The following is a 72,089-nucleotide window of genomic DNA, read 5'->3' on the forward strand; positions in this document are numbered from 1 at the left end:
CAAGTGTTTCCGGAAAAAAGAAGAGCAAAACTTCCATCTTGAATTTCATGAGGCTTATATAACCTCAGTTCCAAAAGTAGATAAAAGCAATAACTGAAAATAAAAAAATATTGGATTTTTAAATCTATAATTTTCTTAATAATTTCTAATTTTTCTGTATGATGACTCGTATTACTTCATCACAGTCTGTAAGTTTGGGAAATAATTGAAGCTTTCTCCATAGTCTAACACTTCATACACTTCATTAAATATTCCATGTGTGCTTAAAAAGAAGGAGAATTTTCTGTGTGTTAGGTGTAGATACCTAACAAAGTCTAACAATAACAAACAGTTCAAGTTTATTGATTATGCCTCTGCTTATCTTTTCCTGGCATGATCCTCAGTTTTAGAGTGGGATGGACTAAAATCTTCAGGTACAATTGTTGTTTTATCCATTTTTTTCCTTCAGTTCTGCAGTTGTTGTTTTATATATTTTGTAAGCATATCACTAGGTGCACATATGTTTATGATTGTTATATCTTCCTCTTCCATTATTCTTTTACCAGAATATAAAATTCTTTGTATTAAGGTAACCTAAGCTGGTATTATAGTTAATACACAAAACATCAATGATTTAATACAATAGAAAATATTTTCTTCCTGGGGCTGGCCCAGTGGCGTAGTGGTTAAGTTCACGCACTCCACTTCGGCGGCCTGAGGTTTGAAGATTCGGATCCTGGGCGTGAGCGACACAACGCTTGTCAAGCCGTGCTGTGGCAGCATCCATATAAAATAGAGGAAGATGGGCACAAATGTTAGCCCAGGGCCAATCTTCCTCAGCAAAAAGAGGAGGATTGGCAATGGATGTTAGCTCAGGAATAATCTTCCTCACACACACACACACATAAAATTTCTTCCTCACACAAAAAACAATCAACTTCAGGGAAGGTGGTGTATTCCACCTGGTCATTGAGGGACCTGGGCTGACAGAGGCAATGCCACCTCCAATACGTAGCTCCCAAATTGCCTTTGGCATCAGTATTAACCTACATATAGGGGAGAGGAGGATTACATAATTTTGTAGGTTAGGCCTGGAAGCAGTATACTTCTGCCCATTTTCTACTGGCTAAAATATAGACACAGGGCCATACCTAACCTCAAAGAAAGCTGAGAAAGGTAGTCTTGCTGTGTGTATGCCTCACGTTTAAATGACAATCTGGCTGATTTAAAAATTATAGATTCAAAGTTAATTTTTTAAAATATATTAAAAATATTACTGCATTATCTTCTTGTCTCCAAAGTTGCTGTTAAGAAGTCTCATATAGATCAGCTTATTTCTTAGTAGGAAGCTTTTAAAACTTTCTGATGTCCTTATGTTTCATTAAAAGTCCTATTTTTATTTTATCTTTTTATAATATTCTTATTTTCTGTATGTTAGTAGATCTGCTTCTCTCCTCCATATCTCTTTCATTGTTGGTGCCTTCGAGTTGATTCTGACTCCTGGTGACCCTGTATACAGCAGAGCTGAACCCTCCCTGATCTCTTTGCACCATCTTCTCACCTTTCAGGACTACATCAGAGAAAATGCTGGCGTAGGGTTTTCATGGGCAACTTTTTCGGAAGTGGGTGGCGAGGTCCTTCTTTCTAGTCTGTCTTAGTCTGGAAGCTCCACTGAAACCTGTTCACCACGGGTGACCCTGCTGGTATTTGAAATATCAGTGGCATAGCTTTCAGAATCACAGCAACATGCAGCCACCACAGTATGATAACAGACAGATGGGTGGTGTGTTCCCTGACCAGGAAACGAACCCGAGCTGTGGCAATGAGAGTGACAAATCCTAACTACTAGGCCACCAGTGCTGGCTTCCATATCTCTTAGCTTTCGTTTTGTATTTTATTTCCTTTTTCCCTTTCATCTACCCTCAGGAAGAGCAGTTCAATGTAATCTACAAGTACGCTAATCCATTTCTAAATTGTTGCCGTCCTACTACTTATCTTAAACTCTTAGATCTATTTTATTTTTCAGAGCTAACATTTCTGCTTCCTATTTATGACTCTCCCCTACCAAATATTACTAATATGCATCTTTATATTTTTGAGAGCATTTATCATGATTGCTTAAAATTATGTGTCTATTTTAGTAACTGTTTCATGTGATATTCACTGTTGATTTTGCTTTCTTTGTTGAAAGGATTATTCTTCAAAGGGTCTAGTCATGTTGGCTTGAAGACCATGTCCTCTCAGACTTTCTTCCTGCTCTGGCTTGTAATGTGTATTGGGAAAGATCTAAAGGCCTGGAGGTACCTGTCATCTCTGTGAGTTTAAGGAAAGGGCAGGAGGGGAGACCAGTGCACCGGCCCCAGGAGCTATAGGACACTATGTGGGCCATTAGATCTGAAAGATTCACCTTTAAAATTGCCTTAGATAGAAACAGCCTTAGAAGAGGTCGTTTCTTTTGATTTATGTAACCCCTGCTGTTCGGAGCAGAGAGGAGGCAGAAGATTGATTGCCTGAGGGTAGCTAGTCTGCCCACACCTGTTTACACCAGCTCCTCACTCCAGCAGGATTTTTCTACTACTCTTGAATTCTCTTTAGTATTCATTTGTTTCCTCAAGACCAGGCAGCCTAGGCTTGAGGAAATTTTTGTGGTGATGGGCAGGCAATGATTGTCCAAGGCGACATGGAAAGAAGAATAAAAATATATCTCCTCCAACATATTCTCTTAAAGATGTGACTGGATGTTCTTAGCCAGATGCTAATGCTGCCTGCACCACTGTCCCTCTCCGCTCTTTCTGAGATGCTTTAGTCTGTCCAGGGGTCTCATAGGTTTTGTATTAGGTTGATTCCTTCCATCTTCTGTTGTTTCTCCAGAGCTGACGCAAGGGAGGGAGTAAGAAGAAATCTAGATCTGATTGTTATTTGCTTTTAATTATGATTATGGTATTTTTTGGCAAATAGAATTTTCACATTTTAATGTAATCAAATATTTTATTCTTTTAATTTTAACTTCTTCGGTATTTTTTTTTTTTTCATTGCAACCCATTTGAGAGAGATGACAAGAGCACATTAGTAACCTTTTCAGGCATTGGTTCCCAGTATGTGAATAGGGCAGAGGATCTGCCTAGGGGCACATATCATTATGTGTGTTGTGTTTAGTGTGTATGTGCCTGTGTGTGTATAAAGGGTCATGTCTAATTTTAAAATATTCTTCTATTCTGATTAAAAAATTCTGTTGAGAATTTTGAGACTAGTGGTAGTTGAAACTATGAGAGTGAATGAGGTCTCTTAGTGCAAAGAGTGTTTTAGGGGCTTTCCAAGGAGATGGAGTGTGAGAAGGAGCAGGATCCAAGGCTAAAAGAGCAGGGAAATCAGGGGGTTGGAGGGGTACCAGTTCTTAAGCATATTAGACTACTGGGTCTTACTCTGAGAAACCAACTGGAAGAGTCTTGATTGCTACCAAAGAAATCTCTTAGCTATACGTAAGTTGACTCTAAGAAAAATGTTTAGACAATAAAAACTAAACTCCATAAGGAGCTGGCGAAGAAAAGTAAAATATCTGGCAGAAGTGGAGTCTTGCCCAAAGGAAAGAAAATGCACTACATTGCTTCTATGAAAAAGTGATGGTGTGGGGCCCGCTCTGTGGCCTGGTGATTGAGTGCGGTGTGCTCCGCTTTGGCGTGGACCTACAACCCTCGTCGGTCCCACCCACATACAAAACACAGGAAGATTAGCACAGACAGATGTTAACTCAGGATGAATCTTCCTCAAACAAAAAGAGGAAGATTGGCAACAGACCTTAGATCAGGGCCAATCTTCCTCAGCAAAAAAAAAGTGATGGTGCAAGAGAAAGTGTGATTCATATAACATCTTTTCTAATTAGAAAGAGAGAGAGAGAGATTGACATTCCAGTTAATATTTGCAGTTAAAACAAATCCTCACTACATATTTCAAGTATGCGCAGTATGGAGTTTGGAGGTAGATGAGACAAGAATAATAGAGTATTCTACTGTACGACAAGAAGTTAAAAATAATAGAAATGAGAGAGAGAAACTGCTAAAGGTGACTGGATCAAACTAAAGAGAGAATAAATGAAAGAAAAGCCAAAGGGTAATTGAGCACATAAGAAATTTATAATAACTGGAGTTCTTCCTATAGAGCATGATAGAAAGGAAAAGCTAAACCAGAAGAAAAAAAGAGTGGATGTTCAGGTCTCACAACAAGGCATGTAGAAGAGGAAGAGGAATTTCAGTGAAATGATTCTGTTTCCATTTTCCATGCTGTAGAAATCACTTCTATTTCTTCTGCAGAGATTGGGAACACTTATACTCCATTAAAGATCCAGGCAGCTCTTGTCAGGGTTTATATTTTTTCACTCTCAGTTTTTCTTTCTGATTGGAGAAAGTGTTTTATCTTCTACCTGAACAAACTGTATGGAAAACTTACTATTGAATTCTGACCTCTTTCTTGCAAAAGGCTAAGAAGCGATGGCATTGGGCTTTGAACAAAGTAAACACGCTTCTCTTTCTGTTTATTTAATTTGAGAAACTTGTTGCTTTTTTCCATGTTGCATAAAGAGTAAGCTTGCAAGATATATGTATATATATAGATTCTATTTAGACGCACATACATCTTTATGTACAAAGACAGAAAGAGAGAGTGTGCAGTTGCAGAGAGTATGTCTCTGTGTGTATATAAATGTACAGTCTGGGGGCTCTGGTGATGATAAGAATAGGTTCTTTCATTCAGTAAATCTTAATGTGACCCTTTCTGAGTATGGTGTGTTTCACAGTAGCACACACATGCACATAACCTGCTTCCAGTTAAGCCTTGTTTAAACCAAGCTTTGGTTTGAGGCTTTCTAATCTAGAAAATAAATGCAAAGCACTCTAGGGCCATAATCACATTAAATTCTTTCAACTTTCCCTTAAGGAACGTACACAAAAATAATCTCATCTTGCAGCTTGAAAAATTGAGTCAGAATGATGAATAGTTCTTTCAAGGATCTAACATAAATCTGAGAGCACACACCAAAAACCCTGCTAAGCTCTCGCTCTCTTGAACCCACCAGCAGGTTCCACATAGCCCCAACTGCTAGAACCATTTCCGATTTTAGGCTGAAGGGATTTATTTAGTGCTGTGATCGGGGACTAAACACACTGGGAGCTAATCTGTCACTCACTTTGTGTGCTAGTTCTGATAACATTTTTGGAACTGAACCTCCCAGAACCTTCAGGAACCTACTTTGCTATTTTCAGGCTCCCTCAAAGACTGGAGTTCTTGCATTGAACCCCAGCCCAGTGTCTGGAAACCCTGTTTCCTAGTTCCAGGAAGTTCCTCCTGCCAGCAAGTTCCTCATTAGCCCCTGTGGCTCTGCTCTCTCACTTGGGAGGCAAGCCGCTGTTTTCCTTTTGGACCTCCAGTGATTGCCTGCCTGGCCTAAAACCTTCTGTCTGTCACCACATCCCACGGTAGCAGTGGTTTCAGAGCTTCAGGCCCAGTTCCCACGTCTTGACATCCACTCAGGTGTACTATGGGTCTCTGCCTTCTCCTGGGCACTTCACCATCCAGCCCTGCCTTTTCAGTTCACCTAGTATCTCCTGATGTTGACGGAAATTATAACTGAGACAAAACAGTATTCATTTTTAGATTTTACATTCAATTCTAAAGATTTAAAATTCAGGATAATTAGAATATGGTCTAGTCTAAACTTTAATATCATATTAATTATATGATATTTAAAAATCTGCTAAACAAAATACTAAGGCATCAGGTAGAATACTTAAATTTTAAGAGAGAATGAACTTTCCAAACACATTCAAGCTCTTTTTACCTGTTTACATAAAATATTAATGTATTTCTTGGGAATCTCATGTACTCAACAAAGCACTTCTTCTAAGGAAGACTTTTCAAATAAATTCCATTCACTTCATTGATTAATAAGATTGTATGTCTTTTAAAATTGTTTACAGATATATTTTTATTGATTCCCTTCAGGTAGGCTGCTGTTTCTCTTCACTTAAAATTAACAACAGTTTGTTGAAGTAGTTCAAAACTGTTAACCACGCTAACATTTACACATTTGTGAGTTTGTAGAAGCATATGTAACAGAAAATCCATAGGAATTAAAGCCTCAATTTGATATAACTGCCAAAGATAAAAAAATTTTTTTTCTATGCTCTATTGAAAACTTGTAATATCTGAGCAGTGTAAAAACATGTTTGATCTAATGGTGTGAGGTTCAGAATATGGCCAACTTAAAATTCAGTTCTCTTTTCTTCATATTCTTTCTTGGCATTATATCCCTGCATTTGAGGCTTCCCTATGAATGGACATAGGGAAGTAAAGGAGCCCAAAGAACTAAAAAGTGCATGAAAGAGGCAACATTTGAACATCTGATCTCATTTAGATCTCATGAAGATTCCCTGCATTTCATAGATGGGGACCCTTCAGTGCTAAAGAGACTGAGTCTGGTGAAGGGCCCAGAGATGGTAAGAGGAAGAAAATGGAAAGGGAAGGAACTAGTATGTCTTGAACCCATACCACATGCCAGGTGCTTTACTATTATTTGAACCGTTTATTGGGTTGGCCAGACTCAGTGTTGTATAATGAAGAAACAGCTTTATTAGTGTTCTCACTACTGCCCTGCTCTCATACTAGCTCTGTTGGTTTTCTCATCCTTGAAACATAATCTTGCAGAAATACTAGAGCTTTTGGGTCACTCAGATTTAATTTTCAATTACTAAAAATCTGATGGATATTGAAGTTTCAATCTGTCATCAGATTCAAGTCTTTGCTAGAGAGGATCAGAATATGGATAGAGAGCTTTTAAAGATTTGAATGTTTGGACATGCTGAGGGCAATCTAGTAATTCTCAAACAAAAATAAAAGCTTCTGATAATTCCTGGAAGAAATATTGGTTACTGAGGTGTTCTTACAGCTTTTCAGAGCCATTAGAACAACATCGCATGCATGTGGCACGGATTTGCAAAATGTGAAGTGCAGTTGGGAGTTGGGGAAAGGAAAGGAAGTAGAGGTGAGTTAGAGGCTGGACTATTGCTGATTCACCCCCTTTCCTCCAAACCTCCAGGATTTTATTTCAGTTCTCTGCCTAACGTAAAATGAGACCCTGCATTCACAATGAGGGAGTCGTTACAGGTAAAAGTGAAAGCTTAATCAGTGCTTCTCAACACCATTTCCTTTGGGTTGTTTGAAATCAGAGAAAAGATTTTTAAAAACTTAGGAAAACAAAACAAATACTGATAAAAATTCCATGTTTTATCTAGTTCAAAAGATAGCTATCCTCAAGGGTATGTAGGTTAAGAAAGTTGCTTTCTAACCCTCCCTCCCATCTCCCCTGAAACCCTAGTCTCATCCCATTTGGTCTAAATTTGAAAGCTGTTTTAGAGGCAAATAAGGGGGTGAGGGTGAAGGAGGTAATGACCTACTAAATTATCACAGTCTGATTTAGTTTTGGGTGTTAGTAATAGATTCAAACTATAAGTGTTTCCTCACCTATAGTATTTATATAAGTTTAATATTTATTGTAGAAGTGTTTGCTATAGCATAAATTTTCCCTTCGCTGGTTAAGAGGAAAACAACAGCTGTGTGGTTATTCATAACAATACTGGATATAAATTTAACCTAGTTTGTGGGGCTTCCAGAGCTGAAGGTATTCTCATCATAAGAAGTACCTTAAAGGGACACAGTTACTATTGGGACTATTGATAGTGTTTATACTAACAGTAACTGGTCAATCACTGTTCCTTTAAAGTAGGCAGATTTTTCTTTTGGATGGAGGGTCTCTGAAGAAAACAGACTGATGATTAGAGCAATGATAGCTCAAATATTATTTCCCATTCCTGGTGTGCTAGGTTTTGTTGATAGGGTTGCAATGACCCAAGAAGAAGCATTTTGTTAACCTGGAGTCAATGTTCATTTTTTACAAGGCTGAAGTTTAGAATGCATTATGTGATAGAAATTTAAGGACCAGAAGGGGCGTATAAGATGAAATCTACCTTCTGAAATGTTGAAAGGAGCAACTATTACATTTTTTTTTTGTCAGCAGAGTCAGCTGGAGAATGACAGATCCAGCAATAAATTAAATTCAGAATAGTAGCTGTGTTAGTCAGGATTCTCCAGAGAAATAGAACCAATAGGATATAAAAGAAGATCTCTTATCAGGAATTGGGTCATGCAATTATAGAGGCTGAGAAGTCCCATGATCTTTAAGCCGTCTGCAAGCTGGAGACCTAAGACAGCCAGTGGTATAATTCAGTCCAAGTCCAAAATCCTGAGAACCAGGGGCATCAATGATGTAAATCCCAGTCTGAGGGCAAGAGAAGATGAGATGAGTTGTCCTGGCTCAAGAAATGAGGCAGAAAAGAGGGGTAAATGTCTCTTTCCTCCACTTTTTTGTTCTATTCAGGCCCTCAACAGATTGGATGATGCCCCCAACAGTGGTGAGGGAATTCTACTTTACAGAGTTCACTAATTCAATGCTAATCTCATCCAGAAAAACCATCACAGACACATCCAGAAATAATGTTTTACCTGATATCTGGGCATCCTCTAATCCAACCAAGTTGACAGAAAATTAACTATCACAGTAGCTAAGAGAAAAATGAGGGTTTGTTTTTCCTTAAGTGGCAGAAGGAAGACATTAGGGGGAAAAAAGTAACAGAATGAAGATAATGGAGAGTGTGTTGAAAAACCTTTACTCAGTTAACAGAGGGTGTCAAAGTATAATGATAAGCAAGATTAGATGTAAGCAAAGACAAAAATAAAAGTGTACCAGGGAGTCAGCAAGTCTTGTTCTGTTGTCTTGGATAGAAGTAGTCTATGTTTGCAGTAATCAGTTTGATCACAGAGTTTGGGAGGATACTTTTTACCCTCTGCAGCTGTCTGTTTCTGGACAATTCCTGAGAATCCTCAGTTTCAGTCCTACCAATGGAATGAATATCCAGTGGTCTAGAGAAAATGGTGTACGTCTTCTTGATTGAGAAATATGAATCTAAGGATCATCTCGGAGTTTTACTGCCATGTCAGTTGTTAACAGTGCATGATAATGTTCTTTCCATTATAGTTCAAGGGCAGAGTTCTCTGATGTCTTTCCCTGAAGATCAACTTTTCATGCTTCAGATCAGCAGGGGCTGGTTAGGTGGCTGTTCTGATAATGGAGCTTAAACTTGTTGGCGATAAAGCTAGAGGTATCATATGAGCCCCTTGTAGTGTTTAATCGCATCAGTTTGTAATACGTAGAATCTGCGGTTGGAAATGAAATTCCCAAACACGTGGAATGGCTTGTTATTAACTTGGGAGGAGATAATCTATGGGTCCTAGAGGGAGTTGGTCTTGTCACTGCCAAGTCTAATTGGTAATAATTTAGGCCTTGAAATTTCAAGGATTTCTGAGAGCTTTACTCATAATAGTTTTAGAATTCCATTGGTTCTCTCTATTTTTCCTCATGGGTTTGATGAAAAGGACAGTGGAGCTTCTGAATAAAAGGTTAAAGTTTACAGAGTTATTTAATAGCAATACCAGTGAAATGTGTGCCCCTGTCACTGGAGAGATAACTGAATCTCCTGACCTCCACCTCAACTCAGATCAGGAACACAAAATCCAGCAACTATTATTATTATTATCACCATTAGGCTATAGCTATCTGGCCAGGAAAGCCCTGAATTCACCCCAAGAATAAGTAACCAATGTCCAGAACATAGTCATCTCTCATTGTTTCGGGCATTTGTATAAAATCTATTTGGAGGTGCTCAAAGAGACGTCAAGGCTTTGCTTCCTTTTTGTGTCCTACTTTTATAGTTTTGCAAGGATCACGTCATTGACAGGTAGGACATGTATTGGAGATATCCTCAACAATCCCCTTAAAATCAGGCACCAATGTTATTTTTAAATTGTGACGATTTATCTCTGCCATTGTGGGTGATATCGTGAAGTGTTTTTGCTTAATTCTACTTGAAATCCTTTGGTCCAGGAGGTAGCCCTCTTTTGAGTGCCAAAGGTGTCCCCATGCACTATGCATCTTAATCTCTTCCAGCGTTTTTTCTCCGTATCTTGGGTTTGTCTCTGACGGTCAACAATAACCTCTGAGTCCCTTCAATGTGTGTTCTCCCTAAGTGCTTATAGGCACGATTACTCTGGCAAACGGTGCTTGTTGATCATAGTGGTCAGCTGCTGTGTTTAGTTTTATTTCTGCAGAGTCAGGGGCCCCCAATGGAAGTCAGTTGGTGTTTGGCCAAGTTCCAGAGACACGAGGTTGTATATGCACCACTCAGAAATTCTCATGTTGTCTGCTGAATTTGAAATTATGCCTCCTCCAGCCCAAGCACCTGCTTCTACTGGGGTTTCTCAATCGAGAAGAAATATATTAATCCTGAGGTCATATGGTTATGGGCAAAAAATCAAATTTCTTATTACATATATATTTTGTTTTTGGGGTGGTCAACAAAATACTTTGAATCATAATAATGTGTTATGTTGAGATAAAATTATCTAGAGTTATAGAAATGGAAACACAAGTTCAAGGATTAAAAGGAATTACATAAAATTTCTGACTGTTAAAATGTTAATGGATTATTTGAATGGGTAGATATCAAATGGCTGTATTCTTTAGATTCCTCTGGATACATTTAAAAAGTAATACAACAAAGTTACTTAAAAAATATCAATATTTACAGTATGCCAGAAATTACAGCGTTTATAAACATTTAAATTCATAATAAAAATTTCGAGGTTAACTTTCAAAAGGGTGAGGGAACACTGTTTTTCAAAATTCTTTTAGAAAGTGTCTGAGACTAAAAACTTGGAAGACTTCAAAATCTAGAGCACTGATTCTCAATGCTGGCTATGCCTTAGAATTGCTTGGGCGACATTTAAAAAACATTGATGGCTGGATGCATTAAATGTTTTAGCTGGGGCTTGGGCATCACTAATTTTTAAACTACACAGATGATTCTTATACACAGCCAGCATTGAGGACCACAGATCTGGAAGCAGCCCCAGATGCTGCTACTGGAGGTCACCTTTGAGAAGATCATCCTCCTTTTGCCACTGAGGTCTCTGCCGGGGCGGGTCCAGAAGCATATTGCTGTCTGTTATCCAAGACATTTAGGAATCCAAAAATTAACATTAATAATATTAACTATTAATCCAAAAGTAAGCTAAAAGTGTTCTATGATAGAATTTTGACTTGCTAAATGTGTGTTTTGAAAACAAAAAGATCAAAAGGGGAAATATACTGAAATAGTAGTAGTGATCAAATTACCTCTTGGTATTGGGATTGCAGATAATTTTTCATTTCTTGATGCTTTTCTATTTTTTGTAACAAATGTACACCATTTTTTTTCTAATCAGAAAAAGAGTACACTCTAAAGACAAATTGAAAGTGTGCCCCTTAAAAATAAATTTGCCGCATTTAATTCCACCACAAAAGCCCAGTCAGAAGAAGAAAATCACATATCAGAGCTGCTATTTGTGAATGGTTTGTTTCTGGTTCCATGTGAGTTGACATTAAGCAAGTATGTTAAACGAATAAAATTAAGAATTTCCAGATGTCCTTTCCTCTGATTTCGTTGTGCTCATGACTTGATTTACTAATTAAGGAAAAAAATAATAATAATCAAAAAGAAAGAGTATAGTAGGTATCATTTGTGAATATAACCTCATGCATTTATCAAATTGTTGCTGTTCATTCTGATTATTTCAAAAGAAAATTTCTACCTGTTTTTTATCTCCATGTTTTTCTATCAATAATCTTATTTTCCTTTCGCCTAATTCCAAAAGGCTGTTTCTTCAAAGGATAAGTTTGTTAGGCTTGCTGCTCATGAAGGCATTATCTCTATGGAGACCCACGTAGGGAACCTGGAGGTTATGAAGATAAGGCTGTTTTCCTTGGAGGTGACCTATTCTCCATGTGGTACTCTAAGGATATGTTGGAATTTGTTTACTCAAACAGAATACAAATTAGCTTCTTTGAAAATCAGGCTCTCTGAAAATAAATCAAAATGCCATTTGGTGCCCTGATCTTAGATTAATCTGGTAAAATTTTTGGTTTTTCTTGAAAGTAAATAAGTGTATAGTATATGTGTATAACACACACACACACACACACACACAATGTGACACCTTGACTAAAGGTCAGCAACACTGTCACAGGGATGTTGTGGCTAGTGACTTCTTTTGGTCACAATTGAAGGATTCAGAAAGTTCCTTTGCAAGGGCTACTATTTTGAGATTGTAGTCTATGTCCTTAATGCACTTCATTTTCTAGTTCCCCACATTTCCGCTCTATCATGACCCTGTGTCTTTGTATATGTTACTCTCTCGAGCTGGAAGGAAAGGGTGAAGGGTGAATGAGGTGAGCATGCACTTTGGGGTCGTACAGATGTGGGTTCAAACTTTTTTTTAACTTACTTATTAATGAAATGGCCCTGGGAAAGTTATTTATGCTTCTTGAGCCTCCATTTCTTCATCCTCAGCATGAGAGCAGCAACAGTGATTATCTCATAGAATTCTGAGACAATTCTTATGAAGGAATTAGTAAGTATTCAAAAAGCATTTAGTCCTTCTCTTTCTCACCCTGTCTCAGTCCTTTTGGGATGCTATAACAATAATACCATAGACTGAGTGGTTTATAAACAACAGAAATTTACTTCTCACAGTTCTGGAGGCTGGAAAGTTTAAGGTCAGGGCTCTGGCAGATTTGGTGTCTGGGTGTCTAGTGAGAGCCCACTTCCTGCTTCATGGACAGCTGGGGTCTCTCTTACAAGGGCAGTAATCCCATTCACGAGAGCTCCGCCCTCATGACCCAATCACCTCCCAAAGGCCCCACCTCCTAACACCATCAGATTGGGTGTTAGGATTTAACGCATGAATTTTGGGGGCACCCAAAATGTCTATACGTTCAGTACAGAACTGTCCTCCAACTCTCATCTTTTCATAAACATGCGAGCTTTAGAGAATAAAAGGCAAGAGCTTTGTCTCAGGCATTCAGAGAAGGGGTGGTGTGGAAGAGCGGGGCGAGGTCTTATCCAGAGGCCGTGGAAAGACCAGGAGACATCCCAGCCCTTCCGCACAGGTGCTTCCAAGTTTCACCTGCCTGCTTTTTAACTCCAGAGATGGGAACATTCACAAATTGGATTGGCTTTTCGCCTGGAGCCTGGGTCAAAAATAGAGACACTCTCAGACTGGTCAGTTCTTCCACCATAACCATTAGGCATCTTCTCTCTTTTTTTTTTTCATTTAACAAGTCCCCTTTCTTTATCTTTGCCCAGCCTCACCCATGACATTTCTTTCTCCTTCTTTCATACATGTTTTCGTCATAGAGTAACACAATCCAAGAGCATAATTACAAAATTAAAAAAAAAATGTTTTAGACAAATAAGCAACAGGATCAATTGAATGTTCTTGCATCCCACTACACACTGACTATAATAAAAATTAAAAACATCTCAACTTTAGCATGATAAAGGCTCATACGTATGAGACCTGGAGTGATCGTTGCAAGTTGCTCACAGGAGCCTTACTACCTAGAGCTTAAGCTTTCCTTAATTTTACCCCAAATAATTTATCCAGGGGTAATGGAAGTATCAGTGGGAAAATATGAATCATTTCAACCACCTACTAAAGAATCTGAATAGAAATACTGTGAAAACCCTTGAGGTTCCTCACAAGAAAGAAGCAATATTAATCACAAAGTGTGTCACCATTAAGATGATTACCCAGAGGGAAAAGTTATCAATAGTAATATTGCTATGACAGATGCATAAGTATTTTTTTTCTGTACAGCAACATACAATATGTTCCCATGGATACCTTTTGCATGTGTGAAAAAAATATTGCTAATAAAGAGTGTGCTTTTCATATTGGTCAGCTTCTTTAAATGCCAAATGTTAAATTACAGATATTTAAGTGATCTAAACTTCAGGAGTTGAAAGCAGCCTCAAAATTCAATTAAATCCTAATTATTTACTTTATTAATTACATAAAAATGTTTTCTTTACAAAAAAAGTCACTAATAATTAGGGAAAATGAATGTTAACAATTTTGTTTTGATTTAGTCATATTTTTACATGGAAATAGGTTTGTGCTTTTAAATAGTATGAAAACTGGACAAAGGAAAACCTCATTTCATTTTTTTAAACATATGACTACAAAATTTGTTTCATTTACAAAATGTTCCACAGTAAGCACGGACAAACACATTCTACTTAGACTGCATTTTGGTTCCAATCCAAACTTAATTGTAGCTTGTTCAGAGGGCAAATGGGTCCCTTGTTTTCTTGCTTATTGCTTCTTCATTCCATTGTTCATGATATTAGAGGGCAAGAAAGGAGAGAGACTCAAATGCTGACTCTTTTTTTTTTTTTTTAGCACTTCTGGCTCAAGTTGAGTGTGGGGAGACATTGAAAGTACAACAAAGATAAGAATAAGTATGAAACATGGTGGATGAAGCGGGTTGAGGAGGAGGAGCTAGATTATACCTGCCAGTGGGCTGCTTACGGGAGAGAGTTGTGTCAAGAGTGAAGGTTTCCGAAGGCAGAAGAACATAATCCAGGCACATATGTAGGAGAGAAAAAATGAGATGAGACTGTTACAGGACAAACTGTGTGCCACCCCCCGACCCCCCAAGTCACATGCTGAAATCCTAACCCTCAGTGCCTCCGATTGTGACTGTATTTGGAGATACAGCCTTTAAAGAGGTAATTAAGGTTAAATGAGGTCTCAGGGGTGGGCTCTAATCCAATGACTGGTGTCCTTAGAAGAAGAGATTAGGACATTGACACACATGGAAGACCATGTGAAGGCACAGGGAGAAGACAGTCATCTACAAGCCAAGGAGAGTGGCCTCAGAATAAACCAACCCTGCTAACACCTTAATCTTGGATTTTTAGCATCCAGAACTGTGAGAAATAAATTTCTGTTGTTTAAGCCAACCAGTCTGTGGTACTTTGTTATGGCAGCCCTAGCAAGCTAATACGAGGAACAATTAGGTTAGCAAATTGTTACATACCCTATGATAGCATCTCGCTCCATATCCCTAATCCTAAACCTCACCCTACAAATTTTAGCGAATTTACTAAAGTCATGAAGTGTTGGAAGCTAGGGAAACAGAGGAATGAAGATGAATCCAGCTTGAGAAACAAAGTTACATGTAATACCACTCAGAGTCACAGGAGAATTTCAGAAAATCCTTGAGGCAGCATTTCGGCCTTTGGGGAGATAACACTGAGACTGTATGCTTCAATCAGAAAGTCAAATGGGAAAGTCTGCTGAACTCTGTGAAATCGCAGGCTTGAGATTGGTATTGAAATCATGCTCCGTTGATGAACGACTTCTTAAGGAATTGGAGTCCTACACATATAGATTTGACTAAAGAACAGTGCTCTTCTTAAGGAAAAGATTATTAACCCAAACTGAAGTACTAGAACAGTGAGAGAAAAGGAAACAGGCACCTAACCAGCCAGATCAAGGAAGTGGACCTTTGACATAAAAGGAAGGTGAGTTGTCATGGCCTGGTGTTCTCAACCTTATTTGAAGTGGGATTTCATCCCTAATTTTTGAAAGTAAGGTGTCTGTAAAAAGCACTATTTCACAAACTTTAGAACACAATCATAGAAACACTTATTTTTATTAACCTTAGTCATTGGCTTGAAATAATATTTTCTTGGCTGTCATCAACTTTACAAGGTGGGACATCAGAAGAATCAGCCCCCACAACCTCACACATCACCTTTAGGTAATGAATGAACAGAATGAGTCTTAAACAATGACATATCCTTCCTTGAGTCATAAGCCAGCTGTGTCTTAATGACACTGAAATGCAATTGTATTAAATTAGGTTTGTGGTCTAAATGGTTGTAGGAAGCACAGCCTCCACATTGAAACTGGTTTGACCTGACAAGAAGTTGGGGTGAGGCATATTGTTTCGGTTGGAATGTTCAGGTACAACAGATTTGTGATACACCAGATAAATCTGTCTGTTCTGCCTTCTTCTTCTCAACGTGATACATGCAATAAAGCCTTACAGAAGACTCCTTGATGAACCCAACAAATTGGTAAGGAGCAGCTCCTTTTAGAGAGGCAGAGTGACTAGGCATATGGGAAATTTGTACAATTCTGCTACTAAACCGAACTCATGAAAGTCAAAGTCACTAGTCCTCCAGAAGGTGTGAACAAGTGAGCAGAAATAGATGTATCGTAGCCGTTAGATCTTCAGGGCATAGCAAACAATGATCCAATTTTTACTTTGAGCTTCTGTTAGCTTTAACTAGAGACCTTTGTTTTTAGAGATGAATCAGAAAGTTTATAAATCCTTCCTTATTCTTTTTTTCATTTTAGTGTACTCCGTCTGTAGACAGGAACCTATAAACATTCGACATTCCTCCAAGTATAAATAAATGCTGGTAAATTTTGAGAGGCAGTAAAGCACAATGGAAAGAGCAAAATAGGCTACGGAGTTAGAAACACCCTTGTATCCCAACTCCACCACTTACTCAAAGGGTGAATTTGAAAATGTACGTAACCTATCTATATTTCATTTTTGTCATTTGTAAAGTGAGAATACCAGTTATCCACTTCTTTGAGTTCTGATGAAGAGAATTCAATGATGTAATGTTTGAAAGCACTCAGTATCATGTTGGGTGCACATTAAATATAAAATGATTGGCAATTGTTATTATGGACTATCGGCTTGATCCATTTCAGTATGCCAGTAGGTCTGATTTTGAGTTTCCTTTTTTCTTTTTTGATTTGGTACAACCAGTATTTTCACTTTTTCTTAAATTATAATGACCTTATGTTGTAGATGAAATAGGTATTAAAGTTATTTCTTAGTTGTATCATAGCAGAGGAACAGTGACATCATTATTCAACAGCTGTTTGTGCACTGCCATTGAAGCCAGTTATGTCCCATATGGTATTTGCAAGGCTGGAGAAGATGAAGCTGTGTGTCCTGGAGGGTTAGGTAGCATGCATTTTGTTCTGTCTGCCTGCTGTGTGTCCAGATATGCAGCAGTTTGGTAGCGTTATGAAAGAAAGACACATTTCTGTCTTTAAAGAAGGAATCTGGTTCAGAAGACAAAACAGAGACACTTAAAATGTCTTGCAAACAATGACAATAGTCAACAAAAGCAAAGCACTGTGTTACAAGAGAAATGCAAGTATCAAAAGGAGACAATGGTGCTCCAAGTTTGAGAGATTCCAGGAAAGGGTGGTTTGAGTTGCATTTGAAACATATGATAAACATTGACTTTTGGTCAATTGAATTTGTAGTCAAATTAGCCATTTGACTACATGTTCTAAATAGTTCAAAGTTGTGAATAAGAGGCGGAGTCAAGATGGTGGCGTAAGCAGACTCGGAACTCACCTCCTCCCGTGGACACAGCCAATTTACAACTACTCGTGGAAAAATTACCCCTGAGACAGAACTGAAAACTGCATAAGAGGAACTCCTGCAACAACGGACAATCCTAACTGAGGTGGAAGAGGCAGAGACTCCCTTCTGGAGAGGAAAAACGCCGCCTTCACAAGCCGCCAGCTTCACGGCCGCCGGGAGCAGCGCACAGGTACGCAGCCCTCCCTGGAGGCGCGGGGCCCTGAGCCGGGGAGCGCCCCCGCTGTGGGCATTTTGTGGACCCAGTACAACAATCGAGACCAGCGGCATAATATCTGACTGTGCCTGCTACTAAAACACTGGGGAGGACCCCCAGAAAACCCGGTTCACAAAGAAACTAAAACTGGCTCTTAAAGGGCCCGCGCGCAAACTCACCCATTTCAGAAAGCATCCTAAAATCACCAGAAAGAAAGGTGCACAGTGCTGTGGTGAAAAGAGACTCACCTCATAGGCCCTGAGTGCATCTCGGTGAAGGGTGAGACCTCTCCAGGGACTGTGACATTGGCAGCGGCCATTGTTGTGGCCCGGTGTGGGCGTGCTGATGCAGACGCCATTGGAGTTCTCCCTGAGGCCTGCTAGCCCAGGGTCTGCCCCACCCGCTAGAGCACCAATTTAATCCAGCTCAGCCAGGGCAGGCAGCCCACCCAAGAGACTGGCCCCACCCAACAACAAGCCCTCAGGCAACGTGTGGGCCTGCATAGATTGGTGACTGGATTCTCTGCAGCCTGGCAACTGAGCCAACTTGAGCGGGGCAGGGTGTGCACAAGGAGCGGGTGGAGAGTGTGGGGTGGTGGCGGAGTGTGTGGGGCTCCCGCCGTGGAGAGACTGGGTCCGCTTGGGGAGGTCGGGGCGCTCACACGGGGCAGGACTGTGTTGACTGTGTGTGTGGACCTGTGGGCGGCAGGGTTTGTCAGCTGCAGAAGACTTGTGCTTCTCAAAGACCCACATAGGAGGTTTGCCCCACCTTCCAAAGCCTGAAATGATTGGGTGCTCCTGTGCCTGAGGCCAGCCCCACCCAGCTGCAATCCTCAGAGAGCTGACAAGAGACCTAATAGGCTAGAGGCTTACAGCAATTGTAAGACCCTTAGCCTAACAACCTGCCACACTGGGGGCCTACTCACTTAAAAGAAATACTGCAACACAAATGTGGTATTAGAACTTGCAGCCAACTGTGCTGGGGCTCCCCACACCTGATAAAGAGGCTGAAGGGCCCACAACAACTACAAGCAGCTGAGCATTACAACAGCTGGCCAGGAGCATAACTCAGCCTCCCCGGGCGCCTACAGGGAGAGCAAACAGGCCACAACAGAAGGACACACGTAGCCCACATAGGGGCCACCCCTGGAACATTGAGAACTGAGGGAGGCACACTGGAAGCCTCCTAAGGCATCACTTACATAAGGTCACCTATCCAAGAGCAGGAGACGTAGCTGACCTACCTAATACGTAGACACAAGCACAGGGAAAGAGGCAAAATGAGGAGGCAAAAGAATACATTCCAAGTAAGGGAACAGGACAAAACCCCAGAAAAGGAACTAAGTGAAACAGAAATGAGCAACCTACCTGACAGAGAGTTCAAACTAAGAGTGTTAAGGATGCTCACTGATCTGGGGAGAAGAATAGATGAACTCAGTGAGAATGTCAACAAAGAAATGGAAGATATAAAAAAGAACCAATCAGAAATGAAGAATACAATACTGGAAATGAAAAATTCATTAGAGGGACTCAAAAGCAGAGTAGAGGATACAGAAGAACGGATCTGTGAGCTGGACGAAAGACTAGAAGAAATTACCCGAGGTGAACAGGTAAAAGAGAAAAGAATTAAAAAGAGTGAGGACAGTCTAAGGGACCTCTGGGACAACATCAAGTGCACTAACATCCGTGTTATAGGTGTCCCGGAAGGAGAAGAGCGAGACAAGGGGGCAGAGAATCTATTTCAAGAAATAATAGATGAAAACTTCCATAACCTAAGGAAGGAAACAGACATCCAGGTATAGGAAGCACAGAGAGCCCCAAACAAGATAAACCCAAAGAGGCCCACACCAAGACACATCATAATCAAAATGTCCAGAATTAAAGATAAAGAGAGAATCCTAAAAGCCGCAAGAGAATGTCAAGTTACATACAAAGGAAACCCCATAAGGCTATCAGCTGACTTCTCAGCAGAAACCTTACAGGCTAGAAGAGAATGGCATGATATAAAAGTGCTAAAAGGAAAAAACTTACAGCCAAGAATACTCTACCCAGCAAGGTTATCATTCAAAATGGAAGGAGAGATCAAAATTTTCCCAGACAAGCAAAAATTAAAGGAGTTTGTCACCAAGAAACCAGTGCTACAAGAAATGTTAAAGGGACTGATTTAAGGGGAAAAGAGAAGACCACAAATAGGAAAAATTATCTATTTCCATGATTAGAATGTAATGGATACAAATACACAAAAAAGAGGTTAGATATGCTATCAAAAACATAAAAGGAGGGAGGAGGGGAGTTAAGAGTACAGCTTTCAGACAGAGGGTCAAACTAAAGTGACCATCAATTCTGTATAGAAGAAGAAAGGAACAGAGAAGGACTACTAAAACACTGAGAAAAAAAAAAAGTTAAAAAATGGCAGTAAGTACATACTTATCAATAGCTACTTTAAACGTCAATGGACTAAATGCTCCAATTAAAAGGCATAAGGTGGCTGACTGGATAAAAAAACAAGACCCATGTATATGATGCATACAAGAGACACACTTCAGACCTAAAGACACTCAGAAACTGAAAGTGAAGGGATGGAAAAAGATACTCCATGCAAATGGCAATGAAAAGAAAGCTGGGGTAGCAGTACTCATATCAGACAAAATAGACTTTAAAAAAAAACTGTAAAAAGAGACAAAGAAGGGCATTACATAATGATCAGGGAACAATCCAACAAGAGGATATAACACTTGTAAATATCTACGCACCTAATGTAGGTGCACCTAAATATATAAAGCAATTATTAACAGACATAAAAGCAGAAATAGACAGTAACACAATAATAGTAGGGGACTTTTGCACTCCACTTACACCAACGGATAGATCATTCAAACAGAAGATCAATAAGGAAACATTGGCCTTAAACGACACACTAGAACAGATGGACATAGTAGATATATACAGAGCATTCCATCCAAAAACCGAAGAATACACGTTCTTTTCAAAGGCACATGGAACATTCTCCAAGATTGATCACATATTAGGCCACAAAACAAGTCTCCATAAATTTAAGAAGATTGAAATAATACCAAGCATCTTTTCTGACCACAATGGTACGAAACTAGAAATCAACTATAGGAAGAAAATCAGAAAAGCCACAAATATGTGGAGATTAAACAAAATGCTACTGAACAACGACTGGGTTAATGAAGAAATCAAAGAAGAAATCAAAAAATACCTGGAGACAAAAGAAAATGAAAATACGACATGCCAGAATTTATGGGATACAGCAAAAGCGGTTCTAAGAGGGAAGTTTATAGCGATACAGGCCTATCTCAACAAACAAGAAAAATCTCAAATAAACAATCTAACAATGCACCTAAAGGAACTGGAAAAAGAAGAACAAACCAAGCCCAAAATCAGTAGAAGAAGGGAAATAATAAAAATCAGAGCAGAAATAAATGAAATAGAGACCAAAAAAACAATAGAAAAAATTAATAAAACCAAGAGCTGGTTCTTTGAAAAGCTCAACAAAATTGACAAACCTTTAGCTAGACTCACCAAGAAAAAAAGAGAGAAGGCACAAATAAGTAAAATCAGAAAAGAAAGAGGAGAAATTACAACAGACACCTCAGAAATACAAAAGATTATAAGAGAATACTATGAAAAGCTATATGCCAACCAATTCGACAATCTGGAAGAAATGGATAAATTCTTAGAATCATACAACCTTCCAAAACTGGATCAAGAAGAAGTAGAGAATTTGAATAGACCAATCACCAGTAAGGAGATTGAAACAGTAATCACAAACCTCCCCAAAAATAAAAGTCCAGGACCAGACGGCTTCCCTGGGGAATTCTACCAAACATTCAAAGAAGACTTAATACCTATCCTTCTCAAACTCTTCCAAAAAATTGAGGAGGGGGGGAAGCTCCCTAACTCATTCTACGAAGCTGACATTACCCTGATACCAAAACCAGACAAGGACAACACGAAAAAAAGAAAATTACAGGCCAATATCACTGATGAACATCGATGCAAAAATCCTCAACAAAATACTAGCAAATCGCATACAACAATATGTTAAAAAGATTATACACCATGATCAAGTGGGATTTATTCCAGGGATGCAGGGATGGTTTAACATTCGCAAACCAATCAATGTAATACACCACATTAATAAAATGAAGAATAAAAATCACATGATCATCTCAATAGATGCAGAGAAAGCATTTGACAAGATGCAGCATCCATTTATGATAAAAACTCTGAATAAAATGGGTATAGAAGGAAAGTATCTCAACATAATAAAGACCATATATGAGAAACCCACAGCTAATATCATCCTCAATGGTGAAAAACTGAAAGCCATCCCTCTAAGAACAGGAACCAGACAAGGATGCCCACTGTCACCACTCCTATTTAACATAGTACTGGAAGTCCTAGCCACAGCAATCAGGCAAGAGAAAGAAATAAAAGGGATCCAAATTGGAAAGGAAGAAGTGAAACTCTCACTATTTGCAGATGACATGATTTTATATATAGAAAACCCTAAAGAATCCACCAGAAAACTTTTAGAAGTAATAAACGAATATGGTAAAGTTGCAGGATACAAAATCAACATACAAAAATCAGTTGCATTTCTGTACACTAACAACGAAGTAACAGAAAGAGAAATTAAGAATACCGTCCCATTTACAATTGCAACAAAAGGAATAAAATACCTAGGAATAAACTTAACCAAAGAGGTGAAAGATCTGTACACCGAAAACTATAAAACATTTCTGAAAGAAATTGAAGAAGACACAAAGAAATGGAAAGATATTCTGTGCTCTTGGATTGGAAGAATTAACATAGTTAAGATGTCCATACTTCCGAAAGCCATCTATAGATTCAATGCAATCCCTATCAAAGTTCCAACAACATTTTTCACAGAAATAGAACAAAGAATCCTAAAATTTATATGGAACAACAAAAGACCCCGAATAGCTAAAGGAATCCTGAGAAAAAAGAACAAAGCTGGAGGTATCACACTCCCTGATTTCAAAATAGACTACAAAGCTGTAGTAACCAAAACAGCATGGTACTGGCACAAAAACAGACACACAGATCAATGGAATAGAATCGACAGCCCACAAATAAACCCACACATCTATGGACAGCTAATCTTTGACAAAGGAGCCAAGAACATACATTGGGGAACAGAAAGTCTCTTCAACAAATGGTGTTGGGAAAACTGGATAGCCATATGCAAAAAAATGAAAGTAGACCCTTAGCTTACACCATACACAAAAATTAACTTCAAATGGATTAAAGACTTGAATGTAAGACCTGAAACTGTGAAACTTCTAGAAGAAAACATAGGCAGTACGCTCTTCGACATCGGTCTTAGCAACATCTTTTCAAACACTTTGTCTGACCGGGCAAGAGAAACAATAGAAAAAATAAACAAATGGGACTACATCAAACTAAAAAGCTTCTGCACAGCAAAGGAAACCATCAACAAAACAAAAAGACAACCTAACAATTGGGAGAAGATATTTGCAAACCATACTTCTGATAAGGGCTTAATCTCCAAAATATATAAAGAACTCATGCATCTCAACAACAAAAAAACTACCAACCCAATTAAAAAATGGGCAAAAGACCTGAACAGACATTTCTCCAAAGAAGATATACAGATGGCCAATAGACACATGAAAAGATGTTCAAAATCACTAACTGTCAGGGAAATGCAAATCAAAACTACAATGAGATATCACCTCATGCCCGTCAGAATGGCTATAATTAACAAGACAGGAAACAACATGTGTTGGAGAGGATGTGGAGAGAAGGGAACTCTCATACACTGCTGGTGGGAGTGCAAACTGGTGCAGCCACTATGGAAAACAGTATGGAGATTCCTCAAAAAATCAAGGATAGAACTACCATATGATCCAGCTATTCCACTGTTGGGTATTTATCCAAAGAACTTGAAAACACCAATTTGTAAAGGTACATGCACCCCTGTGTTCATTGCAGCGTTATTCACAATAGCCAAGACTTGGAAGCAACCTAAGTGCCCATCAAGGGACGAATGGATAAAGAAGCTGTGGTATATATACACAGTGGAATACTACTCAGCCATAAGAAACGATGAAATCCAGCCATTTGTGACATGGATGGACATTGAGGGTATAATGCAAAGTGAAATAAGTCAGAGGGAGAAGGTCAAATACCATATGATTTCCTTCATTAAGTAGTAGATAATAACAACAATAAACAAACACATAGGGACAGAGATTGGATTGGTGGTTACCAGAGGGGAAGGTGGGAGGGAGGAGGGTGAAAGGGATAATTCGGTACATGTGTGTGGTGATGGGTTGTAATTAGTATTTTGGTGGTGAACATGATGTAATCTATGCAGAAATAGAAGTACAATGATGTACACCTGAAATTTTTACAATGTCATAAACCAATGTTACTGCAATAAACAAAAAATTTAAAAATAAATAAATAAATAAATAAATATTAAAAAAAGAAAAATAAAAGGAGATCCTTGGGATTCCAAGAGGTGGACACTGAAAAAAAAAAAAAAAGTTGTGAATAAGAAGTATCTTTATTTCGGCCTTCAGATGAGAATAAAGTGATTCTTAGAATGGAAGAACATAAACATTTATTGAGCTTCTTCGGGTTGAGAGCATAATGTTAGGCCTGTTCATTCATTCATTCATTTTATTCACGTTTTATCTACAGTGCTAGTCACTATTCTAATATGGCTTACTTTATCCTTCTTTTACAAATGGTGAAACTGAAACTCTGAAAAATAAGTAACTTACTCAAAGTTACACTCTATATGGCAGATCTCGAATTAAAACTTATCTGTTTGACCATAAACCAAGCTCTGCACATCACAGCATGTAGGCTCATTGAAAGAAATAAAAGTTATAGACCTTGGAGAAATGCTGTAAAGAAAATTTTCTTCACCTTAGCAAATCCTCCAATCCTCCAGTCATAGGCAGATCTCCCTGTGTTTTTCACTCATTGGCTATATTAGAACTAGATCTGTGAGGTGAGAATCAGCAAGTTAATTATCACAAGTTTGGTGAGAAAAATAAATCTCCTATGATAAATATGGTTTACAAAATGGAATCAAAACAGTTTTCCACAAAAAAGAAGTTCTAACAAATGTGCTTTCTGAAACAAACATTTATAAATCTCAGCATCACAAATCACCATTTTATAGAAATATTTATATCATGGCATTCAATATTATGGGAAATTTCTTTGTCTTTCTTTAGTAAATGAATCGAGAACTCAACTTTATTTTGCTATTTTATCATAGCAAAGAAGTACAAATTTAATTTAAATGCTATGGTAATTGGTATGTGAACACTCTCCAGTCTTATTTCTCAAGTCTAAACAAGTATAGTGGTTAATCTAAAGCTTTATTTTCTCAAAGCATTAGTACAAATAACATTTTTACCATAACATATCTCAGTAAGTTTCAACTAACTTGGTGGCCTTTGGTTCAAATAGAATTTTGATCAAGAATGAATTAGATATGTTTTGGGATTATGGTTTTATTTTAAAACATATACATATGTGTGTAGTGTAAATAAACTGCATCCATCCACGTCTACCTATCTATCATCTATCTCTTTCTCTTTCTCTCTTTATCTTTCCATCTCTCTAATCTATGAATCATCTCTCTAATCTATCTATCATCTATCAATCATCTATCTGTCATCTATCTGTCATCTGTCAATCATCTATCTATCTATCTATCTATCTATCTATCTATCTATCTATCTATCTATCACCTATCCTCTATCTTCTTTCCTTTCCCCTTGTCTCCTTTCCATTCCCTTTTTCCTTTTCTTGACCTTCTCACAAATTTCACCTCTCTTTCGCTTTCTCCTTTGGGCTTCCCTCACCACTTCCTCATCTCTCCTTTTTATTTTTCCTTTTTTGGTTTATTCATCCTTCTCATTCTTCGATACACATTTACTTGAGAGTTTTCTGCCCTTATTTATAATGCCATGGGGTAACTATGCAAATAATACCCAACCAGATGTTAACTAGAGCCTCATGTGGATTTTTGTCCCATAAAATCTTTTGGTATTTTTAATAAAGAAACATAATTATCATATCGACTTTTGCAAAGATAAGAAACTCCTCTCAACATAAAGCATTTTCACAAAGGATACGGAATTACATGATTTAGTAAGCAGCAGGAGAGACAGGCAACTTGGAAAGAACTATCTCTAATTCTTAACTGATTTTATATAGCTTGTTTCTGAGACCAGCTGTGTTCGCAAACTTGCTCATGGATTCAGAGTATAACCTTAGAAATCCTTCTAGAACAAAGATAATCTGATGCCAGACTAGCTGGACAGTCTTGGATCAGTGTGTAAGATTCAAATTCCCCACAGATTGACTTCAATTGAAAAGTTATATACATTTGATTCTTAATTTAACAATTTTATGAGATGCTGATATGTAGAATTATTATTGTTAATAGTATGAATACTTGAGTAATTTCCTAATATCTCTAAGCTTCGGTTCCTTTATCTCCAAAGTTCTACGTTATGGCATTGTTGGAAGACTAAATTAGACAATGTACGTGGATGGCTCAGTTAGCTGCCTGACACATTAGCAAATATTACTGATATTGATGATGCTGCTGATGATGGTGATAACGCTAATGATTATGATGATAATGTTAAAGCCTAATTCAAAGCTCTGGTCCCCATGTTAAGCCTTCATATAATAAACCTTCCATGCTCTAGTTTCAGATATTCAGCTTCCTAGATATCTCCAACTGGATGCTCCAAAGATATCTAAGATTCAAATTTATCTCAAACAACTTGTAGACTTTTATCCTTCCTTCCACACTTTTTCACCAACATTATCCACCCACCCATCATCTCCCTCCTTCCAACCTGTGCCCCTAACTGCATCCTTATCTTGGTGTTTGGCATCCTCACAATGCCATGAATCTGCTCACCCACTTAGAAGCATGGTATCTTCCTAGGTCTCTCTTCCCCACCACACCACCCCATTATCATTTAGTCACTAAGCTCTGCCTAATCTACCTGCAAATGAAAACAGTAACTACTTCCTGTATAATTTTTCCTTGGTAGGCACTATGATAGTTATTTTAGCTCCATATCACACTTAATCTTTTCAATAGCTCTTCTGTTTACAGATGGAGAAGTAGTGGTTCACAAAGCCACCAAGGACTGCTCATTCCACTAAGCCACATTGCCCCTTTTAAAAATCTCTTGCTATCCTCCTTTCTTCTCCATTCCTATTTCCACTGGCCTATTTCAGAATTTTTCTTCTCCCATGTGGTCTTCTACAATAGTCTCCTTATGGGTGTCCTGTAGTCTTGCCTCTCTGTAATCCACGCTCCACAGTGTTGCCAGAACAATTTTCTAACATGCACATGATAACGTTACTCTGCTGCTCGAGATTTTTCAGGGTTCCTCAGCAGCTACAGAATAAAATATGAAGTCATTTGCATGGCACACAATGCCTTTTATGATTTGGTTACCATTTTTTTGAGGAAGATTGCACTGACCTAACATCCATTGCCAATCTTCCTCTTTTTTTTTTGCTTGAGGAAGATTAGCCCTGAGCTAACATCCTTGCCAATTTTCCTCTTTTTAATATCTGGGTCACCACCACAGCATGGCTGATGAGTGGTGTAGGTCTGCGCCTGGGCGCCAAGCCTGCGAACATGGGCCACCAAAGCAGAGCCCGTGAACTTAACCACTACTCCACAGGATCAGCCCCAGATTTGGTTACTTCTTAATCTGACTAACCTTATTTCTTATCACTCCACGCTCATCAGCCCCCTTCTAAAATCTACTCTGCAGTAGATCTTAATTACTTGGGGTTCTAAAAATAAGCCATATATTTTTAGACTCCAGAGTTTTGCATGTGCTGTTACCACCTTCTGAAATGTCTAACCTCTCTCCTGCTCTGCTTGCTATCAAGTTATCTCCTCTGGGAGGGGTTCTCAGCCTTGGTTACATACTAGGATCATTTAATATCATCTTTTTAAGGCATTTTTTACAATGCCGTATGCCAAAGCTGCAATGTAATTCTCTAGGATTGAGTCTGATATTGGCCTTTGTTTTGAACTCCCCAGATGATCTAATGTGCTCAGGTGCTCCTTCCTCTGATGGTCTCTTTATGTGCTGTGATTGCCTCTACTATGACATTGGTCACTTTCTGTTGTAGTTTATTTTCAAGTCTAATTTCCCAACTAGAGGGTGAACTTCTAGAAGGCTTGGGATCATGTTATTAATCTTTGTATTCTCCACACCTACACAATAAATATTCATTGAATTAATGATTCTGTTGTATTATTTTTGTATATTATTGTGTCAAGTACACAGAACACCTATAATACTTACATTTGTGCAGGCATCAAATGAATTTCTGTTTTTCTCTCATTCGGAGCCTTTTAATTTAGGAACAATTTAACTTATCATATGAAATTCTAGAAATGATAATTATTTTGAACAAATTTTTGTTGTCAAAGTAGTAGAAAAATAAATCTTAAGAAAGCTAAAATAAAGGGCCGGCCCCGTGGCTTAGCGGTTAAGTGCGCGGGCTCCGCTGCTGGTGGCCTGGGTTCGGATCCTGGGCGCACACCCACGCACTGCTTCTCCGGCCATGCTGAGGCTGCGTCTCACATACAGCAACTAGAAGGATGTGCAACTATGACATACAGCTATCTACTGGGGCTTTGTGGGAAAAAAAAGGAGGAAGATTGGCAATAGATGTTAGCTCAGAGCCGGTCTTCCTCAGCAAAAAAAACAGGAGGATTAGCGTGGATGTTAGCTCAGGGCTGATCTTCCTCACACACACAAAAAAAAGAAAGCTAAAATGAAGTAATTAAATGTGTGATCTGGAGAAAAAGTTGAGGGAAAATTATATCTATTGGTATCTGTGAAGAAACCCACCCGAGGACTGATCGTTGTCCTTTCATCTCTTCAATGTTTTCTAGAGTTTACCACTGTCATACTTTCCCCTAGTTGAAGCCTCAGAATTCAAAGTATTACAAGGGATCCTCCAGAAACAATTATTCACTCGTTTATTCTTCTATGCTTTCATTCATCACTTATGACTATGTATTAAGAATTATGCCTCATATTGGGGGTTCTGAAATGAAGAGCTCATAATCTACTTCTAATGTTTTTAGTTTCTAAGCTGAAAAAAACCCTCCTCATTAACTATGTTGATTACAGCACTGTTCTCAGACTTCGTCAACCAGGATTTACATTTTGATGGCATACTAAGTAATCCACTTAATAGCACACTAAGTTACATATCGTCTTCAATGAGAACTGTGAACTCTGGATGTTCTAAAATGCAAAATGCAAATTTCAAAGAGCAAATTTTTGCATTTATTTTCTGTGCTTGCTAATATTTTGGAAACAGTTTATTTCAGTGCAAATGCATTTTTTCTTTTTTTTTTCCCCTGGCTCTGCTGTAGCTCAGATAAGAAATGTGTAAATGCATTTCTGGTATAGCCTTGTTATACTTGAACAAACAAAATCTTAGGGATCAGAAGAAAATATCAAATATGCTACTATAGAAAATGTTCTATAATTACAAATATTAATTTATCAATAATTAAATTTTGCAAGAAGACAGCAACACAAGGCCAAACAAATTATAAAGTAACTGGCATCTTTTCAGATATACTATAATACTGGCGAATTAAGATGACGCTCTCAGAAGGAGGATGATCAAAGAACAATGCTCTCATAGGCTGAGACGTCAGTGATACTGATTATATAGTTTAAAATATGTATTAAAGTTGTCATTCCAAGAAATTTATTGATAGTGTTAACTTTTGTTTCTGTAATGTTGAAAAGTAATAAAGGTAACAAAAAATTTAGGCCAATTGATCTTTAAAATTTATGTTGACTCTATTCATATTCTCTTGCATCTCTTCCTTTACTTACTTCAGGCTTTTACTTGGCTTTTGTTAATATCATTTACTTTTGTTTTGTAATTGTTTCGTTGCTGACTGTAACAAAATAACACACACTCGTAATTTTAAGAGCCATCTCCAACGTAACGTCTTATGTGACTTTCCCCAATTCCCCAATGTAGATAGAGTTAATAATTTCCACCTCAATTCTCCTGCACCACTCAATTCATTCTTTGTTCCAGAAACTATTATTTGTGATATAATTATTGATTTAGGTGCATGTCTCCTTCTCTTGGAACATGAGCCATTTGAGGCAGGGCTTATGGATTATTTATATTTTCACATCCAAAATCTGCAATAGTGTCTGAGACATGGTAGTTGACCCAAACCAAAAATAATCATCATATTTAAATATTCTACAAAACCCCTCAGTCCCCCCAAAAAACACGCAAAGAAGATTTTGCTCTATTTTTTTCTAAGGCCCTGAGCTCTTTAGTTCATGCAGGAGAAGCAACTTAATTTCTAACAAAGACAGAAAGTGGCACTAACGCTCAAGTCACTAGATATACTAGGCTGTCACCAGATATATTATGGTGCCAGGTTCAATACATTTAGGTTATATTGTTAAGTTGACTTCATAAACTCTTTCTGCGGAAAGCTGTGCAAACCTGGGACTACTGCTTCTCTTCCCTCACACTGTCTGCAGAACTGCAACAACTAGAGTGGACTTTATTTCCCTGGATGGAGCAGAATATACCTGTGGCATACCACTGGTTTCCTAGTGTGGTTTTTGCCATGTAAACTGGAGTCTAAATAGTGTGGAGGACTTCAGAATCCAGTTTAATAAAAGTGTTGTGGCATGGGAGTTAAATCATCCCCAATTCCTGGACTGAATAATTAATTAATAAATCATTACTGCCACTTACTATATGTCAACATCTGTAAAAGATGCTGGATGATAGTAAATATCTTTTCTCGTCTCCCTTGATAGTGAATATATTTTCTCTTTCTTCCTTTTATTTACCTTTACAGTCTTTTTTTCAGTAGTGTCTTCCACATTCCTCCTGGGTCTTGCCTCAGATCAATTCCTTCTCTTCAGTGGGATAAAATAATGTCATTTAGTTTATATTCCTTTTACATTCAATGAAAATTAAGACATGATCAAACTGATATACTGAGAAGTCGCTGTTTTCCTTAGAGTTTTGAAAATAAATGTTACTTGGGGATGCTAGGTTTTTGTGTTTAAATATTTGACAATTACTTCATTCACAAGCCGATTTCTCTTAGTGAAAGACTGCTTTCCAGTGCTCTCCTATCTCATTCCTTCCAAATTTTATCACCAAACTCATAATTGAGCACAGTTCTCTACCTCACATGTAGTAGGTACTCAATACACACTTGTGTGAACATATCTGAAATTGATTCCTGTCAGTCGAGTGTAAGTAAAAGTAGTGGAGGATAGCTTGATGTTTACAAATGTCCTGACAGAAATTCCCATGGAAGTAGGGAGGGATCCTCCCTAAAACAGGCTTAGGCACCTTTGATAATAAGGCTAAATCTTGAAAGATAATCAAAGACTTGATAGCATAAGGGTGCCAGTCTTTCCAGAGGAGTCCCATGGAAAAGAAGGGAGAAATCCTATACCTGTAGACTTCTTAAGTGGAGGAAACCCACAAGATCAGAGGTGTTTGGAGATCTAGCTTGTCCATAAGAATGGCTGACCAATAAAATACCTCAGAGAGGCGACCCCTCAGAATGAACACTGTTGAATCCAGGATGCATTAAGTGATAGGACTTGGGATATGATGTGCAATGATGGCCTGGGTAGGGAGCTGCTTTCTGACTCAGGTCTATCTGATACATTGTGCACATGAGTTGTGGTTTGTGGCCAGTTAAACTGAGTGTTTTTCAAAGCACGCTGACTCCTGACTGCTATGCTATCTTTCTCTATTTCTCTGGCTTTAAATCTCAGGATCTCTGCTCTGAAATCTTATGTAGCTTGGATTTGATCTTACTCTAATAGCTGATCAATTTCTCCTTTCTTTTCTACTTACAGTCTTCTCATAGTTTATGGTAGATTTTTGTAAAAATAGCTACCATAATTTATTACCCTGTATCTATTACTTTGTTAGTGCCTTCCCACACAGACTCTGGGCTTGCCCATGTGACTTGTTGACCAATGGAACATTAGCAAACTTGATGGAGGCTTATGTTGAAAGTGCTTGTACTTTGGGGCTTGCCCTCCTCTTGCTCTCGGAACTCTGCTGCTATGTGTGAAAAACTATGCCCCAGTTAAGTACCAGAAATGTGAAAGGCCATCTTTATAATAAACCCACCAGCCAACTTGCTGGCTGAATGAAATGCTTGAGAGAACTCAGTAGAGATCAGCTTATTTTCAGGGTTTCACAGATAGCCAGCCCTGATCACACAACCACCTGAGTGACCTACAAAAGAGTGAACTAAAGAAATGGTTGTTGGGGGCCGGCCCAGTGGTGTAGCGGTTAAGGTAGCATGCTTCAGAGGCCTGGGATTCACAGGCTCAAATCACACGCGCAGGCCAATGCACAGCTCATCAAGCCATGTGTGGTGGCGTCCCATATACAAAATAGAGGAAGATGGACACAGATGTTAGCTCAGAGCCAGTCTTCCTCAGCAAAGAGAGGAGGATTGGCAACAGATGTTAGCTCAGAGCCAATCTTTCTCACACACACACACACAAAGAGAAAAATAAGAAATGGTTGTCGTTTTGAATGACTATGTTTGGGGGTGAAGTTTTTGAAGCAAAAGCTAACTGATGGAGAAAGTGATACCTAGATTTGGGAAATTTCCATAACAACAAAGCAAAACAAGTGACAGTAGCTTTGGAACCTTCAGTGGGCAGAAGCTGTAAGACAGTTTATGAAGTCTGGAAAACTGGCAAGCAGACTGTTAAGGGAGGATGGAGAAATTGTGACATGTGTTATGTAATATTATAAAATAATTCCTATAACTATTGCCTGCAATAATTTGGAAGATAAAACAATTAATTTGACAAGATAATTTTTGAGAAGATTTTAGAATATCATTGGCTTCTTTTACTTGTCTACAGTAAGTTACAGGAAAAGAGAAATGAGCTCAAGAAAGAACTTATCAGCTTACAAGAAGAATTTATATGGAATATGAAGGAGCCAGGATGTGCTGGATTAAACGTTTCTTATTTGCATCTCCTCCACCAGTAAAAGAGTCTCAAAGTAAGTTAAAACCTGAGGGTGTTTTTAAAGTTCAGGGCACTTGCAGTAAACCATGGCCTCTGACTCAAGGTCAAATTGAGGGTATGGCTTTGTTAGAAATAACAAAAATCCTTTGTTAGGACTTAAGAAAAATTTAAGGTGATGTCTAGTGGACGCTCTCAGCCAGACAAAGGGCTTTGAAGATTCTAAACAACATTGCCTCATAGCAGCCTAACAAGCTGCCCAAAGCAGAGAAAGGTTGTCTTGAAAATAATTGTGGGTATGACTTTTATTAAAAGATGCATAGAATGCACACACATTTTTGAAGGGAATTGTATCAGCAAAAGAACTGCTAACTTAGACTAAAAGAAACCGAGTCACTTCAAATGAAAAAGAGGCCTCTGGACTCCCAAATTCCTTTTGGAAGCAGACTCAGAAAGCTACTCATCTGCCAGCTTGGGCGATTTGTTTTCATGGAAAGAGGAGGCTATCTCAGAGGCAGGAGCCAAACGCCCAGAAGGCAGAGCCAAGAATCTTGGAGAAGAGATTGCAAAATGGCTGCTAAAATTCTTGTTCCACTCTCGGTGCCTCTTCATAGTGTCCTCCCACACTGCCTTGGGGATTGTCATGTGATTTGCTTTAGTGAATGGGACATTAGCAAACTTGTCCTAAGTAGAGGCTTAAAAGTACTTGTGCGTTGGGGCGTGTCCTTTTCCTGATCTTAGATCTCTGTTTCCTCAGTGTAAAGAAGTTGAGGCTGACCTGTTTGATGAGTGGAACTTGGCCCAGTCACCCCTGTTACCCTACAAGCCTCAGCCAACCACTAGACATCTGAATGAGGTTCTATTAGAACATTGAGTGATGGTCAGCCTTCCTTCTAACTAACACATGAGACACTGCTGAAGAGGTTAGCTAGAACCAACCAGGCAATTCACAGAATTGTGAGCTAATAAATGGTTATTGTTTGAACCACTGAATTTTGGAGTAGCTTGTTAGACAGAATAAGCTAAGTGATGCACACCTTGTTTAAAGCATTTATCATATTATATTTCAATTACCTGCTTAGAGGTTTGTATCTATTACTGTACTATCATCATGATGCTGTAATAGATGGTGTCTTAGTCACCTCTTTATCCCTAACAACGGTATAGTGTCTGAGAGACAATTAAGAAGGGAAATGTGATTGCCCTTGAAATACATAAAACTGATTATGTCACTTCTCTAATTAACATTCTAAGCTCTTTGAACATAGTTTGGAGGTATTCAATAAATATTTTTTAAAATGCAAGTTAAGTTTTTAACATGCCTTTTGTTGACAAAATTAATGATTCTCCTTCATCTCTATCTTCCCCACTCTAAAATGGTTATTGAATTCATGCACCAATTCATGAAAAATTTATTAACACCTCATATGTCTGGCAATGATGTGCTAACATTCTAACAAGGGAAACAGGATTTAAAACAAATGACAATACAAATACAAAAATAAGTCTTACCAATGCAGTCATGAGCATCTATACTGAGTACACTGACCAGAACAAAGGAGCACATCTCACCCAGGAGGGAGCACAAGGAAACCCTTCAGCAGTGCTCAGTGTTGCATTATGAGGCTGTAATTGTCAGGAGAAAAGGTGAGAGGAGAAGTGGTCATGGCAAAAGAAGCAACATGAATAGATTCAGTGACAGGAAACTGCAAGGCACATGGGGGTGTAAGATATTCTGTGTGGTTGGACTGTAGAGGGGGAGGAGGTCAAGTGCAACACTTGCCTAGAGAGATGAGGCAAGGACAGGTTATGACAAACTCTGCTCCTGACGCCAAGGAGCTTGGGAATGCTCCAACAGGGGCTTACTCAGAGGGTGACAAGCAGAGGTGTGTGATGGTAAAATGCTTGAGTTAGACCAAATAGTCCCAAGGTGATAAAATTTGACAGTGCTCATATTGTTTTCCATCCATCCAGAGAATATATGGAAGGAGTATTAGGGGTTTTGTTGCCTTTTCTGAATGAGAAACAAAAAGTAAAACTTTTTATGCATGCACATCAATTCAGTGTTCATCTTGGAATCTAAGTTCCTTGGGAGACGAGAAGGTAGTTTTGTTGATGAATTACTCTTGTCAAATGCTTAACAATGTGGTATGCACCCAGTGTCTTCTCAATTTAAATTATTTGATATTCATGAAGTAAGTGTCCAGTAAATTTATACTTTAAATGCTGCATGTTTTTCTGCTTACTCTCCAGGTCTATGTTTAGACCGCATAGATTTTTAGAAGTTGAGTTGTGATAGAAAATTCTTCCTCAATTTTAAACTGCATTTAAAGGGAACATAATCTATGACTCTCTTAAAGCTTACTTCCAGAACTCACACTTGAGGGAATTTATTGTGCTTTGTGTTTGTAGTATCATTACTTTGTTTAAACGTGGTCTTCACTCTCTTCCATTTTGTATTTCTTTTTCTCGTTAAAAATTCCATCTTAGGGCCGGCCCGGTGGCGCAAGCGGTTAAGTGCGCGCGCTCCGCTGCGGCGGCCCGGGGTTCGCTGGTTCGGATCCCGGGCGCGCACCGACGCACTGCTTGGTAAGCCATGCTGTGGCGGCGTCCCATATAAAGTGGAGGAAGATGGGCACCGATGTTAGCCCAGGGCCGTCTTCCTCAGCAAAAAAGGAGGAGGATTGGCGGATGTTAGCTCAGGGCTGATCTCCTCGCAAAAAAAAAAAAAAAAAAAAAAAAAAATTCCATCTTAGATGTGCTGTGTAAAATCAATAGTTTAATAAAACTGAGAGAGCGGATGAGACGGTGGAAGGTCTCAATTGCTGCAGCCAGATACACAGAGACTCTGCCTTCTCGTGTGTGACTAATGACCACACTCTACCCAAGAGAATTGATTTCAACAGGAGGACAGCAATCGTTATCTCTAAGAATGGGGATCACTAACCATTAACAATGTTTTGGAATAGAAACCCCTGCTAAACAGACCCTCAGATATTACTTTTCCTCTATAGGGAATTTTTTTTTCTCCTTCAATTTAATAAAGCTAAGTTCACATGTGCTGAATCACGTTGTCTAAAGCGTTGTTATACAGGGCCAGGTAACAGAGTGTAAAACCGGCATATTTCAGGTAAATTGTCAACATCTTGGGTTCAGCCTTACATTTACCACCTGTTCATGTACCTGCCTCCAATATTCAGGAATCTAGGAAAGGAAAAAGTAGAGAAATTTTCAGGTAACCAGGAAGAAAATATTTGTATGACCAGAGATGGGACAAATCAGCAGAAGGGTGAAGCCCTCGTCAGATATAACAACAATAAAGACTACAGACTGAGGAGCAGAAGTCCTGGGGTTGAATTTTAGAGGTAGGCTGAAGGAAATGTAATTTTCACTGATTTAGTCAAACATCAGGGCAAAATAAACAGGAAGTGTTTTGACATCCTGTGACAGCTGTTTTACCTACTAGACTGAGAATGATGCTAGAATACATAGGTGAAGAAACCCGTTTAAGACTAGTAGCAACATTTGGAAAGTTCAGGTCTCAGATTCCTAAATTTCTTTCACTGGATCATTCACGTCTCTCTTTGGTTACTGAACCATTATTCAATGTAGTTAAAGTCCCCGTATCAAGTCAGAATTTTTTTAGACCAGCTATTACTAATCTGGGGACCATGAGCCATGGAGGACTTTTGAAAATCCGGGAGGCAGAGGGGGATATGGGGATTTTTCCTGTCAGATCCCTTCCTGCTTCAATGAAAACTGTCTTCGTGGAAACAAACAACAAAATGTGCGTATCTATCACAGAACAAAACAAAATAAAAAGCAGGAAGAAGAAAATTTAAAAGTATAATAATTTAACATAAATTATGTCATTCAGGTATGATTTTTATTCAAAAAACTTGTAGAGCACCATGGGATGGATTTCTCATAATCAGATGAGGCACAATTGTTATCCCTCTTGGTATACTTTATGAATAACAGTTTCAAACTGGAAAAACAAATGTTGCTGTCCATTATGATTATGATCATCTGTCTTTGTTTACGTGAGCCTGGCTTTTAAGTTGGAAAATATTAATGAAAAGGAAGTATTTTGGAGGTATGTATCATCTAGTCTTTGACTCTATTTATATATTTGATAGAACACAAAAGTTACCGATTCTTCTTGTACCACAAAGTATTAGACATGAAGTGGGGATGGGAACATCTCTAATTAGTCCATCCAGTAATTACATTAGATGGTGTAAAATATTTTTGTGAGGAAGAAGCTCAATTAAAAAATCTTTGAATACAACAAAACTTTGAATTTACCTCTAAAAAAGCATGGCAGTGAAGCATGCCCCGAGATTATTTATCCCTTCCAAAAGAAGGAAGCCATCCATCCAAGTGAAGCCCTCAACCTACAACTAGTATGGGTTTGTGGGTTGGAACAGAGGGAGAAAATGAAAGACACTGTCAAATTCCAACTGTGAAATTACACCTAAAAACTGCTGACCTTTCTTTTACATCCAAACAAGTCAAATAGGTCAAGGAGAAAATGGTATTTAATGACATTTCAAACCTGTAGCTGAGTGAAACTCCAGGTGTTCCTCTGTATAGCAAGCTTGTGGCTTCAATTCCCGTTTTTAGTAAATATTTGTTGAATTAATGAATAAACTGCAAAGGCCACAGATATGAATGGTAGCTTTTATGTACTATTGGATTTGATTTGCTAATAATCTGTTAAGAATTTTTGCATCTATTTCCATGAGAGTTATTGGTATGTTAGTTTCCTTATCAAGTTCCGAAACTAGGGTTATGTTGGCCTTATAAAAGAGAACTTTAGAACTCTTTAGAACTCTTTCCTCCCTCTCTGTTTTCTGAAGGAGAAAGGAAGATGTGATTTCTTTCATAAGCGTTTCATAGAAGTCACCAGTAAAACCTCATGTTTGTGGGAAGGTTTTTGATAAGAAATTAATTACCTTTAGTGGTTGTAAAGCTATTCAAATTTTCCTATTTATTTTGTGTCAATTTCAGTAAATGGTATTTTTCAAGGAATTTGTGCATTTCATCTAAGTTATTGAACTCGGTGGCATAAAGTTGTTCATAATATTTCCTTAAACCCCTCTTAACGTATGTGGGTTTTGTAATGATAACTCCACTTTCTTTCCTGATATTGGTAATTTGTGTTTCTTCTGTTTTTTTTTTTCTTAATCAGTCTAGATAGAAGTTAATCAACTTGATTGATCTTTTCAAAGAATCGATTTCGGGCTTTGTTAATTTTCTCTATTGTTTCTTTTCTATTTTTTTAATTTCTACCTTTTATTATTTCCTTCAATTTACATTGGTCATTAATATTCTATACTCTTTTTCCTAATCATTTAATGTTGTAAATTTCTCTCTGAGTACTACTTTGCACCAAATTTTCTTGATACACTGTATTTTAATTTTCATTTAGTTTAAACAAATTTTAAATATCTCTTATGATTTCTTTTTTGATCCATGAATTATGTAGAAGTTGTTTAATTTCCAAGTATTTGGAGTTTTATAGAGATTTTATTGTTATTGATTTCTAGTTTTATTCTACTGTGACCAGGGAATATATTCTGCATGATTTTCATCCTTTTTAAGTCTATGGAGACTCTTATTTGGCCCAGCATATGGTCAATCTTGAAGAAAATACCATGTGCACTTGTGAAGAATAAGCATTCTGCTGTTAATTGGATGTAGAGTTCTATAAGTATCAATTAGGTCAATGTTGTTGATAGTGTTCGGATCTTCTATATATTTACCAATTTTTTTTGTATAGTTCCTCTACCAGTCTTTGAGACGACCACTAAAATCAACAATCATTAATATAGATTTGCCTATTTTTCTCTTTAAATTCTGCCAATTCTAGCTTCATGAACTTTGAATTTCTATTAACTATCTATTCATTTATAATTATCTGTCTTATAAATTAACTCATTATTATGAATTATTTCTCTTTAACTCAGATAATAGTCTTTGTCTCGATATTTTTTCACTTTATCTGATTTTAATATACACATTCTGACTTCCTTAAGCTTACTGTTTGTATGGTATAACTTTTCCTATCCATTTATTTTCAATATATCTGTGTCTTTACATAGAAAAACTATGTACTGAAGACAAAAAATCTTTTTTTATCTGAAAATGTCTTTTTCCTTCATTTTTGAAGGCTATTTTCATAAGAGTATAGAATTCTGGGTTGATAACTTTTCTTTCAGCACTTTAAAGATGTTGATCCACTCTCTTTTGGTCTCTATGGTTTTCATGAGAATTCTACAACCGTTTGATTAATTGTTCCTCTATTTTCAACATGTAATTTTTCTCTGACAGCTTTCAATATGTTCTCTTTATGATTGCTTTTCAAAAGTTTATCATGTAACTAGGCATGGTATTCTTTGTATTTATTCTGCTTAACATTTACTGAACATTTCAAATATGTAAATTTATATCATTCACCAAATTTGGGAAATTTTTGGCTATTATTTCTTCAAAAATATTTTCTGCATTGTTCTTTCTCCCTTTCTCCTTTGGGAACTCCAACTACACCTTTGTTAGACATTTTGATATTGTCCCACCAGTTACTGAGGGTCTGCTTATTTTTTAAATATTTTTCTCTATCTTCCTCAGATTGCATAATTTCTACCGATAGATCTTCAGGTTTACAAGGTCTTTCCTCTATCATCTCCATTCTGCTATTAAATTCATTATTTGAATATTTTATTTTTGATATTGTATTTTTCAGTTCTAGAAATTTGATTACTTTCCTCTTTATGTTTTCTATTTTCCTGTTTAGATTTCCAACTTTTAGTTCTTTGCAAACATAATTTCTTTCATGTCTTTGGGCATAGTTATAATAAGTGCCTTTAACTCTCTTGCTCCTCATTCTAACACCTGGATCATCTGGGATCATTGTCAGTTGATTATTTTTTTCCCTTGAGAATGAGTCATGTTTTCCTACTTCTTGATATGTTGATTAACTTGAACTTGTAAATGTTATGTTGTGAAAATTTTGGATTCTGTTATATCCCTCCAAAAGACTGTAGTTTTGTTTGTTTGTTGTTTATTTGAGCAAATTAACTTGGTTTGTTCAAATGGCAAACTGTGTCTTGGGCAGCAGCATACATCTCAGTTCAGTTCTTCTAGCCTTAGGGGTAGTGATTGGAGACTGACACACATGTGTATGGTTCAGGTGTCAGCCAGCGATTTAGGCATGGTTTATATACAGAATTTGGGTCTCCTTCTCTCCTCCTCTCTTCGTTTTGGGATTTGTCTCTCATTTTCCAGTGGTTGTGGTTGCCCCAAACCTTGTCTTCTGGTTCTTCAACCCAGAAATACAGTGAGTTTTCTATTTTATTTTTAACCATCCTTCTTGGTACTTGGTACAGATTGTGAAGGTTCTTCAGAATAGAAGCGCTACAAAAATGGAAAATTTACCTAGTTCTGCTCCATTCTTCCAAGTGGTGATTCCTCTCCAAAATTTGCTACCACCTTTTTCTCCTTCCTTCCCCTCCTCCTCTTGCTCCTCCTTCTTCCCTCTCCAAAGCACTTCTGTAGTTGTTTTTATAATTATCCAGCTTGTATAGTTGTTGTCTGAGGAGGATCAGTCTGGTAGGAGCTTACTTGAGCATTACTGGAAATGGAATGCATATAATTGATATTTGAGTACAAATTACATTTTCTTTAGAGCAAAAAGGGAGGTCTGTCCCTGAACAAATGTTTTGGGAAGCACTTCCCCATTACCAGAACTTCTTGGCAGATATTTTTGGCCAGAGACTGTGGTAAAACTATCACTTCTAGGTTCGTACAGGCACCACTATGGATACTACTGAAAAATTATGGTAACTTGGCTAGGCTGTCACTTCAGACAAAGAGATTAGAGGTGGAGAACCATAACCATAAATACTTTGCTATATTGTATGAAGTGCTTCTGTAGGTGAAATAAAGAGTAAAAGAAAACATTCCAGACAGAAGTCTAAAGGCACCTGGATACACTGGAAGAGTTACCACATGGAAGATCACTTCGATGATCACTAGTCAGACAACTAGTACTCACCGAATATGTATGAATTCTCTACATTTCTCAGCTCCCTTGCAATTATGTTGGGTTCATATAACTAATTTTTGAAAATGAAATAGAAGTGCAATGACACAAATCTCTTCTGAGCCATGGCTCAGTTAGTGAGCTGCCTCTACTTCTCTCTCCCATTACTGTGGAGACCTTGGAGACTGAATACTCTATGTGGCATAGGATTTATATTGAACAGGGTTGCCTGGCCTGTGATGGATTTGCAAGAGCAAGAATTAAGCCTTTATTTTATTAAACCACTGAGATTTTGGTGTTTCTCTGTTGTGCCAGTTATTTTTAATATCTGAACATACCATTCTACAGTTTAAATTCCTATTCGAATCATAATTAGAGACCTTTTCATTAAAATTGCCCTTAGAAAATTTACTGGAAGTTTATTTTTTTCTTTTAATTGTATGATTTTTATCTATATGAGGTACTTTTTTTGCCCTTAAGAGTAGTCAATTTTTGCACTGAAAAAATAAAGGGGGAGGACAAGAGAAAATATTTTTACATTTTAGACTCTTAGAATAAAATATATTTCCAATGGAATTAAAAATTGCATTCTCTTGTATATCATTGATTTATTTAACTTGGTCATAGCAGGGACTTTTTACAAGTCCTTATGCATTAATTGAAGGTATTACATTACTAAAGAGTTGATAGCTTCTAAAGCTATGTTGTAAAGGTGTATGTATATCCTATTTTGATACCTGCAGTCACCAAGTCATTCAGGTCATGGGATAACTGACAGGTACAGTCTTGCTTTCAGAATGTTGCTGCAATAATGCAAAATTTGTAGTACCACAAGGATAACTTTATGGAAAGTTTGGGTCAAAATGTAAATTTGACCAAAGTGTTACATTTCAGCCTATATTCATATAATTTAGGCAAAATCATTCTCTTGTCGGACTTCCTGGTTGGTTTCACCTATCTCTTTTCTCCAAAACTGCCAGGGTATTATCAGTGGAGCAGTCCTACTACTGATGCTGTTGCCATTGGTTTTTAGATATTTGTCCTCAGAGGTCTTCTTTTCTCATGGGCTTTTGACATTCCTTGACTTAGAGTACTGTTCAAGAGCACTGAAAAGTTACTAGACAGATCTGAGACCTCTTGACATTTTAACTTCAAAGGAATTACTAGGTTCTCTCTTAAATGAAGATCAAAATTAAATAAATTATGTGCATCAACAAGAAAAACATATAAAGAGCACTTCAAATGTGACAAGACCAATATAAAAATTCTCAACCTACCCTTTGCCCATGTTTTCTAAGTACCATCTAACCAGTTTCACACTCAGCAGCCTTGACATTTTCCCCTACTGTACATATCCAGTCGTTTACCAAGTCCTGTCAATTTTACATCACAGTATCTCTCAGGTGTGTATCATTCTCTCCATCTCCACTTGAAGCCCTCCATTTCCAACTTCCTGAACTACTGCAACAATCTCCTGTCCCCAACAGCCTCCCTTGCTTCACTCAAATTCTTACTTCAGAATTCTATACCCACAGTGAAGGTTTTAAAGTGCAAATCTGATCACGTCCTCTCCCCTCTTAAAACTCTGTCATAATTTTCCCTTGCTCTTATGAAGAACAAATCTCGTAATATAGCATACAAAGCTATTAATAATCTGGCCCTCCACGACCACGCTAGTGTTATTCCACACCAATCTCCCCTCTTACTCTCTGTGCTCAATCATGTTGATCTTCTGGGTTTGTCAACGCCATTCTTTTGGCCTTGTGCATTCTTCATCAAGCTAACATCCATTCATCCTTTAGGTCTTGGCTCAAATGAAATTTCCTAACAAGTCATAGTGTTATATCTATTCTTATCCTTTTACACCTTTTCTTCATAGTACTAACTAAAGATTGCCTTTATATATTAACTTCTGTGACTTTTGAAACATATTTCTCTTCTAGTAGATGGTAACTTCCATAAGGGAAGGGGCTGTGCCTATTTAAGCTTCCCATTTCATCTCCAGAACTTAGCACCCTCCTTGTACTTCACTGGAGCCCAAGCAATACGTATTTCATGAATGTATAAGTATATAAGTAAATGAACAAACAGAAAGGGCAGAGTATCTAGATAGATCTACTTAATAGAAAATGAAATGCAGGAATAATAGAGTGCTATAGTATTGCTTAACCCTAAGGATCGATGGTAAGAAATAGTAATTAGAGCAACTTTAATTCCAGATCTCCCAGTGTAAGTGGGAATTCCAGAAAGAACTTATTTCTTATTGAAGTCCCATTTAAACATTTAAACACATTTTCACATTATGACTTGCCTATGCTTTCCAAATATTCTGTTTCTTTTTCTTATGTTTCTAGTTCACTTAAGCATAGAGGTAGCAGCATTTCTAGTATAAAAGAAGAGTTAGAATGATTGACTATGATGTCTGGTAATTAATTTTTCAAGAAATGGCCTAGGATTAGACAGGTATGAACTTTACAGTACATGCCATTTATATAAAACAATCCACCATATTTTACATATTCACCCTATTCCCAAAGACCACCTTTCTTGCAATGTTATGAGAACTATTATTTTCAAAGCCCAATCTAGCAGGCCTCATATGTTTGACAAATTCATGCCTGGAACACTCAGCAACATTTTTCTTTTTAAATTTTTATTTAAAGAGATGTGTCATATGTTGAAAAGAAACCAAAGACCCAGCAAACTTTCACAAAAACAGAATTTCTGTAATTGTCGATGCAGAGGAATCGTTAGTGTGTTTTCACTTGCAAGCCATTGCTATTCTTAGAGCCTTCATTCCCCTTTTGGTTACTTTTGCTAGACTTAGAATCCTGCTATTTGGATCTATAAACAAGATGTTGCTTTTATGCAGAAGAGTTTTGGGTACTGGGTAAATGAGTTGCCTGAAGGTCGACAGGCCTGAGAACTTATGTCTCAGAAGGCTTATGATGTCCCTCAGGCCACCAACCTGGGAATCCCAAGAAGTGCCACCGTTTTCCCCTTTTGAGAGCATGTTTCCATTAGGAATGTGAAGCACTGAATTGATAGTAGAGATGCATGGTTTCCAGTCTGACCTTGTGATCCACAAGACACTAGCACCATGTTTGGTGGCTTAACGAAGATGAAATGAGTGCCTTTTTGTACATTACATTTTAATACTTTGTTTACACTGAGAAATTTGGTAATACCTATCAAAATTTAGCAACAAAATACTATTTATTTCCATATCTAATAATACATCCTATAGATATATTTTCACATATACATAAGAGCCTATGGTCAAGGATATTCATTATAACATTGTTAATAGAAAGAAAAAAATAGACTCACCTAAACAAGCAAACAAAAAGCAACTGGTTTAATAAATTATGGAACATTCATTCAGCTGAGTACTATGTATCAATTAAAAAGGAATGCACCATCTTTAGATACTTATTATAGATAGGAGTGCCATTTCTCCACTTCTCTTAGAGTTTCCACAAACAGAGATTTTTCCCTATGAGCACTTGTGGGCTTCTGCCCACCCTTTACTCCTTTGCATTTATTTATGCCAGTTACTTGGTTAGTGGGAGACAGGCATTGATTTATGTTTCTCAATTGTGTGGAACTGATCTATCAACGTGGTCCCTTTAGTCCTTCTGCCTCCATATTTAATAGGAGCATTTTGTGGGCTGTACCTGCTCTGCCGACTCAACTTTCTCTCAAGTCGGTTGTTCCATGGTCTCTACTGGGGAAGAGGGAATTAGCAAGTCCTTTTGGTTCTCACATTAAGCTGAGTCTTCTTGTTTTTCACCAGTGTTAAAACTGGTTCTTGGGTTCTCCATCTGGTGACTCTTGTCACATCTCAATTGGTTCAGAAGTCTGATGAGGAAGAGTCATACTCTATTGAATCCTGTCAAAACCCCCAAAGCGTTGATATTCAGTGATCTCCAACATATAAAATTAAGTGAAAAAGTAAGGTGTGGAGCAGTGGGTATTATTTGTGTTAAACAGGAGGATTTACATATATTCTTGAATATTCATTAAATATCTCTGCAAGTTTATACTGTGCGTGTCCTTGAGGAGAATTTTCAGGCAAAGGAAGAAGGATAGAGAGTGACTTATTTTTTGCTGTATACCCTATTATTTTTTTTTCATTTTAAAACTGTGTGCATATATTACTTTTTCAGAAAAAGTAAATTAAAATGTAAAAATATAAATGAATGCATTCTAATTTATTTGAGCACAATCTATTCTTTGGAGGTAATGTGATTAAGTAATAATACTCCTAGAGATCACTTATTGAGAACCCTCTATGTCAGGCTCTTTGCTAAGCATCATGATGGCTATCTCATTTCCTGGTCCTGTCAACTCTACTAGGTAGAAACAGTTTTGCAGTTGTTGAGGAATTTGGGCCCAGAGAGGTGGTTTATACAAGGTCACACAGTATTTATCAAAGCAAAAGTGTAAACCTATCTTTTTGTAATTCCAAAATCCATACTCACTTCATTATATCACACTGAAGTTCTGCCTTATAACTCATTTCATTTATTCACACAGGAAGGACTGAATTGAATCAATAAATGGTGGTTAAACCAGAACACTATTGTCCTGCCATCTGGTGTCTGAAATCTGCGTGATGCAGAGTGAATGCTTTATATTAAGGCTTAGCAAACCCTTGTTTAACTTGCAAGTGGATTTAGTATTACCCATTATATCTGAGGTAAAATACCCTTTTTTTGATAAGGCAGCTAGTTCCCTGGAGAAGCCCTGGCAAGATGGAGCGCAAGATAGGTAGTGTGTCTATAATTCCTTAATAGGCTTGTTTGTGGCATCACAAGGGCACTTGAGGCCTTGTTGGGGGGCTTACAACAGAATTGGCAATGTGAGGCTACCACTAAATTATATGTTGTGTTTATTTCATATTTTAATTTAGAAAATACCCTGTTTCTCTTGGTATATTAATGAACTCTAGGTCACCAGATGTTACAGAATTTTGGCGGGGTTAGAACCCTCAGTTCAGTTCTTGACTCTGCCACTTCCAGCTGGTGACCTTGGGCAACTTAAGCTTTCTATGTCTCAGTTTTCTCATCTTTTAAATAGATGATAAGAATACGTACCTCAAAGGTTTATGGTGACTATTAAATGAAGTAATAGGCATAATGCTTAGGTCACATAGTGTTTAATAAGTCTTACCTATTTATCATTAATATCTTATCCTAAAAATCAATTTTATACTTGTCTAAGACTTTAGAACTGTGATATCCTTCTTACATGTAGGAAGGATAATGTGACAAATCATAAGTGGGCAATTATGTCAAGTGAATCAAACACTGAATAAAATACTTTCCATTTATACTTTCTTGTAAGGGACTTCAATATATTGTAAACTCAAACCAACTTGGAATCAATTTCATATAATTTTTCTTTGTTACTCAGATTGGTTAAATCAAGAAAGAGCTTAAAACATTTTAAACTTAGTAAGAGTGATCTGAATGATAATATGTTATGTAATTGTCAAAGAATAAGGACGTATTTTACAATGAAATTTTCCATTTGAATTTATTGTATCATTATAAGCATATTCATAGGTTTGGGTTTATAATGAGCTGAATTGCTCTTCAGATAGATGCTATGGATGTATTTTTCTAATTCAATAGCATACACTGCCTACATTTCTGAAGCAGAAGGGGCAAGAAAGTTTTATTATGGTGGTTAATTTATCCCTAAAATGGTACAGTAGAAATATTTAAATATTAGGTCCTTGAAGTCTTCAATTTTTCACTCCAAATATTTTATTTGTAAATATCACATGATTAACTATTATATTATATATTATCTTCATGCATGACTTTTGTTTTGAAATTATCTCTTGGCTACAATTTTCATTGAATTTAATGTTGTATGTCATTTAATTTTTTTTATTGATGTCATAATAATTTATAAAATTGCGAAATTTTAGTTGTACATTATTGTTTTTCAGTCACCATATAAGTGCATCCCTTCTCCCCTTGTGTCCACCCCCCAGCCCCCTTGCCCCTGGTAACCACCAAACAGTTCTCTCTGTCTGTGTGTTAGCTTATCTTCCACTTATGAGTGAAATCATGCAGTGTTTGTCTTTCTCCGTCTGGCTTATTTTGCTTAACATAATACCCTCCAGGTCCATCCATGTTGTTGCAAATGGGACAATTTTGTCTTTTTTATGGCTGAGTAGTATTCCATTGTATATATATTTATATTCCTACCAGCAGCATATGAAAGTTCCGTTTGCTCCACATCCTCAGAAATATTTGGTAGTATTATTCTGGAGAATGTGTGGGACATCTCATTTTCTTCTTTGGTTTCATATTGTTTTGCACTGTTTTACAACTTTATTGAAATTTACTTTATATACTATACAATAACCCATTGTAAGTGTATAATTCAATGATTTCCATTGACTGAGGTCAGGGGGGCTCCTACATAAAGACTCGAGAAGAATCACTTCCATGTTCATTCAGACTGTTAGCAAAATTCAGTTCCTTGCAGTTGTAGCACTGAAGTCTCCATTTCCTTGTTGGCTGTCAGCCAAGAGCTGACCAACATTCTTCATCAGGTGGCCCCTTCCATCTTCAAGCCAGATATGGCATATCAAATCCTTCTTTTGTTTCAGATCTCTGTGAAATCACATTTTCCTACCAGTTGGAGAAAACTCTGCTTTTAAAGATCTCATGTGATTACATTGAGTCCACCTGTATAATCTCCCTTTGGACCTCAAAGTCAACTGATTACTAACCTTAATTATACCTGCAAAATCTCTTTGGCATGTAGCCTGTTTGTGTACTCCCCTAGAATTCAGATGTTGAAACCCTCATCCCCAATGTGATGGTTTTTGGAGGAGCAGCCTTTGGGAGGTCATTAACTCACAAGGGTGGAGCCCGCATGATGGGATTGGTGCCCTTATAAGAGACACCAGGGAGCTTGCATTCTCATCTGGAGGCTTAATTAGGAAAAGATCCACTTCCAAGCTCATTCAGGTTGTTGGAAGAATTCATTTCCTGTGGCTGTATGACTGAAGGCACTGGTTTTCTTTTGGCTGTCTACTGGAGGCAGACTTAAATATTTATTCAGTTTGTTTACTTTATATAGGTCTATTCAGATTTTCTACTTCTTCTTTAAAGAGGTTTTTTATTTGTGTCTTTGTAGCTGTTTGTCCATTTTACCAAAGTGGTCTAATATGTTGTCATAAGTTTGTTCATAATATTCCCTTATAATCTTTCAATGCTTTAGAGTCTATAGTGATGCTCCCTATATCATTTCTGCTTTTGGTAATTTGTAGCTCCTTTCTTTCTCTCCTTGGTCAACCTAACTAAAAGTTTTTCAAGTTTGTGAATTTTTTTCAAGCACTAGCTTTTGGTTTTATTTTTTCCCAGTTTTTATATTTTCTATTTCGTTGATTTCTAGTATGATATTTATTTCCTGTATGCTACTTTGGGTTTGATTTACTCTTCCTTTCCTAGGTTCTTAGTGTGGGAACCAGGATTACGGTTGTATATTTCTTCCTTTTTTATGTAAATATCCAAAGCTATAACTTTCTCTCATCTCTGCTTTAGCTTCATCCTATAAGTTTATTTTATATTTTACTTTCAGTAAGTTGACTCTATTTTCTCTTTCCTTTGAGATTTATTCTTTAGCCTATTAGTTATTTAGAAATGTGTTGTTTAATTTTCCAAATATTTGATGTATTTTCCAATTCTTTTTCTGTGGCCAATTTCTAATTTGATTCAGTTGTGGTCAGAGAACCTACCTTGTATGACTTCAATCTTTTCAAATGTATTTAAGCTTTTTTTATGTCCTTACATATGGTCTATACTGGAGAATGTTCTATGTGCATCTAAAGAACAAATTTATTCTGTTTTTATGGGGTGGAATGTTCCATATATGTCAGTTTGGTCAAGTTGGTTGATAATGCTGTTCAACTGATTTTCTGTCTGACTGTTATGCCATTTACTGAGAACAGAATATTTAATGTCTAACTGTAGAGTTGAATTGTATATTTATCCTTAGAATTCTGTCATTTTTTGCTTCATATATTTTAGAGCTCTGTTTTTATATGTATATGCATTTATAATGGCTATACCTTCCTGATGTATTGACCTTTTCATTATTATGAAATAGACCTCTTTTATCTTGTAACATTTCTTGTTTTAAAGCCTTGTTTTATATTAATATAGCCCCTCCATTTCTCTTATGGTTAATGTTTTCATGGTAAATATTTTTCCACCTTTTTTTCCAATTTATTTGTCTTTGAATCTAAAATGTGCTCTAGTCAGCATTCTGTTCTCAGTAAATGGCATAACAGCCATTTATGGTTATTTATTCTTCATTCTTGAAATTTCAACAAACAAATGATTATTTCTTTGGAATTTTTTAGATATGGTACTACTGAAACAGATAGAAGGAGACTAGGTAGAAAACATAGATATGTTCCCAAAACTTTGGAGAGGTGAATTTCATAAAGTTTGGAGAAAAGTAAGTACATTAAAAGTAAAAACATCAAAATATTTAATGTAACTGAAGTTAAATGTTAGTAATTCACATGAAGAGTTAAAGGAGAACATACAGATAAGGCCATTACATTCATTCACAATGTTGGAATTTTTGTATAAAAACAATAAAATAAATCAAAAATAATTTTTTGAACTTCAAAAACTATTCAAATACCTCAACATTCAGATTTTTTTGACTTCAAGAAAGATTTCTGGTTTCTGGTAATATGCCCGAGATCTCTGCTCTCAATTCTGTTCTCTGTAGCATTATTTATTAGTCATAAAAGATAGGCATGATTATAATATTTTGAAATATTAGCTAGGTATCTCCATCTTCATTTTCTTTCATATCTCCATTTTCATCGCTATCTCCATCTCTCGATTGATGCTTCCCCCATCAAATCTTGCTAGGTCATCCTGTATTTGTTGCTATAGGGAAGGAGTGTAGAACAGAGAAAAGTATTCTTTCTTGGCTCCTGAGTTTAAAGTTTAGTGAGAAGGACTCTAGTAAGATAATATATTTGTATGAATACACAGAAGAACATGAATTTATGCATCTAAGGTAAAGGTTCTCCAGGTTGACGAAGAAGGAGAATTGGCGAGGAATAGTGATGAGAGTTTTGATGATGGTAGTTTCCTAATAAGTGGTGCCTGTGCCCTGAGTTCATACCCCAAAATGATAAGTAGAGAGGTATGTGGCAGTGGGGAACTGTGTGCCCTCTCTTGGGTAAAGTGGATGTCAATAGAGTAGCTGTGGCTGACTGAGGTGTCTAGGCAGATGGGCAGGAAATCACCCCACAGAGTCCATGAACTCCACAGTAAAGAGAGCAGCAGCACGAGCTGTGTGAGTTCAGTGTGTCACAGAGACAGAGCTGGATCTGAAGGGGACTTTTGGAAAGGAACAAAGAGTAATATGGCAGGACCTGCATGTAATAAGACCAAAGTCCTCATGAGCATGAGGATGACTCAGCAGATTCCAACATGGTCAGATGACAACCTGAGCAGATCCTCCCTCCCCCCAACCATCTGCCTCGCATCTCACTGACAATGTTCAAATCATCCTGGAATTTGAAAGCAATTCTAGGTAAATGTCAAGTAGGTCTTTAGTTTACTAAACAATAAAGGGTCTTAAATTTACAAAGATTAAATTTCTCCATTTGGAGGAAAGTGGTGAGTTAAGTTGAGTGATAAAAACGATAAGGAGGCTGACATTCGCCCTACAGATGCATATCAAATTTAAGAAAAGAATGAAGCTGGGTGACATAGCAAATGTGTGGGTGGTTGGCCCAGGGTCCAAAAAGTAATAAATAGTTAGAACTATGGGCTAAAGCTGTCAAGATAATATGTTAGGGGGATGATGTGGGCGTATATATAAATATTCAAGTAGACCACGTGGGCTTAGCTGCAGAAAGTAAAAATAGCTGAGTTTCAATGTACCTTATGATGCATTAATAAAATTATAATGACTAAAGAAAGAGGACAGCCCTGACCAACTGCACTGGTAAAATAATCTTGGAGTGGATGTGTGTGTTTGAGTGTGATGGTAGTTATTTGTAATGTAATTTGCTCTAAATTGATTTGAGTTCAGAGAAATGTCACCAGAATGAAAAAAAAAAAAAGAACTGGGTCCTGTATTCTATGACTAATATGACCATATACCATATATCTGATTAACTCAGGGCGGTTCCGTTAACACATGTTGTCCTAGCAATTCGCAGGTTTTACATAGTTACCCTATATATGGAGAGCAATAGAAAGGAATGAAGATTTTTTTGTATCTGTAGATGAGAATCGCGGGGACTGGGAAGAAAGACTGACTTATTAGGTGGCTGGCTTCAAACAATAAAGGGCATTAAAGAGGAATTAAACTTTTCTATGGTGCCAGTGGGTAGAATTAAGACCACTTATAATATACAAAGAGAGATATTTTCACTTTGAAAAGAGAACTTTTCATACACCAAAGCTCTCTGAAGATGCAGTAGGCTTCCCCAAATTGAAGTGAGTTCTCTGTCATTGGGAGGGTAATAAAAAGACATTATGGTTTTTCAGTGAGGATATTGTAGGGAGAATTCAAATATCAGATGGGTCATGGGATCAAATGAATTTTTGATCTTTCCCAAACCTGGTATTCTTATAATATTTAGGGTTTGAACCATGTGAGGAATCAGAAAAGAATTTGAAGAATAAAGAGAGAATGATTGTCAGAAGCCATTGTAGGTTACAAAGGGAGTTTCCGGAACAGAAATAGTTGAGAAAACTTAAGTATTTTCATGTTCTCATTTGTTATAAACCAAAATGTATTATTTATGTTTCCTGTGCTGCTCCTTTACTAAATAATGTAAAAATCTTGCCAAATACATTTTGCATAAAGTGAATAATCTGAAATGAGGAAACAATCTTTAGATTGATACGATCCAATTGGCATCCCCTGGTAGAAAACACAGCCAGTCTCTGGGACTGTAGAGCCTGACTGAGAGAGGGCTCCACAGGCAGACAGTGGAATGAGGACATGGAAAATCTAGGACTTTCCGTTGCCTTGACATTTGTTTCTATTAGCATGCTTTCAGGAACAAGTAACAGAATATCCAACTAAACAATAAAGATATTTACCATGTTGCACAGCAAGAAGCCCAGAATAAGGCAATTACAGGTTTGGTGGATTCAGTAGTTAATGCTGTCAGGTATCCAAGATGAATTCTCTGATTCTTTTTGGCTTTTCCTTTTTAGTTGCAACCTGGCTAAACAACACAAACAACCATGTAAGCTGGATGAAGCAGCTGCAGAGATATTGTTCTCACATTATACTGTCTAGAGGCAAAAAAGAGTGTAAATATCTATTTTGTGTTGCTTATTAAGACAGTGAAACTTTCCCAGAAGCCCCACAGCGGTTTATGCAACAGCAGACAACTCATTGGACAGTACTACAAATGTACAATGTCAAAACACAACAACAAAAAAATCACTGATAAAGGAGATAGAATCACCATGAGTGGCCAGGTACACGCTGAGTAAATGAATAGTCAATGTCTGAGCAAATTCAGGGTTCTCTTAGCAGGGAAGAAAAGTGACGGGGCAGGAACAGATTTTGGCCAGGTAACTAAGAGTGTCTGCTATAACTCTCCTGTGCCAGGTTCCAACGTCTGCTCTAACATGAAAATACCTGCTGTATTCATTGCCTAGGGCTGCCATAACAAAGTACCACAACCTGGGAAGCTTGAAGTAACAGAAATTTATGGTCTTGGTTCTAGAACCTAGGAGCCTGAAATCAAGGTGTTGACAGGGCCATGCTCTCTCTGAAACCCACAAGGGAATCCTTCACGGTGTCTTCCTAGCATCTGGTGTTTGCCAGCAATCCTTGGCTTGTAGATACATCACTCCAATCTTTGCCTCCTTTATCACATGGCTGTCTTATCCCTGTACGTCTCCGTCTTCTCTTCTTATAAAGACACCAGTCATATTAAATTAAGGCCCATCCTAATGACTTCATCTTAACTTGATTACAACTACAAAGACCAAATTTCCAAATAAGGTCATAGTTACAGGTCCCTGGAGTTAGGATTTTACCATATCTTTTGTGCGGGGCACAATTCAACCCATAACACCGATGTAGTGACGCTCTTTTAGGGACCTAGTGCTATAACTTTGCTTCTTCTGAGTCTTCCTCTATGAAACCAGGTCTGGAGTTTCTACCCCATGAGACAGCATGATGTGTTGGAAAGAGCACCAAAACAAGGTTTGAAGACTCGAGTACTGTTTGGGATATCTTGGGAAAGCCGCTTGTTTTCTCTGAGCCTATCAGCTTCCTCACTATGTAAGAACTCACCAATACTCTTCCCAGTACTTTGATGCAAAGACATTACTTATCTGGTCTCAGAGGAGCCCTCTATAGAGATGAATTTATCTGGCCACCATTGCCTGATAATATTAAATATTAGAATAATTTAATTTACCCCTTTCTAGTGTTGTGCTTATGATTATAAAGCTTTTCCATGTGATGTACTCACAGAATATATGGATTCCCTTTCCCCAAAGTTGTTATATCTCTCAGTATAATTTGAACCATTGGCCTTTAAACCAATTAAAAAGTAGAGATTTTGATTTTTTTTTGTACTTCCAAATTCTCAATTGTAGAATTTCATGATCTTCCCTCTATTAAGGCAGGCTCTACAAGGCAATGTGACATTCTTATTTTCTTTAATATATAATGTCTTTACCTTATTCGAAATTTACAATTTGAGATGCTTGTGGTTTAATAAAGAGACCTAATTATTGGTTGAGATATTAAACTATGAAAAGAATAGTTAAGTAGAGAGATAAATGAGGTTAAGTTGTTACAAGTGGAGTTTGTTAACAAAAACACCCTGACTTCCAGTTACAGGAGCAGGGTGGTTCAGAAAAAAAGAGGATTTCTCAAATTCCACTGGCCTGTTTAACAAAGGTTGAAGAGTCCAAGTGTGTGAGTAGACAAACCCAACACAGATGCAGCTAAGCTGGCATAAGGTTAGGTGAAAGGGCCCTATCCATGAAGGAGATCATTTATTCTCATCTATTCCAGGAGAGTCACAGGATTCAAAGCCCAGGATAAAATAGTGAGAACTGGCTTTCATGCTGGGTCAGGACACGCACTCATGCTTTCGTGACTATAGTAATTAACATTTGTGTCTGCCTGATATCCTTTTCTCACCTTCTTCTAATAGAACATACCTCCCTGTCCAGCCTACAACATAGGCTGGAACTATCATATTCCATTGCCCTGGTACACTGGATTGTTTCTTCTCAGTGCAGCATCATCCCCTTGGGCAGGAAACAGGCTAATAAAGCTGTGCAGTCTCCAAGGAGGGCTTAGACCAGATATAGCTACTTCAGATTTGGTTAAGGAGGATAAGGACAAAGAAGAAACTCCCAGGGGTTTGGGCGAAACACCACAACATACAGTGGATAAGGACTTCCTCCTGGAGAGCGGGAACAGTGTCTATTCAAGGTACAGAATTTCTGCTATAACACAACATATGCACTCCTAAAATTCACTGCACTATGCAAAATCATGTTATAAAAACTACAGGGCTTACGGGGAAAATGGGGTTGGGGTACAATACTCAAAACCTTTGTCAGTGACATAGAAAAAATAAAAAGAAACTTAATAAAAATGGCAGAACAGTTTTATACATATTAAATGGTTAAGGAATCCATAGATTCTATGGTAAATTCAGCACTTCACCTTGAAAAAGACCCAAACTTCTACAAATGGGCATTGGAAAGGTTGCAGCTTGCAAGTTATAGTGAAATGATGGAAGAGGGTTATCTGAAATCAGTCAGAAAGTTCTAACGCCAGATATGGGTTAGTGTGGCTTATAACATGCAGTGAACCATGCTGGCTGGTAGATGTTCGGAGGTGTGTGTATTGTATGCATGTGTGTGTGTTTCTATTCATTTTCATTCAGCTAGGTACAGTTTTCTGTGTTCATCTAGTGTTTCTTGTGGACAATATTGTGCATAAGCAAACATGAAATTGGTGTTACATTAAACTTGTGTCCTAATATATCAATCACATTGGAACAAAGTCACATTTTAAAAATAAGCATTAAAGCAGAACTGATTATATTTCTAGAATAAAGCATATTTTCTCTCCATCTAATTAAAGGTATTTCATGGCAATATATTTCAATAAAACCTTTTCCATTTGACAATCTAACAATTTTTAAAAATAGATTTTCCCATCAAATTTGTGTGAGAGCCATAAAACTAGTGAATTGGATGCATAGTCTGAGATCCAATTTTATATGATTGTGTGACATGGCTAGGATATGCTGCTTGCTTCAGTAAAACTAGGATTAGGAGCACTGGCTGAGTATTCTACAGACCCAGCTTAACCCAAAATTTATAATGCTGTTGCTGTGTATTTAAAACACATCTTTGTGCTAGATCACTTTTTTTTCTGATGACAAATTAATCACACAACAAAAAGAGTAGAAAAATATCAACTGTTAGTTGGCATAGTTCAAGATCAGTTCAGCATTGCCCTTATGATGCTAGTTTCCACACATTTCTAATTCAACTAGAAAAATGTTCTTTAGGCTGAATAGAGTTGCAAATATTGAATTTCAGTGTTTTTTGTTTCATTTTTTCATTTAGTATACTTTGTAAATATTATTCTTTAAATAATTTTTAAAATTAATGCTTTTATTTTCTTCATTCGGTCTTAGGAAAGTGGCAAGCCTGAATATATATATGTTAGCTAAGGCTGCCATCACAAAGTACCACAGACCGGGGTCTTAAACAACAGAAATTTTTTCCTCACAGTTCCAGGAGCTGGAAGTCCAAGATTAAGGTGTTGGCAGAGGTGGTTTCTTCTGAGGTCTCTCTCCTTGGCTTGTAGATGGCATTTTCTCATGTTTTCACATGATCTTTCCTCTGTGAGTTTCTGTGTCCTAATCTCCTCTTATCAGGACACTAGTCATCTTGGATTAGGTCCCACCCATTTGACCTCATTTTACCTTAATTACTTCTTTAAAAAGACCTATCTACAAACATAGTTACACATTGAGGTACTGGGGTTAGAACATCAACATATGAATTTTGAGAGGCCACAATTCTGCCAACAACATGTTGCAGGGAAGAACATTTATGCACAAAGTATGAGGCTGGACTTGAATGCAGAAGGGCTTAGGTCCCAGTTCTTTACTCACCACCCCTGTGGCCTTGGGTAGTAATCTAATATTTCTAAATTGTAGTGACCCTGATGGACCAGAGTGTCTCCCTCAATACCTAGAAAATAGCCTGTCCATGAATGAGATCACTTCTCCTTCTCCTTCTTCCCACACTATTCTTCTTAGTCTTTGAAAAGCAACACATAAAGCCACTTTCTTTACTCCTGTCTTTACATCCAGCCTTGAGTTCATATTCTTTGCCCACCAATCCTTCTTTCTTCAAGTCTCTCTGCTCTTATCTCAAACTCGTTTGCACTGCACTTTATCCCACGAGGGTGGATCCGTGCCACTCACACTGCTACAATTTCCCATGAGTCAAGCAGATTCAGGAGCAATACAGGACTTTAGCCACCAGCCTCTAAGCTTTGCAGAAAACTGAGTGGAGCAGGGATAGTCAGTTGGGGGACAGTTGTGGGAAGGGGATTTGTTTGGTCCCATGTGCAAAGATGGACACTGGTACTCAAATCTAAACGTCCTTTTTGATAGACTAAGAGTGTGCTGCTCTTGATGTATCTATTCTCCCAAGGAGAGACATGCATTTATTTTTCCCCTGGAGGCAGGATGGAAAAACCCTTATGAAGAGAAGATTCGCAATGCCTTTCTCACTATTATGCAGAAAAAATGTTTTCTTTCCTTGTATCTTTTGGGGTGAGAGGCAGCAGGGAGAGAGTGACAAGCGGAGGAGGTCAGGTGCTGCAGGAATTGGAGTATTTAATGGCTGCTATCTCTGTGGCTCTGAGAAGGGTTTCAGTTTTAACTACATTGTTAAGATTCAGAATCTTCCTCTGATAGAAGGCAAGCACTTTGAATATGCTACTTCTAGCTTCTTAACTGTAAGTTTTGTGCAGTTTTTAATGGAGACTAAAACTGTAGCACTTCATGGTCTATAAAACATGATTTAGAATACATTTAAGATTTTCCAGTGGTTAGAGACATCATTTTTATGCTATTCCGATCCTATTTTTTTTCTATCAATTTAGTGAGAAGTTATTGCATTTCAGGATGGAACATATTTAAATATCAAACGAGGTATGGTTAAAAGTCCAATCAACATAAATGTCTTGAGTAAAAATTAATAATAACCTCTTAAACTTTCCCTATAATTATAGCCCCTGATTATTAACTTCCAATGAGAAAATATGAATTCTAATGACAAGAAGCATTATCAAAGATGTAGAGATATTTCATATTAAAGGTCCAACCCATCACGTATCTATAACAATTCTAATTTGTATGTACCTGGCCTCAAACTATAAGGCAAAATTTGACAGAACTAAAGGGGAAAAAAGCATATCAAAATTCACAGTGGAGATTTTAACACACTGCTCCTAGTTCTTAATGGAATAAGCAGGAAAAAAAGTGAGTCAGGATATAGAAGAGATTTTTTTTAAGGGACAAGTTATTACAAGTCAGGATCATGGCTAAGTTTGGGAGTACAAAGAAGACTTTTGGGATTCTAGTAAATGTTATATGTGTAGACATGGTGGTGGTTATAGGAGTGTGTTCACTTTGTGATAATTCATTGAGCTATATCCTTGTACGGACAATTGGTGCTAGCTTTTTAATGAATGTTTTACTTCAATTAAAAAATTAATTTTTTAAAGAGAGGGCTTACCTCCAAAGTTCTCCTTCTCTTACTAAAAAAAAGTCAGTGAGTAAATAGCATATTTTTTCATGGACAAATAGAAATTTCAGAATAGAGAAATCACAACTTCAAAAGTTTTGGTAGGAATAAGAAATGTAATCTTCATTAGTCTCTAGAGAAAGCAAAATTAAATGTTGTTAATTCAGATATCAATAATCTGCAATAACAGTAATAATAATAGCCAATATTTTTGAACATTTCCCATATGTCATGTACTGTATTAGTTATCTGTAGCTGCATAACAATGTTACCATAGACTTTGCAAGTTAAAACAGTACACTTGCATTGTCTAAATTTCTGGGGTTCGCCGTCTGGGTATGGTTTAACTGAGTTTTTTGCTTCAGGGTCTTCAAAAGCTGCAATCAAAATATCAACCAGAGCTATTGTGTCATCTGAGGATGAACTGGTGGAGGATCTGTTCCCAAGCTCACATGTTGGCATCATTCAGTGCCCTGTAGGCTGCCAAATTGAGGGCCTCAGTTTTTTGCTGGCTGTTGTCCAGGGGTCACCTTCAGTTCCTTGCTTTGTGGGCCTTCCCAACATGGCCTCTTGCTTACTCAAAGCCACCAAGGGAGAGCATCTCCTCTCAAGACGGATGTAATGGTCTTACAGAATGTAATCATATGCATGTAAGCACATGCATTTCATCACCTTTGCTATACTCAATTAGTCAGAAGCAAGTCACAGGTCCCGCCCACACTAAAGGGGACACCTGAATGGATGCCTTGGTGAGGATTATGAGGACTACCTTAGAGTCCATCCTCCACATGCACAATATATATTTACATGGTTTTATTCCTCACAATACCTCTATGACGTAAGCACTACAAATGCCTTTGTTTTACAGATAAGGAAACTCTTGCCATAGGAAGGTTAAATAACTTGTCCATCTAGACATGTTGGAGTTGTGATTCAAGTTGAGGCATCTAGAAATTGAAGTTATTTGGCTTTATTGGGCCGAGATTTATTATTTCATAATTAATAAAAATTTCATAATAAAATACCTTGCAAAAGGGAAAAATCTTTTCAACTACTCTAGAAAGAATATATTTTAAAAGATTGTTAATATTCTTACTCCATATTATTGTTATCTATTCAGATAAGAAGTAAATCCTCTTTTAAGATCAAGAAAAAAAAACCATTGAGACTGACATTATCTTTTGTTGGATTATTTGCACTATGCTAATGAAAAATACAGATTTCTAGTATTTTATTCACATACTCATATTGGTTACAAGACTGTGTATTTCAGTGATACAGTTCCACGTATCAAAGATATATTTAAGCCCAGAGATTGAATTAATTAAAATTTTCATTAACTTCATTTCAACACATGATTTTGAATTATATTTTATCACATTTCTAAAAGGAAAGTGTATTTGTGTGTGTGTGAGAGAGAGAGAGAGAGAAAGAGAAAAATGACCTGATCCTAAGCACTTTGTTACTAATTAGCTGTAGGTTAGCTTTAAAGCAATGTGATGGCATATAGGTCATTGCAATCATGAGGTTTGAATTCTTATCATGTTATCCATTTGAGTTCTATGAAGTATAAAATAAAAGCAGAAACAGGCCTTAGTAGACTAAATAACACTTACAAAACATTCAACTTAGCAAGGTACAGCACTCACTGGTGGATATTTTGCAGTATTTTGCCCAAAGAACCAATAACAGAGAGTGATGCCCACTATCTCTAATGCTAGCTTTCACTGTCAGAGTGTCCAGGGGTACTCAGAGCATGGGGAACATATATATTGACAGGGCACAGTGAAGGATTGTCTATTTAAATATTTTTAGGAAAATATTTCATAAATAAATAGCATTACAAAAAATCAGCATTATGCCAAACAGTGAGCAATAAATTCATTATCATAGAAATAAAATCTTGAATTAGTTAATCAATTTGCTCAACTGTACACAGCAATTAAAAAACAGCCAGGCTGTAATTCCTGGCAACTGGACCCAGTAAAACTTTCATCGAATACTTCTCAATCCTGGTGCCCATTAGAATCACTTGGTCAGCTTTGGAAAAATATAAATAATTTGACCATATATGAGACTAATTAAATTACAATCCAGGGTTGGGACTCAGGCATTTATATATTATTTTAAAGTTCTCCAGGGAATTCTAATGTGCAACGAGGGTTGAAAAGCAGGGGCTTTATGCTATATATTGTCTTATTCGTACCACAAAATTTTAGTACACCATCAAGTTCTTTTAGCTATGTCTCCTTTTCTCCTGTTTGTTTTTGCTTTTTAGATTTCACAGTGAAGAAGGCATAAGTATTATGTGTTTGGGAACCATATTCATTCAGATTAAGCCACAGACACAAATTCTCATAGAAACGTATCAAACGTAAACAGGTCACAGCATGTGCTTTTCTCTTTTTTAAGCAGTATCTTTCTGGTTTTGATTAATTTGGTTTCATCTCCTTTGTGTTACTTAAAGGAAAGATTTTATTTCTCCTGGGGTCTGAATTCATGCCAGTAAACACGGATATTTTTCTAACCCCAGTGCTCATGTGGGTTAATAAGTGTTTTAATGCTTCAGAAAACAGGGATTTAAACTGTCCAAATCATTTTGGGATTACATCCAAGTTAATCATTTGTTCAAATGTCAGCTGCAATTTTAGGGCATCTTCGGGTGGTTCGTTTCCCTCATTTCTGAGCATTAGATAAAAGGGTTTTCCTGGTCTTCTGATAAGAGTTTCACATTGACATTATTCAAGAAAACTCTAGGCTTACAACATGGAAATACTGAATTTCTGTCATTGGTGCTGAAGAAACTAAGAACCCAGCTTGCCTTAAGTAATTAACTCCAGACACAAATTAACTAAAATATATGTACCAGATACTATTCTAGGTGCTTTTAACTTACTATCTCATTTATTTCTCACAGGTGTTTTATTCTTATTTTCCAAAGGCTATTGTTTCCATTTTATGGATAAGAAAACATAGGTCCCCTGGCTGGTGAATGACAGATCTCAGAGATATTTGGACATGGACATTTGGAATATCATAGGCTGTACTTTAAAAAATATATTTTCAAATCTCTATTTTTAAACCTGATTTTAGTCTTTGGATCAAGATATATTTCATTAGGTACACAGTCTAAGAAGAATACTTTTATCATGTAAAGCATAAACGAAGACTGTGGATTAAGAAAATACATTTTGGGAATTGAAACAGTACTGACCCATTCCATGAAGAAAGTTGCCCATCCCTAAAAACTCTGAGACATAGCCATAATGGAAAAAGATTTTGAGAACAAGAGCACAAAGTCTGGAAGAGTCTGTTTGAGGAAGTACAATTTGGAAAGTTCAAGAGAAGTAAGGCTATAAATGCAAAATTTCTGACATTCAGGCATTGCCATTATTTAAATAGTTACTTATAATAACATGAAAATCATCCCACAATACCAAATTTGGCCATGACTGATTTTTATTCATTATGACTCTTTTATTACAAGAATGTGAAATTGTGGGGAATAGAACTGAGTTATTCTGAAACCATTCTTTAATAGAAAATTTCAAAATCTTTAAAAATGGATTGGACCTTATTCTACATGAAAAGGAAGAGATACCTCATTCTAGCTATCATAATTTTCCGTAGTTAGCTTGAGAATTTTGTGCAGAATATGACTGAAATGTGGGGCAGTAATTTAGAGCACCATTAAGGCAAATTTGGTTAACCAAGTACTATTTGCAGATAAACAAAGTGTGGTTTTCACATTATAATCCCAAGGAGTATGAAGAAAGAAAAAGAAGTGATGCCAAATTCAGTATAATCTGCCCAAGTATTTGTTAATACAAAGGAGAAATGCTATCAGTGAAAACTGCATTATTTTAAAAGTTTTTAAAAGCTGAAGAGAAAATAAGATTGATCTACATGTACACCAATTAAATCTCATTAAAGAAAATAGTTCTATCTGCATTAAAACCAACCTTGGCTCTGCTGTCTGATCATGTCTCTTAATATCTAAATCTTACAACCTGTCTTCAGTCCGTTTCTCTCAGTATTGCTGAGAAAGTGGAGAGATCATTTTGCTTCAAATATAACTGGTAGATTTTAACGTTGGTGCTGACAGTCAATTGCAATATCTAGATGATAGTGATTTCGTTTTTATGCATAATTTTTGTTAAAAGCCTGGTCTCAAGTGTGGTTTCTCATGAAAATGACAAAATAGTAAACTACTAGTTACTCCTGGGTTATATGAGAAAGTCGTATATACTAGTTTTGTATTGGTTGTAAGTCACATAAATTGAACTCAAACCAGTTTAAGCAAAAAAAGAGAATTTAGTGGGTCATATGCCTTGGAAATACAAAGGGTGATGCCTCTTTCTCTCCTTCTCTCAGTGCTGCTGTCAGCTGTGTTGTTTTCATTCTCAGGCAGGGTCTTTTTATCAGGTGGATGTCCACTGGCCATTCAAGGAATACAGTGTTCTTATGGTGATCATACAAGCTGGTTTGCTTAGGACAGTCTGAGATTGTGCTTGCTGCATTGGAATATTAATAGTCTCCCCTTTCACTCTGAGAAGTGTCCTGTTGGGATGATAAACTGTATGGTCACTCTACCTTATAGCCAGTGTAATTGCCATGTTACAAGCCTGGTTTGTGACATAAACACAACACAACTTCAGTTTTGTCTCCCAGCATCCCTTTAACATTTATTCAGTGAAAGTATTCTCTCCTACCTGGGTGGAAACTTAGCTCCTATGACTTTTCTGCTCACTCTGAAGGAAAGACAGTTCTATGGTCACATGTAATCACAGAACAGCCACAATTCAATTATAAAAATGTATCTAGTCTAAGAATTTAGCTGCTTGCTTTAATCTTTCTGCAAATGTTCCATTTTTCCTCCCCTTCCACCAAGCGAAGGCCAGAGGTTGGCAGCTGCTTGCCTTTGAAAAGGGGTGAGTTCATCTGCTTATTCACCTCATTGACATCTTTCCTCATATGTTACTACTGTTTCAAACTCATCAAGTTGAATGTGAGGGGATAGAAGAGAGGTATGGGGGGAGGGTGGCTCTTACTAGGCTGGGTGTCTTCACACACTTCCTGTACGACAGCTGGTGAAAGCTAATCTTTTGTTCTTGAGGTACTTCCAAAATTATCTGGAGTATTCCATGGCTGGGGAACACAAATTTCTTTTAACCTGATGGATGTGTCTAAACTTTAGGTAGTTGCTAGCAAATTCTTTGACAGTCCCTAGAAGTACAGTATTCACATCTCACTTCTTGCTGCTATGGTCTCTTCACCTTTCTAGGCAGCCATATTGGACTGGACACTAAATAACTCTGATCTGTCTCCACTCTCTTTGTGATCTATTTTTATCCACAGGAGACACTTACGAATCCTATGCCGCATTATACTCTCAGAGTTCCCACTGATCCCAATGCAGCTCCCCCTATCTCGTTAGCACAGGCTGCTGTTGCTATCTTAGAAGTGAATCAGGTGCCAGTCCTGTGCCTCTCAATTGTGAGAATACATTTCAAACTCTCTGAGAGGTCCCAAGGAAGCCTCCTCATGTCTTGAGGGTCCCACACCTCCTCTCTTTTGGGTGGAGTCAGGGACTCACAATGATCTCCAAAGATCTCCAAAGACTTTGCAACATCCTACTTTTCTCAATACACTGAAAACTTTTACAGACTTCCTCTGCTGAAGGGCTCAAAGTGCTATTGAAATTATCCTTGACCATTTCCTGTATATAACAATCAGCTTTGGATTTTCATATCTTTTGTGTCTTGGTGTTATAGTAGAAATTCCACTTAAACATCATATTACCTTAATGATCTCAGAAAGAAGAACACAATCCTCTTTCTCCTATGTCTAAATCAGTCACACAAAAGGATTCTGCTTGATCTTGCTTGGGACACATGCCCACAGAGAGAGGCTAATTTGATGGGTCAGTCTAGGTCATGCCCCCACTTCTGTGTTGGGGAAGATGGACCTATGTGAGCAACAGCTCTACTAGAAGAGGCAGTGCACAAAATGTGGGTTTCCAGGCAACATAACAGTGGAAGTAGTTAGATATTTCTCTTAATTGTTTTTGAATTTACTTCCATTTTTTTGAAATTATTTCAATTCTTAAATTTATTGATACTTTTTTATTGACCAGCATATGGGCTATCTTGCTGCATGTTCTATGTATATTTCAAAGGAATACATATTCAAAGTTGTAGGGTAAATTGTTCTATAAATGTCAATAAGGACAAGTTGGTTGATATTGTTGTTTAAATCTTCTATAAATTTATTAGTTTTCCATCTACTTGTTCTGTGAGTACTGAGAAGATGGTTGAAATAGGCAACTACAATTATGTCTTTGTCTTTCTCATTTTATTTCTTTCAGTTTTTGCTTCATATATTTTGAAGCCTATTTGAAGCATATTAGGTACATATGCATTTAGAATTATTGAGACTTTTTGATAAATAGAACCTTTTATCTTTATTTAAAAAGTTCCTCTTTGTCTATGCTAATATTCTTTGTTTTGAAGTCTGCTTTGTCTGATATTAGTTTTCATTAAATTTGGAAAATTTTCACATATCATTTCTTCAAATATTTTTGCTGTCTCTTCTCATTCTCCCTCTGGGACTCCAATTGCACAAATATTAGACAACTTGATATTGCCCCATAGGTCACTGTGCTTGTTTAGTCTTTTTATATATATTCTTTCTTTTGGCTAGTTTTGATTGCTTTACCCTCAAATTCACTATTATTATTATTTGTTTTTTCCTGCAGGGTCTAATTTGCTGGTAATTTCATCTAGTGAAATTTTTATTTCAGGTAATGTATTTTTCATATCTAGAAGTTATCTTTTTCATATATTCCATTTCTCTCTTAATTACGAAAATTAAGATATTTCCATTTATATCTTTGAAAATGCTCAACATACTTAAAGTAGTTGTCTTAATGTCCTTGTCTGCTAATTCTATCATATTTGCCATTTCTGTGTCTGTTTCCATTAATTGATTTTTCTCCTAGTCATAAGTCACATTTTCCTACCTCTTTGTCTATTTACTTTTGACTGGATGCCAGATACTGTGATTTTTGTATTGTTGAGTACCTGATTTTGTTGTATTCCTTTAAACAGTGTTGGAATTTGTTCTAGCAGGTAGTTGAGTAATTTGTGGGACAGTTTGATCCATTTTAGGCTTGCTTTTAAGATTTTTTAGTGGCTTGTTTAGAGTATTCTCTATCTTTGGGTTTATTTAGCCCCACTTCTAAGACATGACCATTTTAGGATCTCTACTGATTGCTCTGTGTATCTAACGAGTCCTTTCAACACTGGCTAGTGGGAACTCAAATGGTTCTCAGCCCCTGCATGAGCTCTGGGGAGTTTTCATCTTACATTTCTCTGGTAATTGTTCTTTTCAAATAAGTTGTTCTTTTTCTATTCTCATGAGGTTGCACCATATGCATGTATGGTTTGGTGTTCAATCAAAGACTCAAGAGATCTCTATGCAGATTTTGCAATTCTTTCACTGCGAAGTTCCCTCTTTTCTGATACTCTGTCCTGTAAATTCTTGACTCCTTGACCTCCCCAAACTCTGATCACTGTCTCTTCAACTCAGTGAGACCAATGGGCTATGTTTAGAATTTCACTCCTTCTGCTGTGGTCTAAAAATTTTCTCTGGGGAGAAAGCTGGTGGGATCATAGTACTCACCGCATTTGTTTACCTTCTATCAGGGACTACAGTCCTGCACTATTTTCTAATCTATGAGTACAGTTGTTTCCTTTACCTTGTTCAATTTTTTAGTCATTTACAGCAGGAAGATAATTCCAAACTCTTCTACTTCCACGTGGAAGTGGAAATGCTATCAGTAATTTTGAAAATAACATTTCCTCTATGAATTTTTTACTCCCTCTAAGCGTTACATATGCAATTATGGAATTTTATTTTAACATAAAAGGGTGCTCACATCCACTTGTCACGAAAATTTGCTTGAACGCAGTTCATTACACAGATGATTTTCCACACTTTTCCTCATCTTGAAACAATATAATTGCTCAGTGGAGTAGATGGAATTATTTTATTTCGTTTTTCTTTCATCATTGTACTTCTCATACAGCTGGCAAGATTAATTTTTCACCAATTTGTGTGGCTTATACAGTTTGTGTTTCTTTCTGTTATTTTGTAAGAAACAATGAAATCTTTATCCTTTGACTAGCTTATTTCTAATATTCTAGGGGGAAAAAATAGGATTTCCTAAGTCTTCCTTTAACTCTGGGAACTCCAATACGTATATTTGATTTTCCATGAGTATTTTTCCTTTGCGAAATATTAAGTTAAGCTTTATGTTTTCACAGTTCCTGTATTAGAGCAGGAATGTCAGTAACTGTCCATTTTTATGCAAAATTAGAAAACCCAATTTTAAATATTCATTTGAATAGTAACATTTTTTCTTTATATTTGACATTTTAAATTATGTGATAGGGATAGACAGACAGATCCACAACAGATGGATGGATAGATAGATAGATACATAGATAGATAGATAGATGATAGATTCTCTAAGATAGTAACACCTATCAACTTGAACTGATGAAACTATATTATCAAATTCAAATAAAATAAGCAGCCTAATAGTGATGAGATTTACCAAAACAGTGAGCAATTCTTAGTAAATTTGAGGACATAAACAAATTACAGTATCTCCTCAACTTAAGTGTCTCTATATTACTACAAAACTCATCATGTTTTAAAACTGTGCAAAAAGTACTCTGTACTTTTTATATGACACAGAAGTCATTCCCAGTCTCAATTAAGTTTTCACATTCACAATTCCCCTGTGGTTCATTCAAAAATTATATGGTACACAGGATAACTTTTTGTAGTAAGTACTTGTCCTAATACTTTAGGATGCCTAGAATCCCTAGGCAGTAAATGTCAGTAGTATTCTCCCAAGCCCCATCCTTGTGGCTTCCAAAAAAAACCCTCACAAATTTTTAAAGCATACCCTTTAGCACGGCGTCACCAGCATTGTGAAATATTGTTCAAAGAGTTAGGGAGAAATAAATGTTAGTGTGCCTTTATAATGCGCCAATCATTCATCCATCCTCTTAAGCACCTCTCCTAAAAGAGCTTATAGAACACCTCCCTCACCAGAACACTGGGGAAATCTTTGGTGAGAACAGCGCAAACTTCCTTGAGAAACAGGGTAGGGGCTATGCTTTGTGGAGCAGGGATAAACATGGAGAGGCTGCCATTAAAATGCGCTCCCTGATTTCAATAGGAGGTGACGGATCCTCAATGGAAGAAGCCAGAAAACAGAATTTAACTGTCAGAGGCAAAGTGGGTGTGGTTTCTGCAATAGGCAGTAGAGCTGGAAGAGTAAGCAGAATGGCTGGATCCACCTAATAACCGATGGTTAACTAGTCATGGGGTCCCTAAAACCAAAAGAGTTGTCATTTCTTTAAATTATTATATAAATTGTATAAATTCTTGACTCCTGGCACATTGCTCTGCTTCTCACCCCACCACCAAAAAAAAGGAAAGAAAAAGAAAACTGGATCTGATCTGAGTCACCATGAGAGAAAGTCATGGACTCTTACTCCTTCTCGGACCTGAGTCAGTTCACAGACCCGTAACTTCTCCAGTGAAGAGGTTAGTAATTCCTGAGGCTCAGAAGCCGTTCTGCTCCATTATTCACAGTAAGGATCAACTAGGGTAATTTCATTTACAGAGTTTGGGCCATAGTCTGTGACTCCAGAATGTAGCAATTATCCCAATTCCTGAGTGCATGGTAGGAGCTGGTCTACTCAGCAACTCTCATAATCCAGAAATTGGTTGTCCCTTCTGTGAAATGGGGGCTATTATGAAGGGCCATATAGTAGTTTTGGGGACCCTCTTTCCTTGCCCAAAATGAAGATAAAGCAGTTGGGAAATCACAGATATTAGTGCTACCATCAAACACAGAAAAGATTCAGGAGTAGAGATTCTTCTCGTTTCCCCATTTTACTCCCCTATTTAGTCCATAAAGAAATTGATTTAGGTAGTAACTTCCATTAAAGCTGATGTTCAAGGCATGTTCAAGTAAACCAAAATAGCTCCCGGCACCTGAAATTCAGCTTTGGATCTTACAAATTTTTCTAACTTAGTCACAATAAGTAGAGGACATCAGAAGCAGTTGGCTTTTGCCTGGCAGAAACAGCAATATACGGTGCCTCTCAGAACTGTCAGTTCCCTGACTCTGTACCATAAGTAAATCAGCAGAAATTTGATTATTTCCACATACCACAGGATTATATACCTGGTTCTCATCATATTGGTAGGACTTGTTGAGTAGAAACATGAAGTATCCTAAATGCCCTAGGAAGACACATGGGTGTTAGAGAATGACAAATAAATCCCGTGAAAGTTCAGGGCCTATTACTTTAGTAATGTTTCTGAGGTCCAATGGTATTAGTTATTTAGGAACACTCCCTTTAGAATGTAAGATAAGTTGTACTAACTATCCCTGAAAGCAATATGTATTTATCATTTGGTGGGTATCGGGATTTTAGAGGTAACAAAATACTGCATTTGGTCATATGCTCCCATTTAATATACTAACAATCTAGAAACTGGATTAAATTTGAATGGGACCCAGGGAAAGAGAAGCATTTATGACTAAATTACAGAGCAGGATAAGCTAATGTCACTTGACAAATTTGATCCAACATATCTAATGATGCTTTAAGTGTCTGCGCTGGGCAGAGCCTCTCACAGGCCCCAATAGCAGACTCACGATGACAATCCCTTGGGTTTTAAAGCAAAGTCTTCTTGGTCAAAAAATATTATCTCGAGATGCAGCTCTTGCTTTCCAATAGGAACTTTGAAGAAAATGACCATCTGACCATGGGACACCAGGAAAACATGAGATCTGAGCTTCCCATCATGAACTCTTTGGTTTTCATTAATCTACTAAGCCATAAACTTGAGTATCCTTAGTATCACCGCATCATGAAATAAATGTGTTAAAAACAATCCTGTGGAGCCAGAGCTGATGACCTAGTGGTTAAAACTCGGCGTGCTCCACTTCTACGGCCCAGGGTTTGGTTCCCAAGTACCGAACCACACCACTCGTCTGTCAGTAGCCATGCTGTTGCATCAGCTCACATAAAAGAACTAGAAGGACTTACAACTAGAATATACAACTATGTACTGGGGCTTTGGGGAGGAAAAAAAAAGGAAAAACATTCTGTGGCCTGAACAAGTAATGAATACACAAGCTGCATAAACAATTGGCTTGCACTCTCTATGTGCTGTTCCAGCTTGGATAAACTCAACGCCTCTCTTTCAGTACACATTTATGGCCTCTTGGGGGAGTCTTCTATGACAAAGTGACTGAAGAGGAAAAATATGAGTTTGATTTCCAAATTATTCTGCATAATAAACTGGCTCCATCCAGGAGGGAAATGTAGCATTCACCAGCTAAGGGGTGGCCTCCAGAGAAAGCCTAAAAGGAAATACTTAAAGATGGGCATAATATAAAATGGAATCTTTGGTTTTTCTGGAAGAAGAGAGGGACAGAGGCGTGGATCTACATACATTTATGGGCAATTTCTAATGATTTTTTTGAAGGGATTAGAGGAATGGTGATAAGGAGGCTTTCAGGAGGAAGGTGAGGATGGGTATCTCAGAAAGGGCCTAGAGTGAGTAAATTTTTGAACAACATGAATGCTTGCTCAAAGATTGAAAGCACTCAAAAATCAGGTGAATAAGATGACCTGCTCTGCAAAGTGCTTGCTTACTGGGTTCATGAACAAAATGCTGATAGTGATAGGGATGAAGGTTACACATGGACTCAACAATATGGACTGCCTTTGTGAAGCACTATACCCTCAAAGCCCCTAACCAAATCCCAAATCCACACTCTAAACAAATCAACAAGCCAACTACTTCACAAGTAAAATAACAACTACGCTATTGTCCTTAGTAAATTCTATCCTCTCCCCTACCTACAAATATATCTATATCAACCTTCTTCCTCCTGTCTCCCCTCTAGACTCAGATTAAGAGCTGTTCATCTAGTTTAGGGATAATCCCTCCCCTTTGCTTTTGACTTTATCTTGTTCCATTTTATTTAAGGCCTGGCTCCATCTATTATTCCTTTTACCCATTCTATGGTTCCTTCCCAGCCACAATCAAGTACCATCTATCTTTATAAAGAATCCACTCTTGACACTGCACCTCATCTCTAGGCACCAATCAGTGTTTCTCCATTCATATCCAGCTAAGTCCCTGACAGAGTAGCCTAACCTGGCTGTCCCTACCTTCTTAAGTCTCCTTTACCCTGAAAATCCAAAGGTCATTCTTTGAACCTATTCTTACTGGATTAGAGCCATATTGTGTTGAATAATTACTGACACTAGAGAAATAATTTCTACTTGGAAATGTTTTAGAGTATCACATGTTGGACTTTGAAAAGCCTATGCTATTTGCTTTTCTTTCAAGGCTAAGAAACAAAGCCTAGTAAACTATCTCAACCTATGAATAAATTTGGATGAATTTCTGTCTCCTAGAGATCCTCCAAAGTATATGCTATTTCTGTCAGGGATGACCTTCATTAAACTGTGAAGGTATAAAAGAGGTACCAGACTTCTATTCCTCAGTCAGCTTTGTAGTCAGTGGCTCCATATGTAAAGTACAATAGCTATTTCTTGGTGTTGGGCTTGTCATACCTGAATAACTGAGAACCACTCTCAAATACTGTACTGTACAATGGCCGTAATTGCACAATCAATTTGTCCAGTTGTGCCTGGGTAAAATATAGGACAGATTACTATCAAACATATGTAAGTAATTGTATTGCCATGAAAAGTAAGGAGACTCAGTCAAAATATTTGTTTTTGAATTCTGAGGGGTCAGTGAAAATCAGATAACCATTTAAAAAAATATTCAATTTTACAAATGCATAGTTTATAATTCAGTTTACGAATGAATAGTCTACTAAATTGAGGACTAGAGATAGCTTAAGAAGAAAGAAGGCCTCCACATATATTCCTTAGAAGACAAAAACATTAAATATAATATCAAAAATTTCCCAAATAATCAAAATTAAGTGCCTTTTATTATTTTTTTTAGTCTTATGTAATTAATTTTTGACCTACTGGATCATGGGTCAGCCCCCTGCTTTCCTGAAGTTGTCTGCTGCTGGACTAAAAAGAGCCCTAGAAATTCTGGCTCAGTTCCCAGGCACAATCTCAAAGACAACAAGCAAGTCAGCCCAGGAATCCGTATGCAAGAGTTCATTCTTTGAAGTATCAATTGTTGAGTATCTGTTATAGTCCTCTCCTTGAGGCTCTGAAACTGTTCTTCTTGGCTGAAGACAAAAAATTTGATCTGAGCTTATAGCAGAGCTACAAGGCTTAGAGTAAACATTATAGCTGCGGATGAGACAGAATGGCCATAGTTAATTTATTGTTATAACCAACAGTAGTGGAATGGAAGAGAGTAAAATCTGCTATTGAGTACAACTTATAATCCTTTTATAAGAATTTATTTAATGTTTTCCCTGAGTCTAAGGACACATTCCAGTTAGCGAGGGTATTAAAATACCTCCAACGTCTTCCAATCCAATTTGTAATCTCCGAAAGATTTATATTAGTAACATTTTACCAGTACAAAATTATCCTTTGATTTAACAACTCTACCTATGGAGCTCTTACAATACTGTTGAAGCTAATTAAGAAATATGGAGAATAACAAAAAAAAAACTAATTGTTTCTACATCCTCCATTTTATAAATGTGAATGAATAAATCTTGTTGATTTTCTATTTTTTTTTTAAATAATCAAGAGTATGATACAGTCAGTCCAGAGCACAGAAAACTATTCCAGATTATCTACAATCTGGGCAGACTGCATAGAACATAAAACAGTTTACTATAACTTGTTAAGGCAGACTAAATGTGCTAAACAAATTTATCCTACCAGAGAGAAAATCATGTTCTAGATGCATTAATAAAATATTTGGCAATAAAAAGATCGTAAGCTCCTTAAAAAAATACCTTCTGTGGGGCTGGCCCTGTGGCCTAGTGGCTAAGCTTGGGGCACTCTGCTTCAGCAGCCCAGGTTCGGTTCCTGGGCGCAAAGCTATACGACTTGTCAGTGGCTATGCTGTGGCGGCGACCCACATACAAAATAGAGGAAGATTGGCACAGATGTTAGCTCAGGGCAAATCTTCCTCAGCAAAAAAAAAAAAAAAAAAAAAGTCTGAATAAGCCCATTCACCAGGGTAAAAATTGCCAAGATTTTAACATACCTCATAATTCTTTTATATCTCAGGTAATATAAACCAAAGCAAATAAATTTTACTTCTCTCAAACCTTCTTCAGCTTGCTATACAAAATCAAGTTTTGCCCTTCACCATGTTCTTTTATATTTTGGGACAATCTCACACTTTCTTCAAGACAAAACTTCTCTTTTCTTCCTTTGAAAACAACAGAAAATCTCATTATATTTCATACACAACTATACTTCATACACATATATGCTCGTACTATAGGC

This window comes from Diceros bicornis, chromosome 11 (assembly GCF_020826845.1).
Source record: "Diceros bicornis minor isolate mBicDic1 chromosome 11, mDicBic1.mat.cur, whole genome shotgun sequence".
Taxonomy (NCBI): Eukaryota; Metazoa; Chordata; class Mammalia; order Perissodactyla; family Rhinocerotidae; genus Diceros; species Diceros bicornis.